The 72,089-nt window shown below is 36.9% G+C and overlaps 2 protein-coding genes across 4 annotated transcripts; both read right to left on the bottom strand.

The window, feature by feature from the left end:
- Positions 1 to 39,300: 39,300 nt before the first annotated feature.
- LOC103696429 (peroxidase 5-like) lies at positions 39,301 to 41,225 on the bottom strand. Its single transcript, XM_008778050.4, has 2 exons — positions 40,978 to 41,225; positions 39,301 to 40,292 (listed from the first exon to the last, which is right to left on the bottom strand). The coding sequence occupies exons 1-2, from the start codon at positions 41,209 to 41,211 to the stop codon at positions 39,510 to 39,512; spliced, it is 1,017 nt and encodes a 338-aa protein (XP_008776272.2). The 5' UTR covers positions 41,212 to 41,225; the 3' UTR covers positions 39,301 to 39,509.
- Positions 41,226 to 43,397: 2,172 nt separating this feature from the next.
- Positions 43,398 to 60,836, bottom strand: LOC103696426 (protein MODIFIER OF SNC1 1-like). 3 transcript variants are annotated; one of them, XM_008778048.4, is made up of 11 exons: positions 60,665 to 60,836; positions 57,834 to 57,905; positions 57,161 to 57,244; positions 54,958 to 55,032; positions 54,819 to 54,863; positions 54,293 to 54,671; positions 54,019 to 54,124; positions 49,437 to 49,517; positions 47,673 to 49,327; positions 44,296 to 46,772; positions 43,398 to 44,141 (listed from the first exon to the last, which is right to left on the bottom strand). In XM_008778048.4, the coding sequence occupies exons 3-10, from the start codon at positions 57,190 to 57,192 to the stop codon at positions 44,301 to 44,303; spliced, it is 4,845 nt and encodes a 1,614-aa protein (XP_008776270.2). In that variant the 5' UTR covers positions 57,193 to 57,244; positions 57,834 to 57,905; positions 60,665 to 60,836; the 3' UTR covers positions 43,398 to 44,141; positions 44,296 to 44,300. The 3 variants fall into 3 exon arrangements, with proteins under 3 accessions (XP_008776270.2, XP_008776268.2, XP_038974928.1); XM_008778046.4 differs by having other exon boundaries at positions 43,435 to 46,772; XM_039119000.1 differs by lacking the exon at positions 57,161 to 57,244 and having other exon boundaries at positions 43,435 to 46,772.
- Between the last annotated feature and the right edge of the window lie 11,253 nt (positions 60,837 to 72,089).

Genomic DNA, 72,089 nt, shown 5'->3' with positions numbered 1-72,089 from the left:
AAGGACAGTTTCTCTTCCAGTGGCCTTCGACATTGCAGTGGAAACATTTTCCTTTGTCGTTAGCCTTTTTCTTTTGAACTTCCTTCTTTGGCTTCTTGTCTTTCTTCTGCTTCTTAGCAGGCTTCTTTTTCTTCCAAGTAGACTTTCTCTTGGAACCAGAAGTCAACTCAGCAGCAAGGACATTGCCCCTTGAACCTTTCAAGGCTCCCTCAGCAGTTACCAACATGTTGATTAGTTCAGTCTTAGTGCATTCAATCTTATTCATGTGGTAGTTTACTATAAACTGACCAAATGAATCAGGAAGTGACTGTAGGATCAAATCCACTTGTAATTTGTTGACCCCCTAATGGATTTTGATGAATACAAAATACTAGAGTATAATTCCATTTATTTTAACAATTTACTTGAGGATTTCAGGTGATTAATTAAGAATATTGTTAAGAAATGTCTAGGCAAGTTTCCATAATTTTTAAGGATTTATTGAAGAATTTTTGAGTTGAAGAAAATAGATCAGGGACAGCCGAGACGTCTCCGGGTTGTCTCAGAGACGTCTCTGGCACAAACAGGGAGAACTGGCACGTCTGGAGACGTCCCCGGCACCTGGCGAGGCGTCTCGCAGGGTCGGAGTCGACTCTCTCAGTAGCGGAGTCGACTCTCTCAGAGGCGGCAGAAAGACCGATTTCAAGTGATACACCCGAGTCGTCTCCACAGTACGCGGAGTCGTCCCCGCGAGTAAAAAGCAGACTGCCCGAGTCGTCCCCAAGGTAGCGGAGTCGACTCTCTCAGGGTATTCCAGAGGATGTCTTTTTCAGTGATAAGGCAGCGGAGACGTCCCCTGAAAGAGCGGAGTCGACTCTCTCAGAGAATTTCAGAAAACTTGTTTTTCGGAGATATAACGGCGGAGTCGTCCCCGAAGCAGCGGAGTCGTCCCCATGCAAAAAGCGCAAACAAGCGGAGATGTCCCCGTAAAGCGCCGAGTCGACCCCAAACAACGTTAAAAGTAAAATCTTACAGCCGAGACGTCTCGCGTTGAAGCGGAGACGTCCCCGGAGCGCCTGGGACGCGACTGACAACTTTTTCAGGTTTGATTTGAATTTCAAACGTCTCTTTCTTTGTGTCTAACGGCTATATTTGCTTTTTGGGCTATAAAAGGGACCTCTTAAGTGCTTCTCAACAACTTCTAACCAACCCAACACAAGATCATTCAAGAGAGAAGAAAGAAAAAGAGGTTCAAGGGAGTTAGAGCTTTCAAGAGGAGAAATCAAGTGCATTCAAGCCTTCCTAACTGATTTCGTGCTCAACCACTCACTCCCATTCGGCATTCAAAGCTCACATCCAAGCCAACGCGATCCACATCAGAAGAATCACCATTTCCCACGCTTCCAACGGCAAAAAGGATTCTTCCGGGTTTTTCATTATTTCTCATTGTCATATTTGCTTATTAAGAGCTTTCAAATCTTTTGTAAAACCTTTGTTTATTGTGCTTGTTCCAGTCAAGGGACTTGGAACAAGGGATAGGCGTCCCAAGCCTAGGTGAAATTGGGGGATTGTAGGGTTCGTTGTTAGCCCAGTGTAAAACAACGAGTTGGGTAGTGCACTCGCAAAACTACCGGGCTGTAATCTGGAGGATTATAGTGAAATTCCCAAGGGGTCTTGGGGAGTGGATGTAGGTGCTGGGGTGCACTGAACCACTATATGTTTGTTGTGTTTGTGATGCTTTTTGTCATTGTCTAACTTGCTCACCTACTTACTTACATAAATTGCTTGCTTAACTCTTATCCGTGCATCCTTTAGTTGCAAGCTTATTCAATTTACTTAATTAAGTCTCATTCAATAAATCAAACTGTTGCTAAGTTTAAATTCCACTGTGCATCTATACAACTTAGCATAATTAATTGAAAAGTATTAAAAGTAGTACAAAAGTTTTAAAAGACCCAATTCACCCCCCCCCCTCTTGGGTTGTATCTACTGGGCAACAAGTGGTATCAGAGCAGGTGCTCTAAGACTAATTATTGATCTCACGATCAAGAGCCAAAGATCATGACAACTCAAATAGATAGTTTTCTAGGAGAAGGACAATTAATTGATACACCTCCACTATTTAATGGCATAAACTATACACATTGGAAAGCACGCATGCGCATTTTCATACAATCACTTGATTATAATTTATGGAGAATTATAGTCAATGGAACACACACAAACACTAGTCATAATGAGAAAATGGTGCAACAAAACTCAAAAGCCATGAACCTATTATATTGTGCATTAGATAGGAATGAGTTTAATTGCATATCTTCTTGCATGACTGCTAAAGAAATATGGAATATGCTTGAAGACAAATATGAATGCACTAACAAATCTGAAACATCATGTGTAGAAGAAGAGCAATATCATATTGCAAATCCATGCTTCATGGCACATGAGGTACATGCTGAAACTGAAAGTAATTTTACATTTGATGAACTTCACAATGCCTTTTCTGATTTGTATTTAGAATATAAGAAACTTATTTGTAAGAACAAGAACTTGAAGAATGAAAATCAAATTCTAATAGATGAAAAACTGAAACTAACTAATAAAACTGAAATCTTAATTAAAGAAAATCAAGAACAAAATCAAAGAAATCAACTTCTCACTGAAAGCCATGATAAACTTAAGAAAAACAATGAATTACTTTCAGAAGATAACAGAAGATTAACTAAAGAAGTTGACAAATTAAAACCTGTTGTTGAAAGATTTACCTTCAGCTCAGAAAAATTGAACCTAATGATAAATAATCAAAGAGCTGAATTTGATAAAGTTGGATTAGGATATCAACCTTGGTACACCCAAAAATCTTTCAAGAATATGTTTGTTAAAACAGTTTTTAATTATTCTAAAACAGATTCTTATAATACTGATAAACAGAAACAAAAGCTAAGTAAAATCTCTTCTATTGTTCCTAAATCTATACATTACAAATTTGATGAACCTAAAAGGCAAAAACAGAAAACTAAAAGTTTATCTACTACTTATGTTAGATCTATGTTTGTTAAATTCAACAGGAGGATACAGAAATACATCCCTTGTAATCCTAAAATCTGTAAATTTATGGACAAAATAGCTATTAAGAAAATATGGGTTCCAAAAGGAACAATTATAGCTAACCTACAAGGACCCAAAAGAGCTTGGGTTCCTAAGTTGAAAATATGATTATTTTTCAGCAAGAATGTCTAGCTATCCAAGGTTCTAATAAAAGATGTCATCTAAACAATGGGTGCTCTAGACATGTGTTAAAGAATTGAATTTAAAATGTAATTAAGAAGAATGATTTAAATGAAAGAAATAATGAAATAAGCAATTCTTGCATCCTCTCGTATTGAAATTACTTTATTAGTTGATTAAAACATAACTTGCAAGTATTAATCATTTTTGTGATATAAGTGATATTTTTGGTATGAAAAGAAAATATATCCAAATCACTCCATCTCTCTATGTTATACTTTACCTATTGTTGGATAAGTTGCTAAATGATTAATCAATTTATTAAGAATAACTCTATGAATTCTCTATATGCTCGATTGAGAGTTTTTATCCATGGCATTATTTTTATTGATCATAGACATAATAATGTGTACTTGGTATGCTTTTGAATATATGCACTATGAATACCAAGATTAAAACCATCTTTGGCCTATAAAATCAACTCATGCTAGTATGTACTTAATCTCAAAAGATCTTGCCATTGGCTTACTTAGATTATCTTCTGAAAGGTCAAAGTTTGCTATGCATGTTAACTAAGGAAACAAACAAGAATCAATTTCTAAATCTAAGGATGTTGTTTCCATCACTAAGTTTTTCAAAAGCTTACATTGGATTTGTTCTTGGCAAATAAAATTGAAGTATTTTCTGTATTTGCTAAATCTTGTAAAAGTGTTTCAAATAAAAAAAAAGTTTCCAAACCGTGAAGATAAAGAGTCATGGCACAGTGTTAAAAACCAAAATCCTGATAAAGTTTATACAGAAAATAATATTAAATTTAATTATTTCAGCACCAAGGACACCTTAAGTAAAATAGTGTTAATGGAATCCTTGAAGAAATGATGAAGGCAATGTTGTATGATAGTCATCTACTTAAATGATTTTTTTGTAAAAGCTATCATCATTGCTTGTCATACATATGATTTCTATTAGATCTATTTTTTTTATGAAAACTCCTTTTGATCTTCTGAAAAATGGAAAATGAACCATTGCATATCTTTCATATTTTTCAGTCATACACGTTATGCTTGATATGTTCTTTTGAAAATAATGCCAAATCTGATAAAGATACTTCTATCTTTGGATATCATTCATCAAGCAATGCATATAGAATATTCAATGAAAAGATCCTAGCTGTAGAAATATCAATTCATTTTATTCTTTATAAGACTAATGATCTTTCATCAAGTCACTAAAATCAGATTATATGTGTATATGTCAATCTTTTTGCTTGCATATAACAATCTAAAACTAAAACACCTTAAGAAGAATGAGCAAGATTATAATTGGTCAAGTTAAACTAAATCATTTTTTTTTAGGGAGAGAATTTGAAATCTTGCCGATAAAATCGAAAAACTTGTTAATAATTAGAACCAAATTGAGTTTTCAGAAATGCACTTAATGAAGAAAAATTGGTGACTACTAAAAGATTCAATCAAGAAAAGATGAATTAGATCTTGATGAAATCCTTGCATGATTAGAAGTAAAGATCACCATTATCATTTGCTTGCTTCATGAGCTTTATATTCTGTCAAATGAATGTGTAGAATGCACTCCTATGTGGTTATTTCATTAAAAAGGAGATCTATGTTAAATAACCACCATATTTGAAAACACTCATTACAAATATGTTAAAGCAATATATAATTTGGAACAAGCATCAAAAGCATGATATAAAAGCTTAAGTAACCTTTTTGATAGAAAGTAATAGTGATAAATCTATACATCAAAAAGAAGAATTTGTGATATCTTATTTGCTCAAAGTATACATTGATGACATCATTTTTGGTTCTACTAATGAAGAGTTATATGAAGATTTTACTTAGCTCATGTAAGGTGAGTTTGAAATATATATGATGAATGAATTAACATCTTCTCTCAAACTCCAAATTAAGACAAACAAGAAAGGGGATCTTCATTGACCAAAGTTAGTCCACAAGAAAACTCTTATAGAAGATTGGTATAAAGAAGGTATGTCTATGATCCCATCTTGTAGAATTTGAAAAGGATGAGCAAAGTAGATCTATTGTTTTAAAGCTGTATTGAAGCATGATAGAATGATTATTTTATCATACAGCTAGTAGACCAGATTGTATGCTTATTATGTGACCTTGTGCAAGACTTCAATCTAACTTTAATGAATCATATTTTATTGATAACAAATAAATCATAATCAGAATTTTGATAGAAACAACTGGTTAAGATAAGTTGATTAAAACTTAGCTAACATGTCTTATTAATAATTATCTTAAGCAAATAGAATCTAAGCTCAATTGATTCTGAAAATAAAAAAATTGATTTGACCTTGATAAATTTTCCTATTGCTTCACATGCTTGTCTTTGAACCTTCTTGGTTAATGGAACTATCTCTTAAGTTCAAATGACATGTGTTTGCTTATATTTGGCAATCTCTCGAGTAAAATGACTCAACATTCAATTGTTGTCATATCCTACGATTGAGTCACCTAGTTAAGAAATATGCTATATGAATGTTTTGTATCTTGAAGAAACTAATGACTTTCCTTCAAGAAAGAAAAGAATTTTGTTAATATTGCAGGATCCTTGAGCAAGAAAATGAGAGATTTCAACTTGAAGGATATCTCCATGTAAGATACAATAAACATTCACCTGCAAACAAGAGAGAGGACCTTCTTCAGCCAAAAGTTCATACATAAGAAATCTAGTAGGTATCTGACTTGAAGAATGCAGAATGAATCGGTAATTTTAGAGACCTCTCTCATAAATTAGCTAAGCAAAGTCAATAACTTAAATCTTATTGTGGCATGATTAAAATCTTTAAATATTAATTTCTAGATATCATGTCTATATATGCATTAATTGACTTATGCTTTTAGAAATTGTTTCATGGTTTGCTCAAACTAAAATATTTCTTTGCCTATATCATAACCATGAAATACACAAGTATATGCATAAAATTTTGATTTAAAATAACTTGTGAGAAGTTATGAATCCTTGAGCATAATGAAAATGTTGTTTGCATGATATACATCTATATGATACATAAGATTATTTTTTTTTTTTTATTCTGCTCTTTCATGTAAATTACTTGAGAATAACAAAAAGAGAGAGAGATAAAGTAAAGAAAATGGATATTATTCAAGAGATGAAAAATCTAAGCAAAGGCAAGTACTCCAATCTTAAGGAAAAGCAAAACAAGCATAATATATTCGGCACATTTGGAAGGGATAAAATCCATAATTAATTACACTTAAACAGGGAGAGTTTGAAGTGAACATTTTAACCTTTCTATATTGCTCATCATAGGGATGGTGCCAATGGGGAGGTTAGTGGTAGTACCCGGCACTATTTGACCCAACTATTCGGTGTAGGGCATATTAGGGACGGCACAAGAGGGAGGCTAGTGGTAGTACCTCGTGCCCCTTCCCAACTCCACCGGATAGGGAGCAAATAGAGTATAGAGCATAAGAAAGTAAAAATGAAAGACAAAATTAATGAAAGTATATAAGAAGAATCAAGTCATTTTTTTTAAATCACTTGAAAACACAATTTAAGGATGAAATCAATGCAAGATTATATTTAAATAGGGGGAGTTTATTTGAAAAGAATTGATTTTGATCCTTGACATGCTTGTTCTTATTATTTTGCATGACTTAACACATAATATATTTTGCATGTGGCATGATGTCGTGAATTATGGGTTCTCAATGTTTTGTAATGCTTCATGCTTGGATAATTTGATTGAATGTTTGGAATACTACATAAAATTTTTTTTTTGGTATTATTGAAAAGAAATTTCAGAATTGTCGTTCACAGTCATTGTTAAAATCTGAAAGGTGAATAAATTTGTAAAAAGAAGAAGAGAAGAATATCTCTATTTAGGCAAAATGAATTGAGTTTGTTTTATCCTTCAACTTGCTTAACTTTGGTATATAATGTTCTAATTCATACCAAAACTCAACATAAATACAAATATTCTGAATATGCTCTTATATGTTTGAAATATGTGTTTTCAATCGTAATAATTTAAGATGAGCTACAATGTGAAAGATACATATCTCAAATTATGACTTTGAAAGCCTCTATTGAAAATCTTTATGAAATTCAGAATTTGATTTTGTATAAAAGCTTAAACTCAATATGATTTCAAAATAAAATCTTAACTTGAGAAAAATAGAATAATTCGATGATCTTTAAAGTGTACTAAAGATCTGAAACATATCATTATAAAGTGTACCCAATATAATGCCTTGATTGCTTGCCCCGATATGCATCTGAAACATATCATTTCTTATCTTTAAAGTGTACTAATATTGGTCCAAATGATGTGTCTTTCGATGATCTTGATTGCAAACAAATATTTTTTTTAAATATATGATTTCATTTTGATATTAAAAAATTTATTGGGCTTCATGTATACATTGCTGAAAAACTATGATTAAGAAATTGAGATCTATAACTATATATATATATATTATTAAAAGAGTGAATGATCTTAAGTCTAGAAATATTTCAGCTCACTCAAATGACTCTTAAAAGAAAGAAAATGTAAGTGCTTTTGAAAGAATTTGAGCTTCAAATGAATCATTTTCTGATTAATATTTCAGTACATTTTCTCAAAGATAAAGAGGAAGCATAACTTGTTCTTGAAAGATTAAAAAGAGTGATTGCTATAAATTTTGAATAGTTCTAGATTACTCTACATTCTCGATATCATAGAATTTCAGTTTTATTCACGCTTGTCATTAAAATCTGAAATTCAACAAAAGAAAAGAATGATTAAAGAGGAATGCATCTTTTGAGGGGGAGCTTTAGATATTCAGTATCTTATCCTTAAGTTACTTTAATTTGATGCATACCTTGATCTTTATGGATTGATTTTGATGAACCTCCTTATATAGCAAGACTTGCTTTAATTATATATTAAGTTTATACCTTGAGATGAGTTCTATAAAGGTTGTCTTATCTCAAACCTTGAGTCTTATGAAAATAAGCTGAAACTTATAGAAAATATATTTTTGAGATTGACAATTTTATTAAACATTATCTTCAAATTCTAAACTCTTAAATGGAATGATCAATTAAGGGGGAGAAAGAAAATTTCAGAAGGAGAGATCTTATGGAACTTAATCGCATAAATCTATAACTAAAGGAGAGAGACAGAATACTAAATGAAAAGTGATCCTAATACTCTCCAATATGTATCATCTGAAATTTAAATCTGAAAATCTTTATGATACACCTTGAGGCTTGTTATTTGGTAAATATATCTTATGCATAAATCATGAACCAAATTGCAAGTCAAACAGTTGATCTTAAGAGCCTCTAACTTAATGAAAAAGGGGGAGAATAATGTGTTGAATTTTCTTGAGTATCTCTCAGAAAATCTATTTTGGAATTTACTAATGAGTCCTAATTGGCTTGCTCTTTAGAACTTCAATTTTGTGCCAATTCATATTTTTATGTATCAAATTGTGCTTATTTTTTTTGGGAATAAAAGAATAAAGTCTTTAAAAGAGCTTTAAAAGAACCTTCAAAGCTTTGAACTTTATGTATACTCTAAGATATATCATAAATTGCATGAATTCATATTTTGGTATTTATGCCACAATATTTTTACACCATAAAAGAACTTTGCAATCATACTTAATATATTGGGCAAAAGATCTTAAATGAACAAGCTTTCATACTTATTATTGAAGAGAGGTCAGATTTCCATTCGTGCTTTCCTTGAATATTATCTGTGGTACTTCTTGAATTAACTTAAGAAAGTTTACCACATTCGATGTGTTCTCATTATAATTGGCTCTGATCTATGCTCATTAATCTTTTTCTAACATTATTGCCTTGAGTTATATGATTCATATTCTTGCAATAATTTGACATGCAAATCAGAGTACAAAAAGAAAAAGACATATTTGAGTATTCTTATCTTTGAACTTAATGTTTCATTATATTACAACTTTTTTGATGTTGTCAAAAAGGGGGAGAAATATCTGATTATATGCTCATAATGCTTTATGTTTTGAATTGAATACAAATCAACTTAAATTGAAATATGTTGATTGTGTTAAGCTGATTAAATGCTTTATGTTTTGAATTGAATACAAATCAGCTTAAATTGAAATATGTTGATTGTGTTAAGCTGATTAAATCTAAAGTATTATCATGAAGTATGTTTTAAATATATATGTTTTCTACTTCATGCAACTTAGCTATGCATTAGCTATGCATTGATTTTATGGGTCATTTTCCTATGTCGTTTGGGCACCAGTACATACTCCTTGCTGTTGACTATGTGTCCAAGTGGATTGAGGCTGTCGCGTGTAAGACCAATGATCACAAAGTGGTGATCAAGTTTCTTAAGGAGTCTGTCTTTGCTCGTTTGGCACCCCTCGTGTTATCATTAGTGATGGGGGGAAACATTTTTGTAATAGAATTTTTAAAACCCTTGCTAGGAAGTACAACATCACCCACAAGGTCGGTACACCGTATTATCCACAAACGAGTGAACAAGTTGAGATTTCCAATAGAGAAATTAAAACCATCCTTGAGAAAACTGTCAATCCATCTCGAAAGGATTGGTCCCTTAAGTTAATGGATGCATTGTAGGCATATCGTACGGCCTATAAAACACCAATTGGAATGTCCCCATATAGAATTGTCTATGGTAAGGCTTGCCATTTATCTGTCGAGTTAGAGCACAAGGCCTATTGGGCAATCAAATGCCTAAATTTTGATCTCGACAAGGCAGAAAAACATAGAAAGCTTAAGTTCGATGAGCTTGAAGAAATTAGGAACGATGCTTACGAGTGTGTTAAGAAGTATAAGGATCGCATGAAGGTCATGCATGATAAAATGATCACTCGTAAGGAGTTTCACCAAGGACAAAAAGTTCTTTTATATGATTCTTGATTACATATATTTTCTGGAAAACTTAAATCTCGTTGGACTGGCCCATACACGGTAGAGAAAGTGCATCCGCATGGTGCGGTAGTAATATGCAACACCAAGGATGGTAGGTCCTTTTATGTCAATGGACATCATTTAAAACCATACCTTGAGTATGTAAGTCCAGAAGTCGAGGAGACACTTCTGACCAATCCTGTCTATCATGAGTGAATTAGAATTATCTGGCTGAAGACATAAAACTTAGCACTCTTGGAAGGCAACCCAACATATAAAGATTAAAAGTATTATCTTTAATAAGTTACTAACATGCAGGTTTGGGGGTATTTTTCTCAATCTTCAAGTTATTCAGCCATATGAAGGTCCAATATTAGGTAATGTCTCCTCTGCCCTATTACTATTTTAATTTTCTCAACATTGAGGACAATGTTGAATTTAGTTGGGGGGGTGTGAGAAAATTTTTTATTTTTCTTATTTAAAAAAATAAAAAAAAGAAAAGAAAAAATAGAGGATTTCAAATTTTTAACTCAAATTTTAATCTTTTTGGCTGTATAAACTAGGAATTGCTTTGACAATAGCTTTGAGTTAAGGAATATGATAGCAGTTCTAGCTTAAGTTTTCGTCCCACCTGTCTCCTGCTAACATGACACCTACACGTAAGCACATGAATAGTGGGATATGTAAACTTGCAACTAATATAAATACTTTTAATCTTCTGGATAATTTAAAGTTATGTGTGTGTTGCCCAAGGTGACAACCCAAGAGGGGGGGTGAATTGGGTCTTTTAAAAAACTTTTAAACTACTTCTAATCTTTTAGAGTTAATTAAGCTAAGTTGTATGGATGCTTAGTGAAATTTAAACTTAGCAAGAGTATGATTCTAATCTAATCAACTATTAAGCAGGGGATTCAATAAAAGATTAGTCTAAGTTTGCCCAAGTATGCAATTCAATTGAATGAGACTTGATTAAGTAAATTGAATATGCTTGCAACTAAAGGATGCACGAAGAAGAGTTAAGCAAGCTTAGTATCTAAGTAAGTAAGTGAGTGAGGAAGTCAGACAACAAAGAGCATCACAAACACAACAAAAATATAGTGGTTCGGTGCATCCCAGCACCTACATCCACTCCCCAAGACCTCTTGGGAATTTCACTATAATCCCTCAGATTACAGCCGGTTGTTTTACAAGCTCACAACCCAACTTGTTGTTTTGCGAGATCACAACGAACTCGGTCGGTTTTCACAGGCTCACCGACTAGAACCTACCGATTGTTTTCACGGGCTCACAATCCAACCCAGTTGGTTTTCCCCAAAGGCTCACCAACCACAACCTTACAACGTTGGTTTTCCCTTTGGCTCACCAACAAACCTTAACACCGTTGGTTTTCCTTTGGCTCACCAACAAACCTTAACCTCTTGATTCAATCCCTTGATTGAATCAAGTTACAAGATATTAGACTAAGAATTTAAAGCAAATACAAGCTTCTTAACTAAGCAAATATATCAAATATAAACAAATGGAGTAAAGAGAAGCTCTCAAACGAATTTTGAAGATGAAGGAACTCGGCTTCTTCTTTACTTGACCCTCTTCCGATTTGGCATGAGGTAGAGGATGATTGAGGCAGCACACGGATGGAGAGGAAGCTTTGGGATTCACTTGGATGCTCTTCTTCTCTCTATTTCACTTTGGATGGCCCTTTTGTGCTTATGGGAGATTTTCCTTGTAATCTCTTTGAAATCTCTTCCCTAAATGTTCTCTCCCACTTCCATACCCTCTTCCCTAGCTCTCCTTTTGATTTTATAGCTTTAGAGGGAGTGGAAACAAAAATCTAGCCGTTAGAGACAAAAATAGAGCCGTTGGAATCAAGAAAAAACTAGCCGTTATGCCTCCCAGCGTGCTAGAGTCGACTCGGCTGAAGCAGGAGTCGACTCGGCTGAAACAGGAGTCGACTCGGCTGAAATAGGAGTCGACTCGTGAATAGTAGTCTGCCGGCACTGTAGCTGGGAGTCGACTCCGCACTGTAGCACTGAAGTTGGAGTCGACTCGAGATCACTGTAGCGCTGAAAATCAATTCTCTGTCTTTTTGTTTGTTCTCAGTCGGAGTCGACTCGTAGAGTATCGGAGTCGACTCGAGCACTGTTTCTTGAAACTCTAGAGTGCCAGAGTCGACTCTAAACTTCCCGGAGTCGACTCGAGGACTATTCTTTTGAATTTTTCTTTAAATTTGCTCCTCCAACTTGAATTCTTTAAACTTGAAGCTTGGGCCATAAATTGTAGCTTTCTTCCAACTTTTCTTGAGAGCTTTGGAGGCCTTCTTGTATTCTTCCAATCTTGCTATGTTCCTTGCAAAATAAATTCTTTCTCCTTGCAACACAAACATTAGTATTTATACTTCAAGGTTTTGTGATCATCAAAATCAATCTTTAAATCAATCTTTGGGTCATCAGTCTCCCCCTTTTTGATGATGACAAAACTTGGAGTATATGCAATATATTGTGTTCTAGAAGTAATGCATAGCTAAGTTGCATGAAGTAGAAATTATATATCTTTAAAATATACTTCATGATAATGCTTTAGATTTAATCTTAACATAATCAACACATAAAGCATTATGAGCATATACTCAGATATTTCTCCCCCTTTTTGACAACATCAAAAAGGTTGTAAGATAATGAAACATTAAGCACAAAGATAATGGTACTCAAATATTTTTTTCTTTATAGTACTCTGATTTTCAGTTAATGCATGTCAAATTATTGCAAGAATATGAATCATATAACTCAAGGCAATAATGTCAGAACAAGATTAATTAGCATAGATCAGAGCCAATTAAGATGATTTCAGAGCAAATTATGATGAGAGCACATCGAATGTGATTCCAAGGATAGTTTTCAAATCAAGTGTAGGTGGAATCTTTTTCAAGTTAGTTCAAGGAGTATCAAGACTGATATTCAAAGAAGGCACGAATGGAAATCTAACATCTCTTCAATAATAAGTATGAAAGCTTGTTCATTTAAGATCTTTTGCCCAATATATAAAGCTTGTTTATCAACATGAGAGCAATTTAATTAATTTTCAGAGTATAAGATCAAAACTTATATACTTGAAAAACATACCATCATGTTGGATCATTAATTCTTAATGACTTCAAAGTTCTTTTATGATAATAAGAGCATTGGGGCACAAATACCAAAATATGGATTCAATACATTATTCTCCCCCTTTTTTATTAAGTTAGAGGCTCTTAAGATCAACTATTTGAATTGCAATTTGGTTCATGATTTATGCATAAGATATATTAACCAAATAACAAGCCTCAAGGTGTATCATAAATTCTTTCTCTCTCCTTTAGTTATAGATTTATGCGATTAAGTTCCATAAAATTTCTTCTTCTTAAATTTTCTTTCTCCCCCTCAATTGATCATTCCATTTAAGAGTTTAGAATTTGAAGATAATGTTCAATAAAATTGTCAATCTCGAAAATATATTTTCTATAAGTTTCAGCTTATTTTCATAAGACTCAAGGTTTGAGATAAGACAATCTTTATAGAACTCATCTCAAAGTATAAACTTATTACATAATTAAAGCAAGTCTTGCAATATAAGGAGGTTCATCAAAATCAATCCATAAAATTCAAGGTATGCATCAAATTAAAGTAACTTTAGGATAAGATACTGAATATCTAAAGCTCCCCCTCAAAAGATGCATTCTTCTTTAATCATTCCTTTCTTTTGTTGAATTTCAGATTTTAATGATAAACGTGAATAAAACTGAAACTTTATGATATCAAGAATGTAGAGTGATATAGAATTATTCAAAATTTATAGCAATCACTCTTTTTAATCCTTCAAGAACAAGTTATGCTTCCTCTTAATTTTTGAGAAAATGTACTGAAATATTAATCAGAAAATGATTCATTTGAAGCTCAAATTCTTTCAAAAGCATTTACATTTTCTTTCTTTTAAGAATCATTTGAGTGAGCTGAAATGTTTCTAGACTTAAGATCATTCACTCTCTTAATAATATATATATATATATATATATATATTGATGGAAGTATTTAATAATGTAGGAGAGAAAAAGATATAGATGATCATTGAAGTATATATATTTATAGAACTCAATTTCTTAATCATAGTTTTTCAGCAATGTATACATGAAGCACAATAAATCTTTTTTAATATCAAAATAAAATCATATATTTAAAAATATTTGTTTGCAATTAAGATCATTGAAAGACACATCATTTAGACCAATATTAGTACACTTTAAGGATAAGAAAAGATATGTTTCGGATGCGTATCGAGACAATCAACCAAGGCGTCAAAATTAATTCTGTTTTTCTTATATTAAAATTTTTATTTAGAAATCATATTGAGTTATTCTCCTGAATGACGTGATCATTGAAGCATATAACTAAGGTTACAAAGATGTAATGATATAAGCATTTTTAAGTTAAGTTTAAGCTTTTATACAAAATCAGATTCTGAATTTTCATAAGAATTTCCAAGAAGGCTTTCACAATTATAATTTGAGATATGTATCTTCTACATTGTAGCTCATCTTAAATCACTAAGATTGAAAGCACATATTTCAATAATATTCGAGCACTTTCAGAATCTTTGTATTTAATATTGAGTTTCGATACAAAATAAAGGATATTTTAACAAGTATTAGGACATTATGTATCAAAGTTAGGCAAGTAGAAAGATAGATCAAGATCAATTCATTTTGCCTAAATAGAAATATCCTTCTCTTCTTCTTTTTGTAAATCTATTTAACTTTCAAAGATAATCGTGAATGATAAAACTGAAATTTCTTTTTAATATTACTTAAAAAAAAACTTTATGTAGTATTTTAAACATTCAAGCATTGGAACACAAGTTAGTTTGAGGCAAGGGTGAAGCAAAGACTTGTGAGCAAAGTTAAGACATATTCCAAGTTAAGACATATTTCAATCAACTTATCCAAGCATGGAGCATTACAAAATATTGAGAACCCATAATTCAAAACATCATGCCACATGCAAAATATATTATGTGTTAAGTCATGCATTAATATAATAAGAACAAGCATGTCAAGGATCAAAATCAATTCTTTTCAAATAAACTCCCCCTAATTAAATATAATCTTGCATTGATTTCATCCTTAAATTGTGTTTTCAAGTGATTTTAAAAAAAATGACTTGATTCTTCTTATATACTTTCATTAACTTTGTCTTTCATTTTTACTTTCTTATGCTCTATACTCTATTTGCTCCCTATCCGGTGGAGTTGGGAAGGGGCACGAGGTACTACCACTAGCCTCCCTCTTGTGCCGTCCCTAATATGCCCTACACCGAATAGTTGGGTCAAATAGTGCCGGGTACTACCACTAGCCTCCCCATTGGCACCATCCCTATGATGAGCAATATAGAAAGGTTAAAATGTTCACTTCAAACTCTCCCTGTTTAAGTGTAATTAATTATGGATTTTATCCCTTCCAAATGTGCCGAATATATTATGCTTGTTTTGCTTTTCCTTAAGATTGGAGTACTTGCCTTTGCTTAGATTTTTCATCTCTTGAATAATATCCATTTTCTTTTCTTTATCTCTCTCTTTTTGTTATTCTCAAGTAATTTACATGAAAGAGCAGAATAAAGAAATAATCTTATGTATCATATAGATGTATATCATGCAAACAACATTTTCATTGTGCTCAAGGATTCATAACTTCTCACAAGTTATTTTAAATCAAAATTTTATGCATATACTTGTGTATTTCATGGTTATGATATAGGCAAAGAAATATTTTAGTTTGAGCAAACCATGAAACAATTTCTAAGAGCATAAGTCAATTAATGCATATATAGACATGATATCTAGAAATTAATATTTAAAGATTTTAATCATGCCACAATAAGATTTAAGTTATTGACTTTGCTCAATTAATTTATGAGAGAGGTATCTAAAATTACTTATTCATTATATATTCTTCAAGCCAAACTAGATTTCTTATGTGTGAACTTTTGGTTGAAGAAGATCCTCTCTCTTGTTTGCATGTGAATGTTTATTGTATCTTATGTGGAGGTGTCCTTCAAGTTGAAATCTCTCATTTTCTTGCTCAAGGATCCTGCATTATTAACAAACTCCTTTTCTTTCTTAAAAGAAAGTCTTTAGTTTCTTTAAGATACAAAACATTCATCCAACATATTTTTAACTAGATGACTCAATATAAGATATGACAATAGTTGAATATTAAGTCACTTTACTCAAGAAATTGCCTAAATATAAGCAAGCACATATCACTTGATCTAAAGAGATAGTTTCATTAACCAAGATGGTTCAAGGACAAGCATGTGAGGCAATAAGAAGATTTATCAAGGTCAAATCAATTTCTTATTTTCAAAATCGATTTAGTTTAGATTTTATTTGCTTAAGATAATTATCAATAAGACACGCTAGCTAAGTTTTAATCAACTTATCTTAAACAGTTGTTTCTATCAAAATTTAGATTATGATTTATTTGTTATCAATAAAATATGATTCATTAAAGTTAGATTGAAGTCTTGTACAATGTCACATAATGAGCATACAATCTGGTCTACTTAGCTGTATGATAAAATAATTATTCTATCATGCTTCAATACAGCTTTAAAACAATAGATCTACTTTGCTCATCCTTTTCAAATTCTACAAGATGGGGTCACAGACATACCTTCTTCATGCCAATCTTCTATTAAGAGTTTTATTGTGGACTAACTTTGGTCAATGAAGATCCCCTTTCTTGTTTGGCTTAATTTAGAGTTCGAGAGAAAATGTTAATTCATTCATCATACATATTTCAAACTCACCTTGCATGAGCTTATTAAAATCTTCATATAAATCTCCATTAGTAGAACCAAGAATGATGTCATCAATGTATACTTTGAGCAAGTAAGATATCACAAATTCTTCTTTTTGATGCAAAGATTTATCACTATTACTTTCTATCAAAAAGGTTGCTTAAGCTTTTATATCATGCTTTTGATGCTTGCTTCAAATCATATATTGCTTTATCATATTTGTAATGAGTGTTTTCAAATATGGTGGTTATTTAACATATATCTTCTTTAATAAAGTAAGCACATAGGAGTCCATTCTACACACTCATTTGATAGAATATAAAGCTCATAAAGCAAGCAAATGATAATGGTGATCTATACTTCTAATCATACAAGAATCTCATCAAGATCTATTTCATCTTTTCTTGATTTAGTCTTTTAGTAGTCATCAATTTTTCTTCATTAAGTGCATTTCTGAAAAACTCAATTTGGTTCTAATTATTAACATGTTTTCAGATTGTTATATGTAAAAGATTAACCATATACATATATAATTTGATTTTAGTATCTTGATAATAAATCATTAGTCTCATAAAGAATAAAATGAATTGATATTTCTGCAACTAAAATCTTTTCATTGAATATTCTATATGCATTGCTTGATGAATGATATCCAAGGATAGACATATCTCTATCAGATTTGGCATTACTTTCAAGAAACCATATCAAGTATAACATATACTACTGATAAATATGAAAGATATGCAATAGTTCATTTTCTATTTTTTAGAAGATCAAAAGGAGTTTTCATCAAAAATAGATCTAATAGAAATCATATGTATGACAAGCAGTGATGATAGCTTTTAAAAAAATATTTAAGTAGATGACTATCATACACAATTGTCTTTTTCATTTCTTCAAGAATTCTATTAACCCTATTTTACTTATGGTGTCCTTGGTGCTGAAATAATTAATTTCTGTATGAACTTTATCAGGATTTTGGTTTTCAACACTGTGCCATGATACTCTTTATCTTCATAGTTTGGAAACCTTTATCATTTGAAACACTTTTACAAGATTTAGCAAATACAGAAAATATTTCAATTTTATTTGCCAAGAACAAATTCAATGTAAGCTTTTGAAAACTTAGTGATGGAAACAACATCTTTAGATTTAGAAATTGATTTTTGTTTGTTTCCTTAGTTAGCATGCATAGCAAACTTTGACCTTTCAGAAGATAATCTAAGTAAGCCAATGGCAAGGTCTTTTGAGATTAAGTACATACTAGCATGAGTTGATTTTATATGCCAAAGATGGTTTCTTTAATCTTGGTATTCATAGTGCATATATTCAAAAGCACACCAAGTACACATTATCATATCTAGGATCAATAAACAATAATGCCATGGATAAAAACTCTCAATCAAGCATATAGAGAATTCATAGAGTTATTCTTAATAAATTGATTAATCATTTAGCAACTTATCCAATAGTGAGTAAAGTATACTATAAAATGAAGTGATTTGATTATATTTCCAAAAGTATTTTCTATATCACAAAATTGATCAATACATGCAATTCGTATTTTAATCAAATACTAAAGCAAAAATAATGATGAGATGCAAGGATTACTGATTTCATTATTATTATTATTATTATTTTTATTTAAAATTACTTTTCATAAGTATGTTTTAAGTTTCATTTTTTTTTTTTTGACGTGTGTCTAGAACACCCATTTGTATGAATCTATTTGTTCCATGGGTATCTTGGCACATCTATGTCTACATCCTCATATTTTCATTTTGGGTACCCAAGCTTGCTTGGGTCCTTGAGAGTTAGGACATATGGTTCCTTTTGGAACCCAGATTTGTTTAATTGTAATAACTTTATCACTTGATTTAATTATGTTAGAACGATAGGTAAAGTTGTTATGCCCATTCTTTTTATGTTTGAAATAAGTTATCTTATTTAATGGTTTGCTTGGTGAATTGATAACCTTTTTCTCTAGAGATTTATTATTAAGTAAAGGAGTCAAGCTAAATTTTGATTTATCATAAGCAACATATTGACTTTCAAACATTATTTTTAATCTTTCTGAACTTACAGTGAATTTGTTAATAAAAGATTTTAATTGGTTAATTTCTTCATTTAAGTTTTGATTTTTTTTAATTAAATTCTGATTTTTCTGAATCAATTGTTCTGAATTTAACCTTAAGCTTTCATTTTCAGAATTTAGTTTGTCATATATTTCAGCAATAGAATTTTTTTCTTTTGAGATTTCGAGATTTAGCTTTTTAAGATTTTTATTTTTGATAGCTAATTTTCTACATTCACTATACAAATCATGAAAAGCATTTAATAGTTCATCATAAGAATATTCTTCATGAAATTCATTAGATTCAGATTCTACTTTATCTTCTAGTGCCATAAAACATAAGTTAGTTACCTTTTGTAGTTCATTGTTGCTTCTAGCTTTTAATTTCTTGCTTGACTCTTCCTTGGTCAAAACTTTCTTCCTTTTTATCTCTTTCTTTCTTTCTTCTTGCTTCCTCTTCTTCTTTGTCTTTAGGAAGCTTTTGAATTTTCTTGTTGTTCTTTCTTCCTCGAGTCGACTCGAGTTTACTTGGAGTCGACTCGACTGACTTGAGAGTCGACTCGAGATCTTCGGGAGACGTCTCGTTCTCAGAGGCCTAAAAGATGATTCTCTGTCTTTTGAACTGTTCTGCCTCAGAGTCAACTCGGGCCTTGTCGGAGTCGACTCGGCTAACTTGGGAGTCGACTCGGAACTACTTGGAGTCGACTCGTTCACAGGGTCTTCAAGACTGTGTCTCTGCCTTTCAGACTGTTCTTCTCTAGGAGTCGACTCGGACAAACTGGGAGTCGACTCGGCTACTGTGGAGGATTCTGCAATCTCATTGTTAGTACGCAATTGAAGCACATGTGAACTAATCTGAGATTTATCATAAATATTTTCTAAAGTATCCCAGATCTCCTTAGCAGATAAGCATGCAGAAATTTCATTAAACTTCGTTTTATGAATAGCACAATATAATATGTTCATAGCATTAGCATTCAATTGTGCTAAGTCCTTTTCATTAATAGTTTGAGAGAGTGTGTGAAGGTCATTTATTATGATTTTCCATAAATAATAGTTTTGTGATTGAATAAAAATGCGCATGCGTGCTTTCCAATATGTGTAGTCTATGCCATTAAACAGTGGAGGCCTATCAATTAACTGTCCCTCTCCTAGAAAACTATCTATTTGAGTTGTCATGATCTTTGGCTCTTGATCGTGAGATCAATAATTAATCTTGAGCACCTGCTCTGATACCACTTGTTGCCCAAGGTGACAACCCAAGAGGGGGGGTGAATTGGGTCTTTTAAAAAACTTTTAAACTACTTCTAATCTTTTAGAGTTAATTAAGCTAAGTTGTATGGATGCTTAGTGAAATTTAAACTTAGCAAGAGTATGATTCTAATCTAATCAACTATTAAGCAGGGGATTCAATAAAAGATTAGTCTAAGTTTGCCCAAGTATGCAATTCAATTGAATGAGACTTGATTAAGTAAATTGAATATGCTTGCAACTAAAGGATGCACGAAGAAGAGTTAAGCAAGCTTAGTATCTAAGTAAGTAAGTGAGTGAGGAAGTCAGACAACAAAGAGCATCACAAACACAACAAAAATATAGTGGTTAGGTGCATCCCAGCACCTACATCCACTCCCCAAGACCTCTTGGAAATTTCACTATAATCCCTCAGATTACAGCCGGTTGTTTTACAAGCTCACACCCAACTTGTTGTTTTGCGAGATCACAACGAACTCGGTCGGTTTTCACAGGCTCACCGACTAGAACCTACCGATTGTTTTCACGGGCTCACAATCCAACCCAGTTGGTTTTCCCCAAAGGCTCACCAACCACAACCTTACAACGTTGGTTTTCCCTTTGGCTCACCAACAAACCTTAACACCGTTGGTTTTCCTTTGGCTCACCAACAAACCTTAACCTCTTGATTCAATCCCTTGATTGAATCAAGTTACAAGATATTAGACTAAGAATTTAAAGCAAATGCAAGCTTCTTAACTAAGCAAATATATCAAATATAAACAAATGGAGTAAAGAGAAGCTCTCAAACGAATTTTGAAGATGAAGGAACTCGGCTTCTTCTTTACTTGACCCTCTTCCGATTTGGCATGAGGTAGAGGATGATTGAGGCAGCACACGGATGGAGAGGAAGCTTTGGGATTCACTTGGATGCTCTTCTTCTCTCTATTTCACTTTGGATGGCCCTTTTGTGCTTATGGGAGATTTTCCTTGTAATCTCTTTGAAATCTCTTCCCTAAATGTTCTCTCCCACTTCCATACCCTCTTCCCTAGCTCTCCTCTTGATTTTATAGCTTTAGAGGGAGTGGAAACAAAAATCTAGCCGTTAGAGACAAAAATAGAGCCGTTGGAATCAAGAAAAAACTAGCCGTTATGCCTCCCAGCGTGCTAGAGTCGACTCGGCTGAAGCAGGAGTCGACTCGGCTGAAACAGGAGTCGACTCGGCTGAAATAGGAGTCGACTCGTGAATAGTAGTCTGCCGGCACTGTAGCTGGGAGTCGACTCCGCACTGTAGCACTGAAGTTGGAGTCGACTCGAGATCACTGTAGCGCTGAAAATCAATTCTCTGTCTTTTTGTTTGTTCTCAGTCGGAGTCGACTCGTAGAGTATCGGAGTCGACTCGAGCACTGTTTCTTGAAACTCTAGAGTGCCAGAGTCGACTCTAAACTTTCCGGAGTCGACTCGAGGACTATTCTTTTGAATTTTTCTTTAAATTTGCTCCTCCAACTTGAATTCTTTAAACTTGAAGCTTGGGCCATAAATTGTAGCTTTCTTCCAACTTTTCTTGAGAGCTTTGGAGGCCTTCTTGTATTCTTCCAATCTTGCTATGTTCCTTGCAAAATAAATTCTTTCTTCTTGCAACACAAACATTAGTATTTATACTTCAAGATTTTGTGATCATCAAAATCAATCTTTAAATCAATCTTTGGGTCATCAGTGTGTGATGAACACCCAATTTAAAAATAATAATAATAATAATAATAAAATGAGTTTATTTTAAGTCTTCTCACTAAGTAACCGGGCCTCTTGCATGGCAAGCAGCGAGTGTTCGTGTAAAAAGATGAGGATGACTGAGATTAAACTCTGAGTGGCTAATTCGGCCTTGGAGCCTAGTTGACTTGAGTTATTAAGCTTGTTAGGGTGTCTTTACACCTAGTGCCCTGAGCGATCTGGATCGGAAGTCATTGGCCTAACACTCGCTACATGGATTAATTAGAAAGCTTAATAAGGCTAGATATTGCACAAGTCAGGTATTCATTACCATTTAACTCTAGAGAGTCTTAAAAATTAGAGTAATCATGTTGGAAGTAAGTGAAAGCCACTCATTTATATGATACTATCTTGCACCTCACTACATTCTTAACTTGTTAGCAGATAGATGGGGTATAATGGAACTTGAGTTAGAGTCTGCTTAAATATGATAGCAATAAGTCTCTATTGTCCTTGCAATTCTAAGTTCATACAATAATACTTGTTCAAATTTCGAGTTAAACATTGGAAATTCCTGACTGATGAAGTTTGTGGCTAACTTCCCTGCAAACCCTCACGAGACAACACTCGTCCACTAGGGTAACCTAGGAGTTTAATGGCTTGTTGCATCTGCTAAATGCAACCGCAATGCCTGCGAAAGTGAGTTAGGATATTGCTTGAGGACCAGCAAAATTCAGGTTTAGGGGTGTGTTAAGTGCACATCTGTGCACATTTTAGCACTCTTTTGGACCTAATTTTCTAAAGTTCTCCTGCATATAACTCTTAAAAAGATGTATTTCTTTATTTTGATTTCTTTATTGTAATTGAAAGACCTTCCGAGCCATGCCTACCTAAAATCTGGATCACTCCCTATCTTTCTACTGCATCATCATGATTCATCCCTATTGTTATGGACAGAAGTTCATCTCAACCAATTGCGACCAGGCATATTTTCAGCCACGGATCCCTTTTCTTTGCACCACTCTCACTTCATCACAAAAGAGAAGATCTTTTTAGCATCCAATTCCATGAACAATGGCTAAAATTACTATTCATGGCTGAAATTACTGTTCATATAAATAGTGTTGCATGAAGAAACTATTCATGTGAATAGTATTGCGTGAAGAAACTATTCATGTAAATAGTGTTACATGATGACACTGTTCATATAAACAGTGTTATGATTCTTTCACTATTCTTCTTCCTCCTCCCGCGCTCCCAAAATTTTTCCAACCTCAACATCAGCCATCCACGATGCTTGCACGCGGATCAGCATCCAACGTCTCAGCCTCCCTGCATCCACAGCGTTCAGCTTCTTTCCGTTTCAGCCTCCTAGCATCCTGTGATGCATCCCAGCGCTCCCATCCCTCCGTGGCCCAAAGAAGGAAATCCAGAAGCACCATTACCATCTTCAGCCTCTTCCATTGTCCACGATTCATCCGGATCCACGTCTTCCAGATCAGCGATCCCGTGTCCCCCTCTTTCGGATTCGAGATCCCCAGCATCCAGCCATTCTGTGCGCTCCTCCCAAAAAAATCACGCGTGATCCAGCCTTCCGTGTCCATCCGCCTCTTTCGTGATGCAGCAGTGCACGAGCATCCGCTCTCCCAACCTTCCATGAAGCACCATGTCTCCTCTGCAATCAGATCTCCCTGCATCACGCGCCCGTCCGAGTCCCAGCAATCCAGCCGCTCGCGTGCGTCCGTCTCCTTCAGTGATCTCGCGTGCAACAGCTCTCCATCCTGTCGTTTCAACCATCCGGATTCAAATCAAACCTTCCGCGATCTGCCCTCCCGCATCATGCCAAAGATCACGCATCCGTTGCCCCTCCATCAGGGGATCCGTCGCTGTCCATCAGGGGGTGGGCGACCTATTTATGAAGAAGGGGGCGCTCATTCAAAGGGGAGGAGGAGAGGCTCTCGGCTGGCGAAAGAGGGGAGGGCTCACATTCAAAAGAAAAAAGAAGAACAGGGGATGCTCTGTTCTTGAAGAAAACAAAAGAAAAAAAAAAGAGAGAGAGTTCCACCAAGAGGCATTAGGCTTCATCTTCATTTTTACTTTTGTAATCATTTCTTTTTATGAAATCTACCCTTTTTTTATGCAATCCGTGTCTAAGTTTTAATTTAATATTCTAAAATTTATTTTATGCATTCTGGAATTCTTATTTTAATTGCAAAAGCTTTCTTTCTTTCCTTTGTTTATTTTTTAATAGAAAACTAGCTCTGGTTGGTAGAGATTAATCGAATATCCTCAAGGAATCTTTTTTTAAAAAAAAAAAGAGAAGAAAAAAAACATGAATCTTAATGGAGTTTCTATTCTTTATTTGTGTGCTTTAATTGCCTCCCTGTGGATCGACCTCCTGCAACCACTATTCATCGAATAGAGGATGGTAAGAGTAATATAAAAATATTTGTTTGTTGGTTAAGATTTTGACAACGACACCCTTTTTAAGTCATCCTCAGGTCTACAAAAAGAAGGCCAACAATAATCTCCTGGCTTTGTGGGCAACCTTCGCTAGTTGGTCCTATTAAGGAGACTACTTCTGCAACCCGAGCCAGTTGGCTTGGCTTGGCTACAAAAGTGGAGGGCAAGTGATGTGTCCTGAAATTGACCACATCTCATATGAAGGGCCGGCCAATCAAAGCCCGCATCAAAGCCTCTGAATTGACAATTAAAGCCTTCAAAGTGGCAAGCCCAGAAGCATGCGGCTAACTTCAAACTTCAAAAACCTCCTACAACAAACGACACCTTAGCCATAATCTTGAGCGGTTTCTAAAATCACGCCAGCTAAATAGGCAAGATGCAATCCACGTGCTAAACTCCCGCACCTGATTTTCGAAATGTGCGGAGGTCTACCAATCCTAGCCGACCCACATGCTTGAATTCTTGGTCCATAGGCACTCACCATTGCCTATAAATCTACTCTCTGGGAAACTTTCAGGTAAGTGCTCGGGTGTCCTAACAGACCACTGAGAACCTCCTTTATTCTCTAAGCATTATTCTAATTTAGGCATCGGAGGGTCCCTCACCAGACGCACTTTGGCAAGATGACTTCTTCGTCTTTTCTATTTTAGGTCAGAGATTGATCATAAACTAGGACCCTGACTACAACTTTTCATTCTGAATCGCAACCTTGCACAACATAAACTGCTCATTGCCAAGCATTCCAGCATCTCTCCAGCTCAATGCCTGGAATAGGCCAGTTCTCAATGGAAACACTTGGAAATATATTTTTATAGAGTGGCATGATACAAAAATATACTTTCCAAAAGATTAACACTTTCCCTTAAAATGTATTTCTAGATATGAACCCAACTTGGCTTGAAGATGTTTAGATAGTCCTTTATAGAGAGTCTATGAAGTTGCCAGTGATGTTGTACTTGCTCCTCACCTCCAACACTTCAATGATACCTTCAAGCATCTTCCCACAAATGACATGATGCTTGATCTCTCTATGTTCGGTCCTTGCATGGCAAATTAGATTGGAAGCCAGTTTGAGAGCACTTTGGTTGTCACTCCAATGAATAGTAGGATCATGTAAATAGGAAGATCAACATCATTGACCAATTGCCTCAACCAAAAACATTCATGGCCTACATGAATAAAGACTTAACATTCTACCTTGGTAGCAGAAACAAAGATCGTATCTTGTTTCTAGTTAGACTAGCTAAGCCACATAAGATCACATATATGTTGTCATCTAAATCACCATCCAAAGTGACATCCATATGCCAAAGAGGATTTTGATGTAGACCGTTTTAGCCATTATAAAAAGAATTGGATAGGATTCAAAAGTCAGATCCACCGCATCGAAAAGCTAAATCGCATACCAAATTTTTGGAGACCATGACTTGCCTATATGGCACCCAATTTGAGATGCTCTTTATTTGAAATCGGATAATTTTCAAAACCCTATGATGTAGTGCCACCCCTAAGGAATGTGGCCCATTGAGCGATCAGGATCAAATCCTATCTTTTGGATCTCAAAATGGGCTAGTTAAAGCAAAATTTTTCTTTTTAGAAAAGACTTTGCATCATCAAAAATCTTCCCGACTTTATCTTTTTGGAAAGAATCTTTTTTTTCCTTTATTCAAGCGTTCGGACATATCCTCCAATTCAAAAAAAATTAGGTGGAGAGTGTGCAGATGAAGTTGATATATAAGTTGAGATCTATGTTCTATAGGATTTTAGCTTTTTTATAATTATTTCTACTAATCATTTTTTTTTTAGATAATTGTATCCTCTTTTAACTAAAAGATGAATCTAACACAAATTGTGCAAAGATGGATATCACTAGTATAAATAAAAACTATGAATCTTAATTTGTTGTTCAATAATGAAAGATCCTACTTTCACCAATCTTTCTACTTTTTTCGAAATTTTTTTGAGAGGTTTGAGTTAAGTGGGTTGAGGAAATTAGTTCCTTCTCCCCGATAGAATCAAGTTGGTACTAGAACCTTGGTCCTCAATGTCTATGAAGCCTTAATTTATGGTCTAGATGTGTGAGAAGTACAAACAGATAAAAAAGAGCTACTAGAACTTGAAGTACATCGAAGAAAAAAGGCGAGTATAGCTATTGCTTTATCTTAAGCTTTCCAACCATACTCTTATATGGTAAAATTCGCATACGAGATCAATTAAAATTGGATTCTACTTAATTATTCTCTTAATAGTTAACCTATTTGCTCAAGCAAGAACTAATTGGGGAATTAAATAATCCTAGATGGGCTTGGAAGAGCCCGATTGTATTAGATAAATCCAAGTCAAACAAAGTTTGACTAGGGTTTGAAGTGTGGATAACCACCTTTTCATAGTGCAACCTCTATTTTGGCCAGCTATGCAGCCCAAGAGAGGGGTGAATTGGGCTTTTCAAAAATTTAAACAAAACTGCAGCAGAAAGAGACTTTAATGTGGACATAATATGCAGTGAAAATATGAACAAATGAATAAAACAATAAGCAAGAAACATAAATCAAAGCACTGCAAATACAAAATTTTTATAGTGGTTCGGTGCCAACCCTGCACCTACGTTTACTCTCTAAGATACCCTTTTTGAAAATTTTTACTATAATTTCTGTTGGAATCCCTCGCACGCCGCAGAAAATTTCAGAAAAATTCTGCGCGTAGCGGAAGACATGCGCGAGATCCCGTTCATCTCATGAACTTATTTTAAAACCGATGTTCGTAGATAGATTAGGATTAAATACTTTTACATAATATTAGGAAGATCAGATCTTCACCTTGTGCGGGTAGATGATCACCGCAAATCTGATGATCGTGGACTTGTTGAAGGTTCGCTTGAAGCCGCACACGCGTCCGGCCTCTACGGGTATCCACACGAGGCAGAGGACCAATCCAAACTCTCTAATCTCCCCGGGGTGCTAGCTCCCTTGCAGAGATATGTTTTGATGGTTGAAATCCTCTCTTTTGAATCAACTCTTGATTGCCTTAGAGAGGAGGAAGAAGGATAGATCAAAAGGAAGAAGGCAAAACCCCTTTGCAGCCTTTTCCTTTTCCTTTTCTTTTGGAACCAAAAGAAGAGAGGGAGGAAGGGCTGCATGCCTCCTTCCTTTTCTTTGCTTGCTGGTGGCTGAAACCATCATGGGAGAGATGGGTTCACGGCACAAAAGGGAGGAGAAAAATCCCACGTCCTTCCAAAGGAGGGGATTGTCAAGCGGGCCCATGAGAGAAAAGATGGGTCACCTGCCACCTATCTTTCTTCTCCTCCTTTTTTTTTTTTCTTGCAGCTCCAAGGAGGCTGAAGGGAGGGGGTTCACGGCTGGATCACCAAGATGGGAAGATGGTCCTTCACGGCTGAAAAGAGAGGGGGAAGAAAAATTAGGGTGCTGCCCCCTTTCTCTCTCTTATATATGGCATGTGGAGCTCCTAAAATTTAGGAGCTCCCATCCTTATCTCTAAGAAAAGAGGAGGGGCGTACGCCCCTCTTCTTTTCTTCACGTATTCAGCCAAGAGGGGCGTAGCCCCTCCCTCTTCTCCCTATTTCACGCACGCCCACTTAATCCAATTAAGTGGGGTGTGGGGCCATGTACAAGGTGGGTCTAATCCTCTTCCAAAGAGGATTGAGTGCGCCCATTTTCTTTTTCCTTCAAATCCTAATCTAATTAGGATTCAATTGAACCATGACTCAATTGAACTCTTCAATCCTAATCCAATTAGGAGTCTTTTAATTAATTAGATTAAAATTAATTAGGACTTAAGAAATCCTAATCTAATTAGGACTTATTAAATTTCAGTCCTAATTCAATTAGGACTTTAGAAATCCTACTTCAAGTAGGACTTTAATTTAATTTGAAATCCTAATCCAATTAGGACTTTAAGAATCCTAATCCAAGTAGAACTCCTAATTAAGTCCAATTAATTAAATCCAATTAATTAAATTAAATTGCAATCCAATTGCAATTATTCCTTCTTCAACTCACTAACTCTTAGCGGGTTAACCAATTATCAATCAAATTGATTATTTGTGATTCCTAATCACAATTCAACCATCGGATCGGTCAATACCTCTAATGTGTGTGACCCCATAGGTTCTATTCTGTCTGGTAGTGAGATATATTGCGATCTCTATCACAATATCATTGAAAACTCCTTTCAATGGGTTGGAACAATTCCAACTCAACTCACCAGGGACCATCGATCATCAAGATAGTCCCTGTGAGTCTCACCATCCACCAGTGACACCTAGCAGCATGTAGTGGCAACCCAGCAGAATGGAATGATGAACCTCTAGGTGCAGTTATTATATGATACGGTCCTTCTATCGTGGATCCCTACAGGACGGAGGTCATGGATAACTCGTCAAACCCCATCGTCTGTCATATGTCAAGATTTATTCGACTTAAGTTCGAGAATGGAAAACTCCTTTTCCACTGTACATACTACCCCGGCCGAGGATTTACGAACTCAGTCTCATAAATCACATAGGATCTCTCTTAACCTATCAAGATCGATAGATTCCATCTAGATGCACCCCTACTCCTACAATGAACCTACTGCAGCCAATCTGCACCACAAGAACCCAATTGGCTAGGGCTCATGTTTATGTGCTCGTCAAACTACAGCAACCTCACTGTGAATAGCCGAGGCATCGCAGGTCAAAGGACCAGTCATACAACTGCAGCATCAAGTAAGTCACTGACGAGTGGATAGACATCCAAGTGACTACTTGCTATGGTCACGCTCAGTACCCTTGTTCTCTAACAAGCACTTGCACAATTGCTCCAGTGTCGCCACACTGTGGACTCAAGACTCGTCCATCAAAGAAAGCGATCTGTGCACTAATCTCAGCGGATCGATCACCGTCCTCATGATGATCCATCGATCAAGAGCAATTCAGAAATTAATCACCAATGACACATGCCTCAAATTCTCAACTCTTGAGAATATGCGTCATCATCTTATTAATTTCTTGGACGATTCATGGACACATAAGAACATGAATGAAAAGAATGCCCATTCTAATAAATTCATTATTAGGTCAAGTACAAATTTATATCCCAGAATAAAATAATGCGTCAGCCAAATTGGCTTCTAGGGCATACTTCTAACAATCTCCCACTTGCACTAAAGCCAATCAGCTATAAACCTAAACCCCATCTTCTCAAGATGCGCTTCAGTTTTCTGCTGACTTATCTGCTTAGTGAATGGGTCCACCACATTTCCTGTGGAGTCTACTCTCTGATCCTTTACTTATTTCTTTTCAAGGTAGTCGCTTATTAGGTTAAACCACCGCTCTATGTGCTTCGGCTTCTGGTGAGACCTTGGCTCTTTAGCTAGTGCTATGGTGCCTTTGTTATCGCAGTAGAGTGTTATGGCATCTGATGACATTACACCTAACTCAGCAATGAACTTATTAAACCAGAAGGTTTCCACTGCACCCTTAGATATGGCTAAACATTCAGCTTCTAAGGTAAAATCTACAATAATCGGTTGTTTGGAACTCTTCCAATTTACTGAACCATCATTGCATATAATCTGATGTAGACTTTCTATCATCAATATGTGTGCATCCTTCTACCTTCAACTCTGATCTTCTTCCAAAGACCAAGAACATGTCCGTAGTTCTTCTCAAGTATTTAAGACTGTTCTTCACAGCTATCCAGTGCTTCTTGCCTGGATTTGACTGATATATGCTCGTGACACTCACAGCATGTACTATATCAAGTCACGTACATAGCATGGTATACATGAGGCTCCCTATAGCCGAAGTATAAGGGATCTTGCTCATCCACTGAATCTCTTCAGATGTGTTGGGGCACATCTTCTTGAAGAGATTTACCCCATGCCTAAGGGGTAATAATCCCCTTTTAGAGGTTTCCATGCCGAACCTCTTCAACACTCCCTCTATGTAATATTCTGTGATAGGACAAGCATCCTCTTAGATCTATCTCTATAGACCTTAATTCCCAAAATATAGGATGCTTTTCCAAAGTCTATCATGGAGAATTCCTTAGACAACCAAACCTTGACTTAGGATATCATCCACGTACAATACGAGGAATGCAATAGTCCTCCCACTAACCTTCTTATAAATACATGGTTCCTCCTCGTTCTTGAAGAAATCAAACGATTTGATTATATCGTTGAAACGAGTGTTCCAACTCCGAGATACTTGTTTTTGTCCATAGATGGACTTTTGCAGCTTACAGACCTTGTGATCACCATCACAATATCATGATATACTACAACAACAAGCAATATTCGAATGGACTTCAGTATGGCTACAGGTGAAAAAGTATCCTGATAATCAGTGCCTTCGCACTGACTATAACCTTTCGCCATTAGCCTTGCCTTATAGGTATCTACCTAGCCATCCGAACTTAATTTTCTCTTGTAGATCCATTTACACCCAATAGGTACTGTACCTTCCGGTGAATCTACTAAGGTCCAGACTTGGTTGGAATGCATGGAGTCTATCTCTAACTTCATGGCTTCCAGCCATCTCTCGGAATCGATGTCTAACATCGCCTCGTTGTAGGTATTGGGATCCTTACCTTGATCCCTATCTCCCATGAGGAACACTTCCTCTACATCCTCTGTAAGTATACCTAAGTACCTTTCAGGAGGATGGAAGATCCTACTAAATCTACGAGGTGGAGGAGGTACAACATGTACTGGCTCGATATGAATAGGTTCTATAGGCACAATGGCTCGTTGCTCTTTAGAGACTTTCTCTTCGAGCTCAATTTTTCTCCTACTGCCTCTATCAAGGATAAACTATTTTCCATGAAGATAGCATGTCGGCTCACAAACACTTTGTGATTCTCTGGGACGTAAAATTGTATCCAAATAACTCTTTAGGATATTCTATAAAACGAGCACTAATTGTCCTATCCTCTAACTTGTCCGCCTGTTGTCATTTGACTTGGGCCGGACATCCCCAAATCTTGAAATAACCAAGACTCAGCTTCTTACCATGTCATATCTCATATAGTGTGGTAGGAACAGACTTAGAGGAAACACTATTCAATATGTAAATAGCTGAAAATAGGGCATCTCTCTAAAGAAACAAGGGTTGATCAGTGAAGCTCATCATGGACCTGACAATATCCAATAGGATCTGATTCCTCCTCTCCGACACTCCGTTAAGCTGAGGTGTACCAGGAGGGATCCATTATGAAACTATACCATTCTCCTTGAGATAATCACGGAACTCTCCACTAAGGTATTCACCTCCTCGATCTGATCGAAGAACCTTAATGAGTTTTTCTGTTTGTTTTTCTACTTCATATCTGAACTCTTTGAACCTTTCAAAAATTTCAGATTTGTGTCTCATACACATATCCATACCGTGAGTAATCATCGGTAAATGAAGTAAAAATTACAACCCCTAGCCTGCACATCGAATGGGCCACACAGATAAGTGTGTACTAGGGTAAGTATCGCAGTGGACCTCTCCCATGTACTAAAAGGGATAATTTGGTCATCTTTCCTTGAAGGCAGAATTCACAAATCGGATATGACTCGAAAGTCAATGAGCTCAGAAGCCCATATTTCTTTAATTTGTTTATTCTGTCTTCTCCTATATGACCAAGCCTGAGGTGCCACAAATACTTTAGATTTATCTCATCTCTAGATCCTTTTGGATCCTATGGTACTCACTGTTTGCTTAGATACATTCACAGGTACATCCAAATGTAAGTGATAGAGACGGTCAATCATAAAACCATATGCATCCAATTTATTTCTCAAACAAATTGAACAATAGTCTTATAAAAATCTTTCTGTGCTAAACAAGATACAGAAATCAAATTTCTGTTTGCAACAGGTAACAGTCCCTAAGTATCCTTTTAATAATGAGCATATCTGGCATACCTTCTGAAGGTCTGTCACCCTTCTTACTTTTTATGCTTTCCATCTATGTAGGACAGTTCCTCTTCCAATGTCCGTCTTATGATGCAATGGAAACACTTTTCCTTGCAATCGGCCTTTTTTTCTTGGAACTTCCTTACTTGGCCTTTTCTCGGTCTTCTGCCTTTTCACAGGTTTCTTCTTCTTCCAAGTAGACTCTCTCTTGGAAGTAGAAACCAACTCGACAGCGAGAACGATGCCCCTTGAACTCTTCAAGGTCCCTAAGGTAGTTACCAATTTTATTTAACAATTCTATTTTGGTGCATACAATCTTGTTCATATGGTAATTTACTATAAACTGTTCATATGAAGCTAGAAGGGATTGCGGGATCAAATCCATTTGCAATTCCTTGTGCATGGTCATGCCGAGCTTCTCAAGCTCCTCTAAGTCCTTTATCATGGTCAAACCATGATCATGGACAGACTGCCCATCACGCATCTTAGCCTTGAAGAGCCTCTTGGACACTTCAAAACATGCTGCGTGACTCTGTTCACCATACAACTCTTGTAAGTGATATAATATGTCCCTGGCAATCTTCATGTTCTCATGCTGGCATTAAAATTAATTGGACATGGATGCCTTTGTGCAGCACCTAACTTTATTGTCATTGTTCGTCCACTTAGCATGCGTTTTATGCTGACCAGTAATCGGACGGATTGGTAACACAGGGATTCCATGGTCTAGCATATACCCTAATTTCTCACAATTCAAAACTATTTTAAAATTTGCTGAGCTAGTTTTTATAATTGGGTTTGGTCAAACAGTTGTTCTATAGGATATGAGTTAAGAGTCTAGAAGCTGACTTTATAATCCTCAGAGAGTAAAGATTCTAGTTAGAATTTTGTACTTGAACTTTATTTGTTTTAGGGCCTTTTAAAACAAATATACCTCCCACTATTTTCTCAAATCTCTCACACTCCTCTAGTAGAGAAACGGAAACCTTGCGACTCTAGGTTTCAAGTGGGGTGCTACGGTCCCACCAATTTACATACCACCTCACCTAACAGTTATTGGTGACAAATAAATGATGAGTGTACAACTCTTGTACAATGCTTCTCAAGCAAGTTGTAGCGCTATCCGGTCTCTAAGTAATGAAGACCTCACCTAACAGTTATTGGCCCCATTCCTTAGTTAAGTCGGACCCACCGTATAACCGCAGAAGCAAAGCCGTCATTGGGTCCCTCACCTAACAGTTATTGGGCCCAACCCCATCTTTACCCCTACAACATCTCATGCCTAATAGAGAGGTCCAGTCCCCCGATGCAACTTGCCCACTGTATCCAGCCGAGACAAATCAACGCCGAAAAGACCTTAGCAGCTCTACTACGGTGGAAGACCTATGGACTTAATATTTTTCGAGGAGATTTAATTTAGGTCTCTTTTATTTAATTATCTACATCTCATGCAAATAATTATCTAACCGCTATGCATAAACATAAACATAAACATCCAGGCATAATAACAAAAATTAAACTGGTGATGATCATGGATCCAGGATGGGGTCATAGTACAAGCACATGCACGTCAATTGGTTAGATCGTCTTCAACTCTTGACTCGATCTTGAGCACCCTTGGTCCAATTGCGATCAACTCCTTGATCCATCTCCAATCAACCCTTGATCTCGATCCGCGCAAATCGTGCTTGTAGAGGCATGCACCGATCAACCATTGACATGCAAACACATCACAGATTACATCCCAGATAACTTTAAAAATAAATAAAATTAAATAATAGTTACAACCCTTTTTCATGAGACACGCAGGTCTCTAATACATCAATATAAGATGCACGCAGGCATCTGAAAATCTGATTTACATGCATCACATAACATCACAGAACATCTCAGACATTGCAGAACATTTCAGCACAATTAAAGGGTCCATCCATGATCATCACCATACACATCTCATGCATTAAATAAAATTTACAGATCTGAATATTTAACAGATTATGTAATCTTATGAGTTGCTGATCATGCAAGATATGATTCTAAATATTTTTAATCTCATTAACAAATCAATAGAATCATTAATCTAATCGCATAGAAAATCAGCATGCAGAAAAATCAGCAAGCTGAAAATTCTGCATGCAGAAAAATTCAGCAAGCATAATCTTTAAATTTTCAGATCTATTATGCCTTAATCATTTAATCCTAATCTTAATCTACGCAACCATGGCTCTGATACCACTGTTGGAATCCCTCGCACGCCGCAGAAAATTTCAGAAAAATTCTGCGCGTAGCGGAAGACATGCGCGAGATCCCGTTCATCTCATGAACTTATTTTAAAACCGATGTTCGTAGATAGATTAGGATTAAATACTTTTACATAATATTAGGAAGATCAGATCTTCACCTTGTGCGGGTAGATGATCACCGCAAATCTGATGATCGTGGACTTGTTGAAGGTTCGCTTGAAGCCGCACACGCGTCCGGCCTCTACGGGTATCCACACGAGGCAGAGGACCAATCCAAACTCTCTAATCTCCCCGGGGTGCTAGCTCCCTTGCAGAGATATGTTTTGATGGTTGAAATCCTCTCTTTTGAATCAACTCTTGATTGCCTTAGAGAGGAGGAAGAAGGATAGATCAAAAGGAAGAAGGCAAAACCCCTTTGCAGCCTTTTCCTTTTCCTTTTCTTTTGGAACCAAAAGAAGAGAGGGAGGAAGGGCTGCATGCCTCCTTCCTTTTCTTTGCTTGCTGGTGGCTGAAACCATCATGGGAGAGATGGGTTCACGGCACAAAAGGGAGGAGAAAAATCCCACGTCCTTCCAAAGGAGGGGATTGTCAAGCGGGCCCATGAGAGAAAAGATGGGTCACCTGCCACCTATCTTTCTTCTCCTCCTTTTTTTTTTTTCTTGCAGCTCCAAGGAGGCTGAAGGGAGGGGGTTCACGGCTGGATCACCAAGATGGGAAGATGGTCCTTCACGGCTGAAAAGAGAGGGGGAGGAAAAATTAGGGTGCTGCCCCCTTTCTCTCTCTTATATATGGCATGTGGAGCTCCTAAAATTTAGGAGCTCCCATCCTTATCTCTAAGAAAAGAGGAGGGGCGTACGCCCCTCTTCTTTTCTTCACGTATTCAGCCAAGAGGGGCGTAGCCCCTCCCTCTTCTCCCTATTTCACGCACGCCCACTTAATCCAATTAAGTGGGGTGTGGGGCCATGTACAAGGTGGGTCTAATCCTCTTCCAAAGAGGATTGAGTGCGCCCATTTTCTTTTTCCTTCAAATCCTAATCTAATTAGGATTCAATTGAACCATGACTCAATTGAACTCTTCAATCCTAATCCAATTAGGAGTCTTTTAATTAATTAGATTAAAATTAATTAGGACTTAAGAAATCCTAATCTAATTAGGACTTATTAAATTTCAGTCCTAATTAATTAGGACTTTAGAAATCCTACTTCAAGTAGGACTTTAATTTAATTTGAAATCCTAATCCAATTAGGACTTTAAGAATCCTAATCCAAGTAGAACTCCTAATTAAGTCCAATTAATTAAATTAAATTGCAATCCAATTGCAATTATTCCTTCTTCAACTCACTAACTCTTAGCGGGTTAACCAATTATCAATCAAATTGATTATTTGTGATTCCTAATCACAATTCAACCATCGGATCGGTCAATACCTCTAATGTGTGTGACCCCATAGGTTCTATTCTGTCTGGTAGTGAGATATATTGCGATCTCTATCACAATATCATTGAAAACTCCTTTCAATGGGTTGGAACAATTCCAACTCAACTCACCAGGGACCATCGATCATCAAGATAGTCCCTGTGAGTCTCACCATCCACCAGTGACACCTAGCAGCATGTAGTGGCAACCCAGCAGAATGGAATGATGAACCTCTAGGTGCAGTTATTATATGATACGGTCCTTCTATCGTGGATCCCTACAGGACGGAGGTCATGGATAACTCGTCAAACCCCATCGTCGGTCATATGTCAAGATTTATTCGACTTAAGTTCGAGAATGGAAAACTCCTTTTCCACTGTACATACTACCCCGGCCGAGGATTTACGAACTCAGTCTCATAAATCACATAGGATCTCTCTTAACCTATCAAGATCGATAGATTCCATCTAGATGCACCCCTACTCCTACAATGAACCTACTGCAGCCAATCTGCACCACAAGAACCCAATTGGCTAGGGCTCATGTTTATGTGCTCGTCAAACTACAGCAACCTCACTGTGAATAGCCGAGGCATCGCAGGTCAAAGGACCAGTCATACAACTGCAGCATCAAGTAAGTCACTGACGAGTGGATAGACATCCAAGTGACTACTTGCTATGGTCACGCTCAGTACCCTTGTTCTCTAACAAGCACTTGCACAATTGCTCCAGTGTCGCCACACTGTGGACTCAAGACTCGTCCATCAAAGAAAGCGATCTGTGCACTAATCTCAGCGGATCGATCACCGTCCTCATGATGATCCATCGATCAAGAGCAATTCAGAAATTAATCACCAATGACACATGCCTCAAATTCTCAACTCTTGAGAATATGCGTCATCATCTTATTAATTTCTTGGACGATTCATGGACACATAAGAACATGAATGAAAAGAATGCCCATTCTAATAAATTCATTATTAGGTCAAGTACAAATTTATATCCCAGAATAAAATAATGCGTCAGCCAAATTGGCTTCTAGGGCATACTTCTAACAATTTCTCCAAGATTACGGCACCATTATTTTAACCAGCCTTACAACCAACCTAGTTGATTTTTACTGAAAATCAACCAAAACCACCACCAAACCTTTTTTAGGCTCAATACAATCCAATTCAAGATTTGGATGGACCTTTCCTCTAAGTTTCAATTTCTGAAACTTGTTACAACTGAATATAAAAAAAAAGATATGTAATAAAATAAATTACAGCTCCTTAAAGATAAATAAACAAAAAATTAATGAAGCTCTAAAAGTAGTTGGTTGGGCATGAATGAACTTGAATGCTCTTTACTAACTCTCTCAATAGTGGAGGATATGATCTTTTAGCTCTTATTGAATGCACTTGAATATTCTCTTTCTTTTCTAATCTTCTTTGATTTTTGCTCAAAGACTTGTCTTCCCTTTTGGTGTTCCCATGCCTTTATATCATCAAGGAGTGGTTGGAAGATGTTTCTAGCCGTTAGACAGGCTGAAAGAGCCGTTGTGAGGCAAAAGCAGTCGTTCTGATATACAGAAAAACTAGTTGTTATTGTTGTCAAGCGCAGGCAAGTCGACTCAACTTCTTCAAGGATTGACTTATGATCTTCAGGTGTCGACTCATGATCTTTAAGTGTCAACTCGTAATCTTCAAGAGTCAACTCGAAATAGCTCTTATTTTTGTTGCGCACTATCTTTCATCTACGGCTATTGTGGGGTCGACTCTTTTGTTTATAGGGTCGACTCTTGTTCAACAAGAGTTGGCTCATGACTTCATAGATTGACTCCCTAATATGCTGATTTTGACAGCTCTCTGTCTTTTGTCTATGGCCATCTTAGGGTCGACTCATTTGCTTCTGGAGTCGACTCTTATTCAATAGCAGTCGGCTCGTAATCTTCATGGGTCGACTTGCTAACATACTGATTTTGACTACTCTATGTCTTTTATCTGAGACTGTTCTAAGGTTGATTCGTGTGATCCAGGGGTCGACTTGTGAAGGCACAAATTTTTCAGTACTCTCTATTTTTTGTCTGAGATTGTTCTGGGGTCGACTCGTGTGATTCAGAGATTGACTCATGAAAGCGTACTAGTCTAGATTAGTATGCAAAGGTCGACTCTTGAGACTACCTAAAGTTGAAGTCTTCTATTTTTGCCTGTGGGCATTTAGGAGTTGACTTAAAGTATTTCTGGGGTTGATTCTTCTTATGCAAAGCTTTAAAAATTGAAGTTTTATTCTTCTACATTGAGAGTTATAAATTGATATCTTTTTGACTTTCTGCGAACATTTTAATACACTTTAAGCAATTGATTTGTAACTTTTTTACTCAGATATTTTGTATTATTAAAATCAAAATTTTTAGGTCAATGCTCCACTTTCTCTCTTTTTTATGATAAGAAAATGAATTCAGCACACAAGGATAAGGAGGCACCAAGGGTGCCTTTCTTTTCTAAATTCCTAGTTGGATTCGGACTATGGGTTGGTATATGCGTCTGTGTGATGTAGAACAAGCTTTTCACTATCTCAAAGCACTCCTTTCGTATGAAGATACGACCCCTGTCCCCATCGATGCGCTCACTGGAAGAAAAGGGGAGATAATGAAAAGCCGTAGGGTCGTGAACTAGACTAGGCATCTAGCTTACAATTGGACAAAGAAAAAAAAGGAATGATGTTATCCATTACCTTGCATTTGCATTGTTTATTCTTGTACAAGCACAATGATCTATGTTTCATCATTGGTGATTTTAAGTATAGGGTAATACTAAATCTTTCACAACCTTATTTTCAACATGCGGTTTTGGAACGTACAACTTAATTCATAATTGAGGGCATATTTTCATCACCCTTAGGCTTGCTTGACGTATAAAAATATCGTTGAAGATCTCTCATTTGGGTGGTAACTCTTTTCTTCCTTCTTGAAAATGAAATTACTCTATGATCTCTAACAAAAAACAAAGTATAAATCAAATTAAACTTTGGTTGTTTAGCGGACAAAATTTCTATAAAAAGATTGTTGAAGATTTCTCATTTGGGCGGTGACTCTTTTCTTTCTTACCCGGAAGGGAAATTACTCTATGATCTCTAACAAAAAATAGAAATCAACTACACTTTAATTGATAAGCGGACAAGATTTGTACTAATCTGAGGCACCAGTGGTGTGTAAAGAATCAATTTTATATAAATCCACGGTACCCAACTTCTTATAATTCATGGTAGACTTAGTTTTGATTCAAGAGTTGGAGTTAGAGCTTACAATGTTAAAATATCATGCTTCTAGCAAAAACCCATTATGTATATCAAACGGTTCGTACAATTTTGGCTTTTATCACTCATGCCCATGAATTTTGCAGCATACAAAGGAAACATCAAATACAAATTAATAAGACACGACATCAGACTGAAGACAAATTAAGGAACAAACAAAGGACTGAAACAAACACTTCACTCATATAAATCCTGCATGGTTTTCTCCTGTATATCCTAATCATTCACCACCCTGCAGTTCTTCCTTATCTCCCCTTCATTCCCTGCGAGCACGTCGACGTTGCCCATGCGCACCATGGCCGCCGCAAACTCCTCGTTCCATTTCGAAGGATTTCTCGCATGATCGATCACCAATCTAAGCGTCGACCTGCTGCTAGCCAGCGTTTGATCCGATGTCAGCAACCCTTTCCCCTTCAACAAATTTTTATAGTACTTGACGTCCAAATGATTTGGCGCTTTGATATCCAACGGCACCGTTGGCGCTGGCTGAGTCCTAACAGTCTTGGAAGGAGGAAGGCACCTTGCTTTCAAGAAGGTGGCAAGGTGGTGGTTCAAGGAGGGGTCTTGTGGGTGGGTAGCATTGAACCTATAGAGTCGGCTATCGAAGGAAGAGCAATGGGAGACACCAATGGAATGAGCCCCCGATAAGGTCACCATGTCTTTGGCTGATAGGCCCTTGCGGGCGAAGTTTCGTATGAGTTGTTTTGCATTGAATGTAGGGAAGGGGAGGTTCTGAACGACTTCAGAATCAATTGAGACCACGCCGTCGCGCCGACCGGAGGGGACGGAGTAGTCGAAGCCACCGGTTATGAAGGTGCTGTCACGGGCGGCGAAGGCAATGATATCGGCGCACGAGACGGTTTCTGGGCAGTAGGCTTCGAGCTCGGCCTTGGCGTCGTCGATCACCTCATAACCTCGGAGGCTACCATTGTTGACCGGGCTCAGTTTTTCTGATGGGTTGTTGGGTAGTGGATCCAGCAGAACTGAAGCATCACAGCCCTGTAAAACAATTCAGACAGTTTCAGTTGGTTGCACCTGCACTACCAGAAGAATAGCAGGTATAACTTGAGTCTTGCACTGCAGTGTAATTTATGGTAAGAGAAAACTTACGTGATACAATGTCCGGGCAGATTTATCAAACTTTAGTCAACTATCTGGATTTTGAGGTGAATCATCCATTAAGTGACCAAAAAAATAAAAACGGCACATTTGAGAGGACAAGAAAAATCCACATTTAGTTGTGTAAAAAATAAAAAAAAGAAGGCATAACAAAAAAGTTGTCCTTTTCTTTTTTCTTTTTTCTTTCTTTTGAAATCCTTTTATTTTTTTCGATAATTTAATTCCTTGCAAACTACAGGCCAAGGTAGGAGATAGACATTTGGACCATATTAAGGGCTTCTCTTGCCAAAAAAAAAAAAATTAGACTGCCGAAAAAAATAGGCCACGTTTTATTAAAATGACTGTTCTTCACTTAAGGCACCAATTTTTATTTTTCCTTAATGTTCTACCTTCTTTTATTCAATTTAGCAATTTAGACATTGTATATTAGTATACGAAGAAAGTCACTAAAAGGAATGAAGCAGGAGAGCATTTCTGTAGGTAAGTGGAAGATCAAAAATAAAGCATGAACACAAACAAGAGGCTCTAATATATCAAAAGGAAAAATAATTAGAGAAATATATACCCTAACAAAGCAGTCATGGAAATACAGCCTTATTAGACCAGCAGCCAACCCATGATCTCCGGCTACGGCTTTCACTACAGTCCGTCTCACGATCTTCTCTGCCATCGGGCAAGTTGATCGATAGTAACCCACTTCCAGTGATGCCAACGACGGCATAAGCAGCATCGAAACAAAGAAGGCTACAATGGCAAGCTTGTGTAGACTTGCAAACCCTTGAACTCTATAGTTCCCCATATTGATCTAAAGAGAGAGAGAGATTGTGGTGGAGATGAAGTGGGTGTCTTAGAACTTATAAGGAGCAAGACAGCTAGTTGATGCATTTTTTTTTATTTTCTTAGGAGAAAGGTTGGTGCTAATTATATCATCTAAATGCAAATAGGGTCTATTGACTGTTTCATTCCCATGTGCCTTGAACGAGGCAACGTAGGTTTTCTCAACTTCCTTGCATGGGTAAGAGCAGTGAGAAGAGCGAGCCCAAGTTTTTCATCCCCAATCTTTTAGCTAAATGGGTCTCTCAAGTAAAAGACAAGTCCATGAGGTTATGCAAGACTGCTAATTGGTTTGCCTTATTAATAGGAAGTCGATAAGATGGACCCGGTGCACCGCGTTGTGATATAAGATCATTGTTTATATCCATCTGAGCTCCTTGGCAATAATATTTTAGGATGACTTAAAAGAGTGAGGAGTCAGAAATGGTAGCTGGTTTGATGTAACATTATGCCCGAACTCTGGATTCTAGAGAGGAAGAACCGGTCTTGCTAATTTCCTCATGTTTTGGTTTTCTAGATCTTGATAGTGCCATTATAATGGAAATCTGGCCCATGGCAAACCTAATCTGATGAATCTCGATGTTGGAGCGAGCCTGCCGGGTTATCTAACAGAGATGACTAGGCGATGGTGATTGATAAAAAAGAGGATAATGTTGTAATCAAGTGAAAGGAAAATTTGCCCAGCAGAATCAAATAGAGAATACCTCGGAAGGACGGAAGAGAGAAATGAAACCAGACGGCCACTAAAAGTGTTAGTCTCTAAAATCATGCCCACTGATATTCTAAGTGAATAATATGATTAGGGGAACTAAAATTCCTGCACCTGGGCTTATAGGTTCGATTCTTGTGAACCCTACGGCTTACAGGCCACTCTTTCCTTTCCAAGCTGATGCCCCCATCAATGGTTCCTGTATAAGAAGGATGGCAGCATTCTTTCTTAAGTCAAGAAGATTGAAGGAAACTATTAGATTAGCTAGTGTTCCTGAAGTATAAGGTAATTTAGTAAGTTCATGACAATTACTGTAAAGCAAGGGGAAAAGCTTCTACAACAGCTTCCCCCTCATTGCATTGTCGGCCTTCCAACCTCCCCTCCATTGCTTCTGGATAAGCACCTTTCGACAGAGGAAGAGGTGCCCAATCGCTTCTGACGAAACAGTGAGTTTATAAGCAAGTGAATGAACGAGGGAACAAGCAATGAATGAAGTGCAACAGTTGTCAGACAAGCCATGTTCTTGAATGAAGTGCAACAGTTGTCAGACAAGCCATATTCCTAAAAGGAGTGGCCATCTTTTCTTCCCTTCCACTGACACCGAGCAAGCAGAAAGCTTAGGCACTAGTTTCCATTAGCTAATGTACTCTTTTGCTATCAATGTAACCAGAAGGAAAAAAAATCAGTGCCATTTCATATAGATCAAGATGCATTATCGCATCATTACATGTACCTAAGTATTTAGATTTCTCAAGATCATTTGAGATTATATGATCTATCACGATTGGCCTATTACCTTGGCCCTTAAATTGCCTCCTGGCTTTCTCTGCAGAACTGTTCGCAGTCATATTAAACACAAATAACATATGAGCATGCTCTAGATTATTTGGAGAACAGTTCAATTTCCAATTCTTTGCATCAGTAGCCAAATCTACCATCCAGACCTAAACTGCATCAGTTCTGATTTCGCACATGTGACTTGTAACATAACATTCTGTCTTCCCTACCACACAAAAAGTCAATAAACAACTTTCTCAGCATACGGTGCCACCAAAAAATTCATCCCTACTTGAAAATTGGTGAGTCTGATTTTTCCACCATGTGCCAAGCTTTTTGAACTTCATGCAAACTTTGTATAGCAGGAAAACTGGTTACCATATTTCTGTGCATTTGCAAGCTCGAGCAGGTGGTATCACAGCCTATGTGGTTCCTTTTTGTCACCCTGTAATGAGTTATGTAACAATATTTATACAACTTGGGTCCTGCCCTGCCACGATATAAAAGCTATAGCTAACCCACCAATCAAAGGAATAGATACTATGCTTGCCAGTTATCACTAATCACTCATTTTCTTCATCAGCAGTATCTTTTACCATGACAGCAGTACACAATAAAGTTCCCATTGCTGACCCAATTCAAATACAACAGTTGTAAAAGTCATCTAGCAGCTTAAAATCAATCATTATCAATGCTCTACTGTTTTTTCTCAGTAAACAACAATGTATAAAACTTGATGATAGGGCAAAAATATTTATGACAGCAAGATTTACCATGAAATTTTGGTACCCAAAGCCCAGTGACAGCAGAACATGATTGTGTCCAGCACTATGCATAGCGAGATGGCAAGAGGGAAATAACAATATGCTAATAAGAGACTAATGGCAGCAGGACAAGATACATGCCTGTGCTTACTACCATGCTGAGATAGCAAGGGACCAATGTGTCAAAAGAAAATGGAAAAATCAACATGTCCCGCCCATTTTCCAAAGTATTTACAAGGCTCCGCATAAAGGAGTTGAGAGACAGTAAACAAGTTGGAACTGAATGCAACACATTGCAACATAGCTGGTAAAATCAAAGCCAGCAACAAATGTGCCTCCAACAGAATTCATTTGACTTTCAGGTCTTCACAAGGATTTGACATGGACTTCAGGAATGGAAACAAAACAAGTCAAATCCAACATAACATCCTAAAGCCGGAATACAACAGAATCCTGCTTGTGGATAAACCCATTAAGCTTTAACTCTCACTTTGAGTGAGGTGAGGCATGGCATGGAGTACAGTGAGTGGAGCTAAGTACTCGTCAAATCTAGCATCTACAAAAACCAAGCCAACAAAAAACATGCCCACTGCTCTCAAAGAACCCCTTCGCCTTAAGTGTCACTTTGACCAGGCTTTCAGCATGCTGCCAGTCAAACATGATCAATCAGGAAATCTGATGGAATCATACTCAAACTCTACACTGCATTTGCACATCCAGAATGCACATACTAATTATTGATAAAACGAGATTAAACCACAATGAGGCAGTTGATGAATAAATGATTCCATGTACACACCTGTCTCAAAATTCATTCTCCACACTATTATAAGGTTCACCACCATGAACTGCAGCACCACCACTCTGCCTGAAGAAGTGACCACTGCGTCTTGAATGATTCTGACCACGCTCCCTGTACCTCAGTCCTGGAGGCCGGGAACCCTCCTGCGCTTCTTTACCAACATGAGGGTTCCACTGAGATGAATCACTGGGCTTACCATAAGGCCCAATAGGCTGGTACTGATGATGTGAATTATTCTTTCTCCCCTCCCCATTCAACTGAAAATTTTGCCTGCCACTGCAAGCATCTTGCCCTGAATCCCTACCTCTATAAGCTGCTTCTTGGCCTCTATTAGAGCGCCCATTATGCTGTCGTCGTACTGGAGTAACCTGATGTTCATAATGGGCTTTTACATTCTCTGGACCTAGCTCAGGATTAATTGGCACCTCTTGGTTTAGGGTATGGGTCTGCTCTTTTGGTTGATCTACAATAATCTTCATGTCTCCTTGAGATTCTTGATAATAGCATTCACCAACCCTATTTTTTTGGGCAAGGGCATTATTATCCTCCTCCTGCAAACGATTACTGTCAAAGCCTTCAGAAGCGAATTCCTTGTCTGATCTGCCACTATGAAAAGCAATTTTTTGCCCTCCATTGCCCCTATTTCCTTGGTTACGAGAATTGGCCTGAGATTTCGGCTTCCAATGTGATTTCATATGCTCACCACCAGAAATCTTGTTCTCGGTCTTTGAAGCATTTCTTATATCAGGTTCATTTAAATCAGGGGCTGGATTTTGGATATCGCTTCTATCATCTATCCCAGTCTGCAAATCCTTGTTTCGAGCAGAGGCATGATTACTTCCTGCAACTCTGTGAACCTTAAATTGCTGACGTTTTTGTCTGTTTGTTACTCCTTGATCCTTCACACCAGTAGGTGCGGCAATCAGTTCAGTTGGCAGTGCATTAGCATTATTACTGTCCCAGCCATCAGATTTGAACTTTTCTAACTGGCTGTCAGGATTTAACAGTTTGTGCTGATCAGAAGGCTTCTGAACAACTTTAGCAGCACCAGAAGAGCCTGAACCATCACCAGTACTCTGTAATGCTGATGCAGATTCAGCTGAACTTCTTTGACGCCAAGATGCATGTTTGATGCCAGGCCTATTAGGCTTATTCTCCCCAACATTCTTGGTATCAGCAAGAAATTCCATCCTTCCAACTGCCAAACCATCAGGTCTGCCCCTATTAGGACTCCTAGAATCAAATTCAGGTTTTTCTGACTTATCGCCAGATGCTGCCTGCTCGAGGAAAGGAGAAGGTTGTTGGGAATTTTCTTGCTGCGACATTCCTTTGGTTACAGGTTTAGGAATATATCTCTCCATTTCAGCCCTCTTTGTTTTCTTACCATTGTGCATATCAAGCTCTTTCTTTCCCAAAGATTGACTGCTAGCAACAGTCATACAGCTCCGGCTGATTTCCTCAGGCTGCCGCTCATTCTTGTTTTGCAGCTTTACAGGCGCCCAGACGACAGCATCACTGACATGGAACTTGTCTACAGGCTTGATACCTTGCTGGTTTCTTGCTGACCTCCTAGAAGGCTGAGGTTTCCATTGGTTGCTAATCCTGCCATGAGCTTCTTCAGTTGATTTGGACAACCTCTGGTTGGAAGATGTAACCATAACATCCCTAGAAACTTGAGGTCCTGAAACCTCACAAGAATTTTGAGCTGGAACTGCGACAGTTTCCGCCAGTGATGCTGAGGGATGTATTTTCTGACAATCACTTGGACCTTTTTCAATATTCCCATCAGTATGTGCTAAAGATGGTGTGGTGGAGCTCATGGGAGCCTCATCCAACTTGTTCTTGTTCCTTGAGTTCCTATTATTTTTCTTCTTGTGCACAGAAGGGCCCTCGTTATGGGGCAAGCTATCATTAGATGCATGTACAGCCACCGCAACAAGATTTTTTGGGCACTCTATATTCCCAGCAGTGATTGGCTTCTCACCTGGGTTTCTTTCCATTGAAACGCTCTGCTTTCTTCTGTAGTTCATATGCTTATGCTTGGAAATACTACTATCGTGAACATGTGAAGTCATTTCCTGATCAGCAACCACAGTATTGTTCTCTTGCCTCAGCATCAGGGATGGGTCATGGGAAATTGCAGGATCTTCTGAAGCTATATCAGAAGGCAAATCAACTGGTGCAGGAAGATTTTTAAGCTCACTATCATTTGCCTGTATCAGTGCAACAGACTTCTCAGCTGACATAACACCTGGCACTTCATTGTTTGTCGCATCAGTTTTGAGAGCTGTACCAGCTCCAGAATCCTGGTTATGCTGCATATAAATGCTTGGTTGTATAGAATCACTCAAAGATCGCGTGTTCAATTCTTCCAACTTTGCAAGAGCTTTTGCTTTTTGCTCCCTCATACGTTCCTCCTCCTCCTCCTGCAGCTGTCTTGCACGCTGTGCAGCTATGTCCTTCATTTTAGCACGCTAGTAGAAAAGGCAACTAAATATCATCAGATTTAATCAAGGAATACCAAGCAAGCCTTCACAAAGCAATTTAACAGAAAAATATTGTCAGTGAGATACTAAGTATTTAGTTGTATTTTAGTCCGACAGCTTCCTTTGGCACACAATTATCAAAAGCATAACAGAAAAGGAAAACATCCCCTAGTTGTAAGGAAAAGATCTGGACAAAAGCATATTCATCAAAAATAAAAAGATGGTAGTGGTTAGTCCTATTTGCTTTGGTCAAAGAGGATTTAGATTTTCTCCTAAATGCAATAAATTTAAAAAAATGCCTGATGCTTTCCAGCTGGTATTACTATGGCCTAAAGCTATAAATATTTATTGTTATAAAAGTATCTTTTCTTGGAGAAGTATAGAAATTTGCTAAGAATAAAATGGATTTCTGAATACAATTTGGAACAAGTTTATGTACCTTCTTCACAAAATTAGATAGATCAAAACCTGTTTGTATTGATTTGCCGTTAGCTGATATTTCCATTTACTTGGCAAAAATAGGACCAAGTAGGCAATGCCAACATGCATATCCATACATAAGGTAGCTTGTGTTAAAACTTCAGGCTATTACTTGACAGAATTACTAGATGAGAAATCATATTAACAGAATGGTTTTCTCATGAAATAAAAGAGCTCGAGTAGTCCCCCAGAATGGAGTCTCTCAACATTATTGTTTCATCAGACTCGTAGTTATTCCATAGAAGCAAGATATTTTCATAGAATTCCTTCTAAAATCCAAACTGTTTTTCCAGTTGGCATGAAAAATATATTTTTACAAATCAATGTTATGACCTCCAGGATTCACAAAATGATTTTCAAACGTGTATTGCAGCCATGGCATAATCAAGATGAGAGAAAGCTACATACTTGGGTTTGGTAATCAAGTGAATCCATAGTGGATGTATATGACCCACTCATGATTGCATGATCCGACTCCTTTACAGCAGTCTCTTGAGAAGAATAGCCATCAGGAACTCCTGCCCGAGGGCCATCAGCATTTGTCACAGTGGTTATCACTGAGGAATCTTTTCCAGGGGATTCCTTTGTCCACCCACCATCAACTTGACTATTAGTTGTTGACTTAACATGATGATCAATTCTAGTTCGTGTTGCATTGCTTCTCCTGTAATTGCGAGAATGAGCCACTTCACCATGTTTTGAAGAACCTGACTTACCCACTGCAATGATTTGTGATTCTGATGGCCTAGGGACAGCTTTCCCATCACTAGATGATTTAAAGTCATTGTCCATTGTAGAAGAATTCACCTCACTGGAAGCTGGGATGACCATACCAAGTGAAGGAGCATTTTCAGCAGGAATAACATTAGAGGAGATTACTTTTGTAGAATGATCTGCCTTCCTAGTTGCAGCCTTTAATTGTTTTGTCTTTTCTTCTCTGAATGAAAATGGTGCAACTTCATTGTGGCAATCAGCACACCGAGCTTTATTATTTAGACCCTCTATTTTCTCCATCAGTGCTGCATTCTTTTTTGTAACAGGATACTGTTGCCGATCATGAGCCAGTGAAGTAGCAGTTTCCGGTCTCCTCATCAGAACACCATCAGCTGCTTTGTCTGAATTTTCTTGCAAGTCCACATTAACAGGTTCTGAAGAACGACCTTCACAGTCGCTGGATGGCTTCAACAAACCTCCGCAATCAGGTTTTGAGTTCACAAGTACTGCATGTTCATCCTTTCTGCTATTTGGGTGCCAGCATTCCTCCCGTGCAGAACCACCGAGTTTGCTTCCCTTATCAAAGTGTGGTGGGTTAGATACTACAGGTTGCCCAATATCTTGTAATTCATTATCTTCCCAACCATCATGCTCTTTTAGGAAAACCTTGTACTGTTCTTGATGAGTACCATGAGACCGATCAGTTTCCGTCCATTCTTTGGCCATTGGTGGATCATGTCCACCTATATCAAACTGTCCTCGGTTAAGATTGCTATTTTGATGTGGATGCTGGTTATAAACACCTGGCTGACAAGCTACTCTCATGAAGGGGACCTCTCGCTCGCTGTAACCGCAAAAACCCACTTGAGGCATGCCATGATAGCCGTCATAGGGCACTGGAGCTTGGCAAACTCCAGGCCTAGTTGGGAGAACAGGATGACTGGCAACCATGAATGAGTGAGAGGGTACATGAGGACGATAAGTTGCACCATTATTGGGGTAGTATCCACACTGTCCAGCACCCGGCCTAGGAACAGCCTCAGAGTTTGGTGGAAACTGAGGATAATAACCAAAATGATCCGCAGCAAAACCACCATGGGGGCTTGTTGGTCTGTATGGACCACTTGCTCCTCCTCTATACCAAATTCCATCAGGAGAGTGGAGTGGAGGACCATGCCATGAGTCCAACTGGTGAGATGTCATGTTTAAGCTGGGATATTGCTGTCCATGCTGGGGTTCCATCTGCCAGTTCATATTTGGTGGGGCCCCACCTCCAACATACAAATAATTATCTTTCTTTCGGGTATTCATAGTTCCCTGCTCCGGAAATGCAGGTATCTTAGCATCCCCTGGAAGAAAGAAAGCAGATGCCACATTGTCATGGGATAGCAGTGAACAAAATCTAAAATGATAGGGCCTTCACTGTTGAAGAAAACAACAGGAGTTCTAGATATCTACCAGACACAGGAGATTCCAGCTTTTCTTTTGGTGCTGCATCAGTATCAGAAGCAGAAGCAGGATGCCCTTGAGAACTATGACCTGGCAATGAGAGTAGCAAATAAGAAAATTGTATGATACGTATGAACAAAAAAAAGATACTAACAATGTCCACAAATTTTTAAAAAAAACTGTGTACTAGAAATCCAAGATGATTATGCTCATCGGTGTGCCTTTCTTTGATACTAGAAATGTGTCAATCAAGGTCTACTGAACCGGCCGGTTCAACACGTACCGTACCGATACCGGCCCCAACCGGTATGGTTCGGCTGTGGAAAACGGTACCAACCCTAGGGGCCGGAACCGGCCAATTTTTGCTGTGTACTGGTGCGAACCGAGCCGATTTGCATTGGCCCAAGCGCGGCTTTGTTGAAGACTCACACAAGCGGTGCCGACATAGCACCAAGCCAAGCGAGGTTCGTACGACATCCAGACAGTTGATGAGCCTTGAGGTCGGTCAATCCTTGGTCGGCCAAGCATTCGCGGCATCGGCATCAGCAACGCACACCCGCGCACCACAGCAAGGCCCAAGGTCGGCCAATCGGGATCCGCATCCCGTCCACCCGTGCCACGTGTCCAGGATGCCCATGGGAGGTTCCCACTTCAGCTAGGAAACCTCCTTTGGCAAATAGTCTTCTTCCGCTGCACCCAATCAGGACACACGTCCCGACCAACCGGGATGCACGACCCAATCCAACCGGGACATGAGTCCCAGCCATCCCGGGAGACCTCATCAGCCAGCCAAGACTCCTTACCAAACAAGGAGTCCCAGCCCAACTGGGACGCGCATCCCGGATGGTGGGACACGCATCCCGACCATCCGGGATGCGCGTCCCGTACAGATGCGAGTGCCCAAGTTGGAAGAGCTTTAGGACTCTTCCAAGGACCTGATTTCATGCCAATCCAAGGGAGAGAGAGGCCTTGCATGTCAGCCACATCAGCAAAGGCCTTTGGGATAAGTGTTTTCCATGTTTATCTTAGCTTCTATGTTAGAGGGTCTTAATTTATATTGTCTTTCATTATGTTTAGGAGTCCTAGGGCTTTTGGGTCGATAAAAGGAGTCTTAAAGGGACCCATTGTGAGGCATCCCATAAGTTGACTTTTGTTTCTCATTGTTGAGAGTTTTCAGCCGAGAGGCTTGGGCAGCATTGTGCCGATTTTCGATCTTTAGATCTTTGTCTATAATTTGGGCTAATGGTTGATACATCAATCTCCACTAGATTGAGCTAGGAAGGGATCATTTCAATCCTTTGCTAGATTTTTATTTGCTTTTGTTTGTTCTTTGTTTCTTCTATTCGGAGTGGAATAAAATTCAGTTTGCTTTCATTGTTGATCTTTGTGTTATTCCACCGGCGTTACCTACAATCGGTCCAACATTCAGCGATTTCTCCAAAGGCGCACGCCAAAGAGCAAGGTGAGGGGCTTGAGCCCGTGAGGCCCCATGAGGCTTCCACACGGGCGCGAGCTAGGAACTGCGCCCGCACAAGGTTCCCCGCGCTGGGAACCGCGCCAGCGCGCCCGCGCAGGCATGAGCGGGGAATCGTGCGCCCTTCTCGCGCCCACGCAATAATTCCCCGCGCAGGAAACCGCACCCGCGATCTGTTCCCCTGCAAGGAATCGCCCCCGCACACGGTTCCCCACGCGGAGCAGAGCGCCCACACAGGGCAGCCGGCATGGGCCATTTAATGCCACAGACTGGCATTTAAGCAGAGCGCCCGCACAGGGCAGCCGGCGTGGGCCATTTAATACCACAGAGTGGCATTCTACACGTCCGCGCGTTGTTTTTTTTCGCGTCCGCACATTTTTCTTTTTTCGTGTCCGCGCATCGCGTTCGCGCGCGCGTCTACTCTATTGGCCAATTCGGTACCGGTTCCAACCCATACCGATGCCCACCGGTACGTCGATACAGTCGGTACGGTGGACTTTGATGCCAATAACATAGCTCTAAGAAGCCCAAAACAGAAGAGGATACAAGAAGTGATACTATCACAGGACAGGGCGGCGCATCAAGGTTAGGGGAAGCAAGTGAAAAGCCTAAATTGCATCGATATGTTAAGATCCATAACCATCATTGTTTTCTTTTGTAAACAAAGTTGGGGTTTGCATTTAGAAAAAGCATGAGACATGAACTCCCCAATAGGAAATAATAAGCAGGAACATCTAAAAACCCGTATTGTTGAGAAACGAATGGGGAACAGAAGTCCATCCATGCACTCCCCATAACCTGGGAGCAAGATGAAATGCTAGATATCAAATAGTGCGTCTCAAAAGATTCAATGATCAGAGTCTAACCAAGCTTCTACGTGAAAGCATCATGTGATCCATCAGATTGCTCCTGTTACCAACAATTCAAGTATTCAATAAACTATACTGCCCATGATACCTACAATAAGATACCATGACAGAAGACCATGCATATACCTCTAAGGTTCTTAAACACTAAACTCTTTTGTGGTTTTGTGTTTCATTTTATTCATTTGCTTACCTCCATTTCAAAATGTGCATATGCAACCTTTGGTACAATATGAGAACGCTTAGCAACAAATAGTTGATTAAACCAGCATAATGGAGAACCACAACTGACATCTGAATTCATCCACAATATCAGTGTAAATTACTTGGGTTTTTCTCCAGGAATTTGGTGTAAATATGTATAACCAATGCTTTCGAAGTGCTTCAGTAAATATTAGTACTCTTGCAAGTTATCCTAAATATCTCCGAATTCATTAGTTTATCACGTCAAATAGAAAATGAAGAGTTCATGCAAGAAATTAACAGAATGAAGGATGTTCACCTTTTATAAAAATAAGATAATTGGAAATGCATATGGCAGAGTCTAACTTATTGAAAACATAAAGCAGTGTTGGAATTTGCTGAGAACTAATTTTGGGTTTACATGGGCAGTTGAACTACTATATGGCACTCTTCGATGCAAAGCCACACTATGACATGACAGATACTTATAGGAGAAAAAATAGTATTGAGCACTAATTGTAACTTTGGTCCTGGTATAGACAGCTTCCATTGTCAGTCAAAAAGTGGGCACACAGAATTGCAAACTGATTCTAACAAAAATTTTACCGGATTATGTCATTTAAAAAATATAATTTGAAGGATGTTAGTTGTCAGATTGTAAGATGTGCATACAATACAATGAACTAATGGAATGAATCTGCAAGTTGGTTTCTCTTGTACTGAATTTTATAGTGATTAAAGATGTGAATAGGTTAGTTGATACACAATTTGTAGTGATACCGAAAACTTCCGCTTTTAGGAGTGCTGAAATATTGACATTCTTGGACACAGATGATTTGGAATGGCATGACACTCATTAGCACTGAGATAATGGAATGTTCAACGATATCATCTCAAAGCATCAATATTCCGCACTAAATTTGGAAAGTCATGTCCAACACTCCAGTATAAGTATTGAAAGTTCAACTCTAAACTATTTCAATTGCCACACAGAATTGATATGAAATGTCCAGGCATTTCCACTCTACTACAAAATTTTCTTCTTTCAGTATAATCTAACTTGATCTATTTTCAATATATAGTACCATTGACTAGTCAACTTACTGTCCTGTCCATTAAATTTATGTTCAGTACATAGTTACTACATATTTATGTTGATTAAGTGTCATTCTCTTGACCAAGGTTAGAAGAGCCAACACTGATACCCCGATCAGTACCTTACTGGTACTAATACCATACCGATATGAAGTTACACCTCTTGGTGCCAACACAGCACTAATGAGGTGATGTATAATGGGCCGATACAGACCACTACTACAGGATATGCTGGTAGTAATACCCATGAGAATTTATTCTGGATGCAGATAGAAAGTCTTCGGTCATACTGGATTCCTTGCTCTTAGATGGTTTTTGGGTGGTAATCCATGGTATATGTCTCAATAACATTAAATGTTTTACAATAATAATTACAGCAAAAATTCAAGACATGTTTTGCAGGGAAATAAAAACTTGAACAAGTACTAATGGGGGGAGATAGGATGGAGTGGCAGTCTGAAGATCACCAGTTTGGGAAGAAAGGGACTCCACTGAATATCAAGGAGACAAGGTCTAGGCCTACCTTGCAGTCTTTTTGAGAGGTCGATATTCCTACTTGATCAATGTTTTACAGGATTTAGTATAAGGTCATTAAGTGACTCTAGTCCAATAACTAGGATTAGAAATTGACCATAGCCCCTTTGAGTTATTTGGTGAATATATTATGGGGCCATAATTTGTCCTAGTTTTCATATACATGGTCAGCACGGAGATAAACAGATCAGCATAGCTACACCTTTCCCTATCCAATACCAGCAGGCCAGAAGAAGGCCAATATGGTACAACAAAATACTTCATGCATTTTAGTACTATGAAAACCAATGTAAAGAAAAGTACAAGAAAAGCTACTAATTAGGAACCAGAAAGTTTTATGATTTATCAATTAACTGGATATCTACTACCTAATTAATCTCATTCATAACATCAAAAAATATTCGTTCAGAAGAGTTAAAAACTATTAAGTGAGGAGCACCTCGCTGACTATGTGACTCAGAATTCTCAGAATTCTTTTCAGAGCCAAGTGTTGGAAAATCTCCAGAACTCAGAGTGAACCCATTAGTTTTGGATGATGGAGGCCCCTACAAAAATCAAAATCCAATTATATGCCTGCAAAAGAGATTATGCATGGATATATAGAGGGGAGAAGTAATTTCTTTTATTGTGATCCTTAAACCTTGAATAATAGTAGTAAATAACTCATGTGTTGAAATATCTTATTCAGAAGATATTGAGTGCCAGGATAATACCAGTCTGTCAGTAGCTCTAGTGGGGCCCCATGCAACTGTACTGTCTGCTGAATTTTCTGCAAAGCGAGACAATTGAGAGTTTCCTAGTCTTGTTTCTGCACTTCGAGGGCGAGTTGTGATAATAGATGTGTGATTTGTTGCCGATGATCCCGATGCAGATGATGGACGTGAATTTAAACCCCATGCATTAGATGGAGGCTCATGGGATCTATCACTAGAAGCAGTAGATGGTCGTGTGCCACTTCCCCCAGATGAGGGACGACCATTAGTAGGGCTTGGTGAACCAGTACTCCCATCAGTTTTAGGTGATAATAGAGTAGATGAACTCCATGCATTTGGAACTGCCGAAGATGGTCTGCAACCCCAGGTGAGAGTACCCCTAACATAGGCAACCACAAGTCATGTCAAGGAGCTTAACTGGGCATTTTTTGATCATTCAAAAAGGAAATAGTACATCATGAAATATTTAAGATGTGAAAATCATATTAATATGGAAAAGAAAAGAATCACAAAGAACAAGACTCACTTTGGAACAATTTCCACATTTGGGTCCAGACCTTTGTTTTCCAACCTTCAAGAATGAGGATAAATTAATTTACAAAGAAAAAACAGCATTAGTAATTGAATAATGAGATTTGAACTAATTATTCTTGAAACAGAAATACCTTTGACTAGGTAAGTTAATGGGCTTCGGAACTTTGCCCAAAACAGTCATGCCAGATTTTCGTGCAGAAGCCCATCTAGAAGTAACTAGAAAAGTTAAATAACATAACCCACTGGTATGCATAAGACAAAATATTAACCAAGAAATAATGGATCAAGATAGAATAAATGACAATCTACATTCAATTTAGTAAAACATAAAAAAGTGCATCAAGGTACAAAAAATAATTAAAGCAGCAAAAGAAGTACAAAAGGCATTTGAATGAGATTTTTTTGTAACATACAAATTACTAAGGATTTAAGTATTAGTATGGTACCAGTACCATGCGAATACATGGTATTTCACCTTTATTTTGCTTTGCCAACTTCAAGAGACATACCATGTGCCTGCATGGTTCCATACTATACTGACACCATACCAATAAGTTACTGGTTTCAACTATTGCAAATTACTTTATATAGTGGTTCTGGTTTTAAAGGTTTGGTTTTAAAGGTTATTAGAAAGGTAGTATTACAGTTAATTTATAATCATGAATTCAGCTTCCATATAGTTGTCAAGTTTCAGAGCAAGAAAGCAAGCTCAAAATTATAAAACGCACTTAATAAAATTTAACTGACAGTGATCTGATGCTCTCTTTATCTGTTGTATTGAGAGGTTCAGACGACAATTTGATGCATCTGAGATCCATTTGGCTGTACTATTATTATCAAATTTATTAAATTATTTGTTATTATTGTACTAGTACTCACGTCTCCCAAGAATGAAGCATTTGGCCAATATGATGCATCAATTTTAAAAATTGCTTTGGAATGAGGGCAAGGGTTGTGGGGAGAGAACTACAAAACAAAAAAAGGTACTATACGCATGATATAGATGCAACAAAGACCTATACAGACACATACTTTGGCTCTGCTGTGAGACAGTTTTTATTTGTTCAATTTTGATAACTTTTCTTAACTTGTTCTGATAACTGAAGCGGGCATGAAAGCACAAAAGATGTTAAACAAATGGAAGTTCTGCATGCATGCAAAAGTCAGAATTTTGCATGCATGCAAAAGTCAGAATTTTGCATGCATATCCTTCCTCACATTGCATTGACTTATATCCCTCTAACCTTAGTATGGCTGGGATAAAAAGTTAACCCAACTTATCTATCTACTATTTTGTTATTAATTTTATAAATCTATTTCGAAAATTTTGAGAGACATATTTAAAACTTCGTGCTAGTGGTATATATTTTCTTTTCACCTTTTTTGGGGCAAACAAGCAATTAAACAAATCCTGAAGAGTATATATGCAAAAACCCTTGAAGGAATAAATTGTTAAGTTAATTCAGAAACATTACTTTTCATTTGGAGCTTATCATCTAGCCATAGAGGACATATGCGCAAGTTTAAGATATTTTGAGAAATGTATATGCAAGTTTTAGACTTAGGAAAGATATATACGTACTTTTCTCTTTCTGAGAGGTAAATAAGCAGAGAAGCAAATTCTAGAGAGTATATACACAATAAGCACATAACATTTACATATATCTGTGCATGTTAATTTGGATTGATGACAACAATAAAAAAGTTGGTCAGCAGTACTAGTTTCTTCGCTCATCAGTGTAGAATAAATATCTCCAAGAGGTAAATAAGCAAATAAGCACGTGCTAAAGCATTTATATGCAATGATCCCATACACGTACATACAAGTGTCTGCATGTTAATTTAGGTTAATCATTATAATAAATTAGTTGCAGATCATACTTTGTTCTCGGCAGTAACTGCTTGCCTATCGTCACTCTAGAATTAAATTTTCTTTTCTATGAGGTAAATAAGCACATAAGCACATTCTAAATAGTATAAAATATAAATGCAACAACTAGGTTAATCATTAGAATATATAAGTTACTTGTAGTTCATAATGTGTATTTGGCAGCTATCAGTTGCTTCTCTTATCATTAAATAATGTACGACGCTAAGGCGTAGTAATCATATGCATAAGAAAAAAGGCAGTCATTAGAAAGCAAGATCCTGAAACATGTTATGTGTTAGTTTAGATACAATGGGCCCAGTTATAAAATACATACTAAAATAAAGTACCCTGAGAAATATTTTAAAAAAAATTGGTAGATATGCTGTTGTGGTTTTACTGTATGAAAGTATTTTCAAGGCAAATTTATAATTAAATAATGAAAATGGAGATGGTTGAACTTTAACCTTCGATCTCCTGCCAGTAAACTTGAAGCCATAACTCAAGCACAGTGCTTGCAAGATCATCAAAATATATACATAGATCTATACCTGAAAAGGAAAAAAAAGAATGAGATTTTTTGAGTTCTCTAAGAGACTAGATATAGACCTATTTTATGTGGAGATAACAACAAACAACACTAAGCACATGTTTTACGCTCAAAAAGATAGTCAAATCACTTCAAATCTCAGATAACCCAACCTGGAAATATTCAACCATAATCTGATTGAAGAAGATATTCTAATTCATAAGAGCATGCAACTTTACATGATCTGGTAAAAGTTTTCTGTTATTTCCATGTCTTCTCTATTAGGACCCCAAAATGATGTAAAGTGACAAGTCAACTCGTATGAACTCAGGACAGTTAGTGATTACCAAGTACAAGTAGAAGCTCAACAAAGAGTTGCAGACCAGGAGACAATACAAGGGGATAATAGACACACAAAACAGATCAACCATTTTCCTTCATTGTGAAGGTTAAAAAAGAGGTTACTAAGAAACAATATTACAACATTTGTAATAATTATGCATGGATTCTGTTATCTTTTCTTCCAAACAAACCAATATTATTTAGTAGCAGAATATAAAATTGCAAAATTCTTGCTACAGAAAGAATATAAAAATGGGAAACAGCATCACCTTATTCTTTAATTGTTGTTCCTTTGCTATTCAACTTGATTTTCCAATCACGTGAATGTAAGATCTCCTGATCTGCATTTGTAAAACAGTCATTCTGTGATCATGGAACCTTTAGATTTAAGCAGAAAAATCTTATGATGCAATTGGAATAATAGGGTTATGTGTGCCACCAAATAACTCTCTTTTTTATTTTTGGTGCATACCCACTTCAAAAGCAAATTAATAGGCCGATATGCTGCAACCAGCAGTGCCAGTACAATTAAATTTTCAACTGCTACATGGATATTCCAGTTTGTAACACAAGTCATAGTTGTCTTATTCTATTTTTAGTGAAGATATGGCAACATGAACCAGCAGATATGATTGGAGATAAGAACTTGATGACTGCGATGACACCAAACATTGGATCACTCGGTCATTTGAATACTTACATGCATTCTTAAGTGCACGGTTTTAAACAATTAAGAGAAGAAACATTAAGTAGAAATATTGATTATTTGATTCCTTAGTTAATCGCCTGGATTGGTAACCAGCCAATATTAATACACGGTGGCATGGTGATGAAATTTGCTTTTTCTCTATTTTATTTGTTGACAACTTCAAATTTTGTAACAATTCGGAGCTTCTCAATGTAAAGATAGCTGAAACTCAAATATCGAATAACTAAGGCTCTACTTGGGGGAGTTGTTGGCAATGGAGCTTTTGAAAGTAGAGCTTTCTAAAGTAAACTTTCTGAAGTAGAGCTTTTATAAAAAGCTATTTGTTGTTTGATAACTACATTTATAAAGTGCTGTGCCACTTTAATATGTGTTTAGTAAACAAACTAATAAATTACTTTTGGTATGACAAAATGACCATAAAGAACATTGCATAGTATTATACAATAGAGCATAATAAAATATAATATATATTAAATATATAAATATATAATATAGTATAATATTACTATAATGCAATATAATATTATTATGATATAGTAATATAATATTGTATACTATAACATAATAATTTAATATAATATTAAATCATTTAACATAACATATCAATGTATTATGATATAATGTAATATAATATTATATTTATAGTATAATATAATAATAAATATATAAAAAATTATAATTATTAGTGTAAAGTAATTTTTTATAATATAACAAATTTTCTAGCTAGGTGATAAAATCGGTTAAACAATTATTAAAAGGATATTTTGTGTAATTGTTATATTTTATCACGAATATTTTGGTAAAAAACAGCTTTCCGACCGAGCCTAAAAGTACTTTTTCGGAAAGCTCCAAAATGAAGTTTCTCCCAAAAAATTGTTTTTAGCTTTCTAGAAAAGCTAAAACAGCTTTCCAAAATTTTTACCAAACACCCTTATTTTATCTAAAAGTGCTTTTGGAGGGCTAGAAAATGCTTTTTGGCCCTCCAAAAGCTCCCACAAACGGGGCCTAAAATAACAATCCTTGACACAATGCTACATTCATTGACACCTCATAGTTCACATTACTAACTGGTTAAGGAAGTGGCTTGCAAAAGAAAATGAACTGCAGAACAATGACCTAGTACAAGCAATTCCAGAAATAAGAATATTCAGAGATGAACTTCCATTTTCATTTTCATGCGAATATAACGTGTTACACAGATATTAAAATTTTGTCCATAATCTTCCATCGCAGAAATTATTTTGCCATGTTCATGACAAAAATGTGATAACTAGAGGAACATTTTAATATGAAGGGGAAAAAAATCCTAGAAGTTATACCATAACATGATAACCACAACAAATGGCTGGCACAGCTGACAAGACCACTACATATTCACCTGAATGGCAGGTCAAGGTAACTTACTGATTGGCTATAGAGGATTAGTAAAGAAGTTGAAAGACCAAGAGATGGCCATAAATTCTAATGATGACTCTACTATACGGTCAATCATCTCCAATATGATGGAAAATTTTATATGAAACCTGAATGCTTCAGCACAGAATACTATATGTGATGCTAGCAACAAATATGATTAGGCCAGTGAAATTCTCAGAGGATCTAATTTCCTATTCTCATTACATGCCTCAATCTAAACATATTTAACATCCCTTGTTTGCTTTGTTCAATCAACATAACGACAGCCTTATGGATAATCTTATAATTCACTAAAATCAGAGAATGTCTTGTGACCAGCTCTAAACGCCTAATGAATGGATGTTAAATTCCTGACCAAGGCAAATTTAGGTAATACAGAGTCCTCCCATGGAACCTAGAAGGCTACTTTATACCTTAGCACTCAAGAAGGCTTGTCTTATTGCCATCGAGTTTAATCTCATAAGACCAGAGAACAAGCCGTGATGAAATGAGACGAAGACAAGGTTCAATATAAAGAATGGCATCCCATCTGTCGATCACCAATTACATACTCTTCCGGCTGCCTCGCCAACACATTTAATCCATTCACAAAAGACTCAATAAAATACAAGACGAAAACAAAAGGCGGGAGCATCATCGGCGTATTTAATCATTTTCCAAATCCATCCGAAAATATAAAAAAACATCCATCTTGGACAAGAAGTCCTGCATGAATTCTACAAAACAAACTTCAATAAAATCAACAGAGCCCAATAAGACGATCCAATCTGAAACAGAATATAATGCCATCAAATACATCAAACCAAAGAACCCGCCCAGACCAAGAGATCGCAAGCGTGCCTTCATGAGATAAAGGAAACGGGGGATCGGAAGACATGGTTCTCGAAGGTCCGATCCTCAAAAACCCTAACTCTAGAACAAAATCTACGAAACGAAACCCTAACCCTAGAACAGGAGAAGGATCGCGAGCCTTACCCTGAGGACCTATTTACAGAGGAGGCGGCCGAAGCCTGGCATCCGACGAATCGCGTCGGCCGGAGAAGGATCGGAGCGGACGTAAGGTGGCCGGAGTCGCCGCCGGGTGGACGAGCTTGCTCGCGTCCGCGAAGAGAGACTGACAAAAAGGAAAGAAGGGAAAAAGGAAGCCCGGGGCGCGAATAAGGAGGGCAAGAAGCATAGGGGAATAAAAAGGAAATTTCGAGGACGTGGCACGTTATTATTGGATATCCACAGGAATCGATGTTTTAAGAGGAATAGCATCGCTTTGCCTCTTTCCGAATGCATGCGGGATGGGTGTTTGAATATCCTACCGAGCTCCTTGAGTGCCACGTTTAGGATGCTGTAGTGGGGCCCGCTCTTTTTAGCCACATTTTCTGGTTACTTCTAACGATCTCCGGTACGGATAGAGGTGGCAATCGGATCGGGTCGAGTCATAAATGAGTCGGATCACATACAAGTCGAATTAGAAAATCATAAATCTAAACCCGAACTATTTATTAAACAGGTCAGAAATTACAATCTTAACCTGTCATGTTTAATAAACAGCTAATCCGATCCGACCCGTTTAACCTGTTTAATAAACAGGTAACCTATTTGCCCAACCCAATCCGATCTGTTTAACCTGTTTGCCCAATCCGACCCATTTAACCTATTTAACCTGCCCAACCCAACCTATTTAACCTACCCAACTCGATCTATTTAGACCTGTTTAGACCCGTTTAACCTGTTTAGACCTGTTTAACCCGTTTAACCTGTTTAGACCTTTTAACATGCCCAACAGTTAAACGGGTTAAACGGTTTAAACGGGTCAAACAATTTAAACTCGTATCCGACCTAATTAATAAACAGGTTAAACGGGTCGATCTGTTTATGACTCAAACCTATTTAGGCCAAATCCAAACCTGTTTATGGTGGGTCGAACATGAATTGGGTTGGCGGGTCGGATCATATTTTGTCATCCCTAGGTACGGGAGGCCTGATTTGGAGAGGAAATCTAAGGTGTAACTGTGAGGTGATCTAAGCCGTCCGATGCAGCTGATTTCTTTTCCAACGGAAGTGAAAAATTATTTGCACAGGACAAAGAGCAGCTAGGAGTCGGTTGCATAGAAGTTCTATGCGGCCGGGTATCCACCTTCCAACTCGGCGGCCATTATTGCATCCATCGGATCATGGGCCGAGGAGATGATACATGTGCGATACTACACGCATGATGATTGATTCAAAAGAAATTTGTCTCAGATTGCAGGTATTATCGATCTTGATGGATGATCTTTTGACAACAAAATCTATCTAGCATGTATCCGTTGGCAGTTGAGCATTTGAAAAATCTAGTGCATCTTTAGGAGACTCCACAATTTGTTACCCATCCCTACAAATTCGTAACGGATTCAAGACAAAATGTGTGAAGGGCACGGAAAGATGTCTTACATGCACTTGGAGTCATGGATAAGATGAGTTATGATCAATTACACACAGAAAGACGCAGAATGTTGTATCCATATTCATTTGATTATGTTATATTACATTCATGTTGAAATTTTGGGATAACACGGAGAAGTTCTCCGTTTGTTGTAATCAAGGAGCTCATCATAGTGGTATACATAAATTATTGACTCATTTGGTTCACAAAAAGAAAAAAAGAGATAAGTGTGGACAATGATAAAATGAAAAAAGATCTCTTGTTTGGTTAAAGCTTTCAAATGAGAGAGATGGAAAGTAGCATTTTCATAGAAATAAGAATTTCATATTTCATGAAACAAAAATGATTAAGGATATGGAAAAGCTACTTTCCCACTAGTTGAAAATTGAAAATTTTTTTTTTCAAAACTATTCTTCAACCATCAAAACCTATGGATAAGATATTTTCCTTTATCAAGGGCATAATATATATTTCACATACTATCCTCAAAAAGCAGAAGCTCAATCAAATATAAGACACTCTAGAATGTGCTATTTTTCTATGATCAATCAAACATATTGAAACCATTTTTCCAGACATCATACTTTCAGAAATTAGCTTTCTAGAAAAAATATCCGGTGAGAAAAATTCTTCTCACGAACCAAAGGAGTCTTACATGTCATGTAAACTAATATATAAATTATCATAACTATATCATAACTAGAATATAACATGCGTAATACATGGGGTACTTTTTTAGGTATGTTTACTTTATATGGTGATGACTATGAAAATTTGTTTTCCAATCTCATTAGATATGGATTATTTCAAATCGAGTACTCTTTTTCAAATAAGGTGCATATCCTATAAGTAACTTGTTTAAGCTCGTATGTATCTAATATCAAAAGATTTGTAAATTAGACATAAAAGACTATTTAATTCACATAATATAAAACTATTAGAAATTTTATTTGAATAAGAAAATAAACCATAACTGGAACCAAGCATTTTGAATTGGAACATAAAGTAAAATTGTTTAAATAGCATAATAGTATAAACTGACATAATCATTTTTGTTTTTTAGATAGAAATATTAATTACATATTTTCTTATATTTTTTATCTTGAAATTGTCTACAATTTGATTTGTAAATCTTAAAATAATATCTTCATCATCAATTGTTTCAGATGTTTATCATTCCCAAGAACCGCTTATTTGCTTTCCTTGCATATCTCTTTTCATTAAAGTGTTATCAACAATAACACTTTTATCTTCGTTATCTTCAATTTGTAAAAAGTGTTGAGTTGTGAAGTATTAGAACATAATACACAAACATGATCATTTATAACCAAAAGATTTCCTCAATTTTTATTGCCCCCTAATTCCTCACATCCATCGTTGAAAAACACTCTAAGAATAATATAGCTTTGTCATCCCTCCTTGAGATTATATTCATCAAATTTAATTTGTAACATATAAGTTTTCCTATAACTCTTCTGATCTCCAAGGAAATGTCAGAATTATTAACTTTTGTATGAAGAAAAATGTATAACTTGCATTGTCAACTAACTAATACAACCAATAAGCCATAAACTATATATTGGACATACCTTATCCATGCATAATTCTTAACGGATTTGCCTATTAACTGTTGAGCAACCTTATAAAGAAAAAATGATGCAAATCCTATAGAATCCTCAGCATGAAATTGTAATCAGTACTAAAGAAAATTAAAGAACCAAACCAAATCAAAATATTTAAAAATATAACTCACAAATGAAAAATTGTGATGTAAGAACTAAAAACATTGTTTTTTCAAGGGACATGAGAGACATATTACATTAAGTATCAAATATCTGAATTTCTCTTTTTCTTTTCATGTTGTAAAGTTTATATTTATCTTTTACTAAAAAGGATAAAAATGTTTTATATATATCATGTTCCATGGTTTGGTTATCATAATTTACACATGGTTTGGTTATTATTTATTTCCAAAAATTATAATTCTTGCAAATTATTTTCCATTTCTTATCATAATATGGTATCAGATACTTAGGTTCTATGTTACATCAATCACACCAAAATCCAACATTAGTGCATTTTACTTTTCTTCGACAAATCTAGTAAGTCATATAACATCATCAAAAATTTATTTCCATGTCGGTAAGTAAAGCCTCATAGTTAAAAATTGTCTCCTATAAATAAAATGGTTGAACAATTAATCACAATAATAGACCTTCAAATATAAATAACAATTTTGGGAAATTCACTTGATATACAAATGAAAATATAGTATTTAATAATTTCAATTATCTATCCATGAGATTCCCACTGATCAATAGATTTGATCTCTCGAATCATTATCTTTCTAATAGACAATAGGTCAATAGAAGAAATTTGTAATTGGCTTTGGGACAAAATCTCTTGAACATGATTCATAGAAAGTAGATGATACTTATTATTAAAACTTGTCATCTTCAGTATATCCAAGTTGAGATAAATCTTTGTTGCAGTCGTAGAGGGAAAATAGTGCTCACCTATTATGCAAACTAAAGATTAAGAATAAAATTTATAGTATCAAGGGAAAAACTAAAATATAATTTCAAATACCTCGAAATGTTTTAACAGTCGTAGGTATTATAATTAAAATCCGATGAGAAGAACTTTGGAAAATTTTGATTTCATTGATATAGTTGGTAGCGTTACCCCAAAGGGTGACTTTTATCCTCAATCCAGTACAATAATACCAAATTGAATCAGAAGAATAAATAATATAATTTTAAATGACTAATATACTATACATGAAGTAAACTACATATTCAAGCATCAATAGCTCCAAATTTCTTCTTTGTACATTTGAGTTTTAAACATGAATATTCTCTGAAGGATCAATAGCAACCAATTTTCCAATAGCATCTGTACAACATAGAAATAAACAATATTTTTTAGTAAAATCAAATAATTAATAACTACAAAAAATATCAGTCTATTTATTGTTTGTACCATTGAGAGAGATACAATTATCGAGTTGATTCACTATTTCATCATAATTTATGAAGTAGAATTTGTGTAGAGATGGAGATATACCATATTCCAATATTTTTTTTTAATTTTGTAATCAGCAAGAAAATAGTCTTCTCATCATTTTTTATCGGATAATACATTCTATTGGCGTGCACAACTTTCAAATTAGTTATCAAATATACCTACCTTCTTCAATAAGCATACATTTTTGCACAATGTTTTTCCTGATTATAGCATGCATGTGATTGTCCTAACAAATCAACAGATAAAAAGTATTAATAATTATTGCACAAAATTTTAAGAATACAAAAAATGAAAATCTAAATGTTGCCCAAGATAACAACCCAAGAGGGGAGGGGGGGGTGAATTGGATTTTCTAAATTTTTAGGACCTTAATTTTATTGATAGATGGGTGAGTAGTTTGGCTTGTGTTAATTATATAAGTGCAGTGGAAGCAAAATGAACACAATGCAAACACAAAAGAAATATAGTGGTTTGGTGCACACCAAGATATCTACGTCCACTCCCCAAACGTCCCCTTGGGAATTCACTATAATCTCTTGGATTACAGTTGGATTGTTTTGCCAGGCTCACAATCCAAAAATCCTACAATTGGTTTTATGGGATCACCAATTAAACTTAACCATTGGTTTTACGAGCTCACCAACAACCTACAACATTGGTTTTACGGGCTCACCAACAAACCTTACAAGAAATAAAAGATAAGAAGTTTAAAGCTTCTAAATGAGCAAATAAAACAAGTATGCACTCAAAGAAGAGATAAGAAAATAGTTATCGTGTTGTAGATTGCTCTTCTCTTCTTTGCCAAGGTTGCTTCACTCCTCAAGGGATTGGTAGAGCTCTTGAACATACTTGAAAACTACTCAACCACCTTCTTTCAGAATTTTGAATGAAGCAATAAATGAAGAACTTTAGGATTTTTTTTCTTCTTTTGAATGCTCACTTTTATTTTGCAAAAGATGCATTTTCTTGATGAATAGTGGCTCTTAAATACTTTCCCAATCCCCAAAAACTGTTTTTGGCCGTTGGATTGAAGAAACTAGCTGTTTATAGCTGTTGGAGCCTTAAAATATACTTCTGCAGAACTAGCCGTTATACTGTCAGTCGTGCTCGGGTCAACTCGAATTTTTCTGAGGTCAACTCGAGCTTGGATGGGTTCGACACGAGCTTTCCTGGGGTCGACTCTGACAGGGAATCCAGAGAGCAGTTTTCTGTTGTTCCAAACTAGGGTCGACTCAAGTTTCAGTAGGGTCAACTCGAGCTTAGATGGGGTCGACTCTGACCGAAAATCCAGAGAGCAATTTTTCTGATATTTCAAGCTAGGATCGACTCAAGCTTTCCTGAGGTCGACTCGAGCTTGGCTGGGGTTGACTCTGACAGGAAATCCAGAGAGCTAATTTCTGATGAAAACTTGTTGGGGTCAACTCAAGCTGCAGTGTTGATTTTTGGGGTCGACCCGAACCTTGTGCCAGCAGTGCCAGATGTGCCAGGGTCGACTCCAATTCTTCTGAGGTCGACTCCAACTCTATGCCAAATGTCCTAAGGTGTACTACAGCATGCCATAGCATGCCAAATGTATCGAAATCGACTCCAAACTTACTAGGGTCGACTCTAACCCTAATTTTCTGCATCTTAAGGTTAGTTGAGCACATTAAAGCAATAAAAGACATCGCAAATAATTTAGGATGTGTGGCACATGAAAGTTTCATCTCTTTGACTAGTAAAAGACAGAATTGCCCCTTATCAAGAAAACTTCACTCTTAATTTTGTCAAACTGAAAATTAGATTTTTCCTCAAGTTCTTTTAATAAATTTATCCTTAGATGAGTTCTTAAGAATTATTTTAAACGTAGAAGAAGAGTGTATCATGAATGTATCGAAAATGTAGAATGTATCGAAAATGTATCGCTTCTTTTTTTCTTGAGTGTTTATATAGTTGATCAATATGGTTAATGGCATTAGTACTTCCATATTGCCTCAATGGCTTTGTAAACATCAAAATAACACTTAGATCCTCAATCTCCCCCTTTTTGATGATTACAAAACATTGAGTATAATCAATTTGGCAATAATATGAAAAATCAGATTTAACATTCATAAAGCGCTTTTGGTTCAAGAGTTTTAAAATAGTCCAATTTAGAGTATGTATCAATGAACCAAGAGCTCCCCTTATCTTATCCAAATAGATGCCAAATGAGTTTTAGCTTTGCTCCCCCTTTCCCTTATGTTTCATTAAGTCAAAATTTCCAAAAATTTGTGCCAAAGTAAGAGTTTCAAGTTATATATTGAGGCAAGAAAAATTTCTATGATTGTGTGACAAATGCTTATGTATCATGCCTTCTTATATATTTTGACTTATCTTTTGTGAATTTTCATGTACATGAGTTATGTATCATGAATTCTCGTGTATCAAGACTTTAAAATTTAGATTTTCTTTTTGTCAAAATTCAGATTTTCAAATAATTCATATTTTTTATTTTGTCAAAAATTCAGATTTTTATTTTGTCATAAATTCAGATATTTATTTTGTCAAAAATTCTCCCCCTTAAGTATATACTGTATGCCATTTTGTCTAAGGATTAATTCATATATTTTCTCCTATACAGTCTTTCTTATAGAATTTCTCTCTTTATAGAATTTCTCTCTTATATTTTTCTCCCCCTTTTTGTCATCATCAAAAAAGAATAAGTAGCACGGAAATGAGTAGCATTGTAATGACAAAGATCATAACTCAGAAGAAGACATTGTATTTTATATATGCCAAAATTACAATGTTCTAAAAATGCAAAGTATCATAAAAGATAATATTGTTTTCAATTAACAAAAGACAAAATACATATAAGAACTAGAAAAAAAAACTCTAGGCACTAGTCTAGATGTGCCCCTGTAGTACTATCAGTAGGCCTAGATGCATCTAATGGCTGCGATCGAGCTCTAAATCTCCTAGTGTAGGTGGCGAGGGGAGGTCTGGTCTGATGCGAGTTGAACGGTCTATAAGCTCTGCGGACTGGCTAGCTCTGTGTTGAAACCTCAGACTCAGCTGCTCGAGACACGATGGGACCATGGAGCTCTCTCTCAATGGTAGCCATCCGATCTGAGACTCTCGTCACCTGTGTGGATACTCCCCTAATCTGTGCTTAGATGCTATCTAGTGACTCGTTAGCCTATCTGAAAGGCTCATCACCTGAGCCGATACCATATCAGTCAACCTACTCCACTGCTCCTCCCTGAAATTAGTAGGTGAAAGGAACCCTTGTAGGGTAGCATGCATGATTTTAAAATTTTTCTAAAAATCAGCGAAAACAATTAAAAATTAAACTCTTTAATTTTATGCATGCTTGAGATCTAATCTCTACCATAAAAATAAAAACCAGGATTTAAATGTTTATGTAAAATATAAAACTATGATTGTATGTCTAACATATAATCCTAAAATTTTAGCAACCCTGAAATTTCAGCAACCATGTTAAGATCTAATCTTAATTTCTAATGAGATCAAACCTCATACCTAATTTGTTGGAGGTCTTTGATGACTCCTTGATCATGCTCTGTAGCTGTACACGCGTCCGGCCTCTATGGATTATCCACGTGAAGCTCCAGGAAGATCGACGTCTGCGGGAGTGCTAGCTCGCGCAGAGGTGCTGCAATGGCTAAACCTTTCTCTTTCGAAGCACTCAATCTTTGATTGTTCTTCGAGAAGATGAAGGAGAGGAAGGAGAAGAGGTGGACAACCCAATCTCAGAATCTTCAAAACCCTTTTAAAAATCCCAAGAAGCATATTGAATACCCTAGGCATGGAGGTCCTTTTATAGCCTTGGACCCCCACGCCACACCCCTCTATTTGCCAACTTATTTGGCAGATTAAATCCCCAAAAAATCTTGGAAAATATGGCAACTAAGAGGAGATTTTTCCCTCTTAATTGTGCGCCATGAATCCCTACATTTTAGGGATTCATGTGCCACCAATCCTAGTGCTGCACTCCTTTTGATTCATGCGCCATGATCTCCTACAAATTAGGGATCTTTATCCATTGGTTTTAGGAAGTTTATGGTGCCATCTTTTCTAGAAAAATATGGGCATGCCTCCTCTGATTTCTCATGCCAACTCTTGGCTAAAAATAAAGAGGAAGGCGCCATGAATCTAGAAGATAAGATGAGGTGTCTATCTTCTCCAAGAAAGAAAGCTAGACTCCTAAAATTTAAGGATTCCCCAAGGAAACATAGGTAAATTAGTGAAGCTCATCATGGATCGGACCATATCCAATAGAGCCGATTCCTCCTCTCTGACATCCCGTTGAGTTGAGGTGTACCCGGAGGCGTCCATTGTGAGACTATGCCATTTTTCTTGAGATAGTTCCGAAATTTTCCATTAAGGTATTCTCCTCCTCGATCTGATCGAAGAGCCTTAAGAAATTTTCCAGTTTGTTTTTCTACTTCATTTATGAACTCTTTGAACTTTTTACAAGATCTAGATTTGTATCTCATAAAATACACATACCCATATCGTGAAAAATCATCAGTAAAGATAATGAAGTACGAATAACGACCCCTGGCTAGCACATCCAATGGGCCACACACATCAGTGTGTACCAGGGTAAGTATTTCAGTGGTCCTCTCCCCATGTCCTACAAAGGGTAGTCTAGCCATTTTTCCTTGAAGATAGGACTCGCAAACTGGATATGACTCCGAAGTCAATGAGCCGAGAAGCCCATCTTTCTCAATTTTGTTCATTCTATCTTCTCCAATATGGCCAAGCCTGAGGTGCCACAAATACTTCTGGTTTATCTCATCTCTGGATCTTTTGGATCCTATAACACTCACTACTTGCTCAGACACATTCACAGACACATCGACATGTAAGTGATAGAGACTGTCAATCATGAAATCACGTGCAACTAATTTATTTCTGAAATAAATAGAACAACAGTCTTTGTCAAATGTAAAAACATGACCATCCTGTGCTAAACACGAAACAGAAATCAAATTTCTGCTAGCAGTAGGGACATAATAACAGTCTCTAAGCAACAAACTAAAACCAGACGGTAGTCGCAGAGGATAGGTGCCCACAGCCACAGCAGCAACTCTTGCCCCGTTGCCAACCCGAAGGATTACTGCACCTTTCGCCAGCCTTCTACTTTCCTTTAGATGCTGCATAGTAGTGCACAAGTGAGCACTGGAATCAGAATCTATAACCCAACTAGAAGTAGAAGAAACCGTAAGGTTAGTTTCAACTACGAGCAAGTCTAACATACCTTCTGAAGATGTGTCTGCCTTTTTGTTCTTCAGGCTCTCGAGGTATGAAGGACAATTCCTTTTTCAGTGGCCGTCAACGTTGCAGTGGAAACATTTTTCTTTGTCATTAGCCTTTTTCTTTTGAACTTTCTTCTTTGGCTTCTTGTTTTTCTTCTGCTTCTTCGCTGGCTTCTTTTTCTTCCAAGTAGATTTTCTCTTGGAATCAGAAATCAACTCAGCAGCAAGAACAGTGCCCTTTGAACCTTTCAAGGCCTCTTCAGCAGTTACCAACATATTTAATAGTTCGGTCTTAGTGCATTCAATCTTATTCATATGGTAGTTTATTATAAACTGCCCAAATGTATCAGGAAGGAATTGCAGGATCAGATCTGCTTGCAATTCCTTGTGCATGGTCATACCGAGCTTCTTAAGCTCCTCTATGTTCTTGATCATAGTCAGACCGTGATCATGGATAGACTGCCCCTTGCGCATCTTTGCCTTGAAGAGCCTTTTGGACACATCAAAGCGTGTTATGCGGCTCTGCTCACCATACAACTCTTGCAGGTGTGCCAATATCTTCCTAGCAGTGTTCATATTCTCATGCTGGCGTTGAAGTTTATTAGTCATGGATACCACGATGTAGCACTTAACCCTAATGTCATCGTCCGTCCATTTTTTATGTGTCTCACGCTGATCATCGGACGGACGTGATGGTAACCTGGGGATATTATTCTCGAGTACCTAGCCTAATTTCTCTCAACTCAGAACGATTTTGAGGTTTCAAAGCCAGTCTTTGTAATTGGTTCCAGTCAGTCGGTTGGTCTCAAGAATACAGGTCAAAGGGTTCGAAGCTAACATTATGATCTGTAGAGAGTAAAGATTCTAGTTAGACTTTATACTTGATCTTAATTTGTTCTAGGATCTTTTAAAACAAATACACTCCCACTATTTTCTCGAATCCCTTATACTCCCCTGATGGAGAAACGAAAATCCTACGCGACTAGAATTTCTAGTGGGTACTGCGGTCTCACCGATTTACATGCCGCCTCACCTAATAGTTATTGGTGACATATAAATGGATGAGTGTACAACTCTTGTACAATGCTTCTCAAGCAAATTGCAGCGCTACTTGGTCTCTAAGTCATGAAGACCTCACTTAACAGTTATTGGCCCCATTACTTAGTTAAGTCAGACCCACTGTATAACCGCAGAAATAAAGTCGTCATTGGGTCCTCACCTAACAGTTATTGGCGCCCAACCCCAGCTTTACCCCGCAACATCTCATATCTAATAGAGAGGTCCAGTCCCCCGATGCAACTTGCCCACTGTGTCTAGCCGAGACAAATCAACACCGGAAAGACCTTAGCAGCTCTACTACGGTGGAAGACCTATGGACTTAATATTGTGTTATCATGTCTTAGTATTTGCAACCTTGAGCTCTTCATAAGAAGTAATCAAGCAATTGGCTAGATAAGCAGGTGGGAGGCTCCCCTTACTTAGAGAGTAAGGTCCTAATTAAGTAACCACATTTCAGGCTTTCCTAGACACCAATTAGATCAATTAATCTAATATGACTAGCTCATGTTGGTTCAATCTCGACTAATTGAGGAGGTTTTTGATTTAGGTCTCTCTCGATCGACTATCCACATCTCATGCAAATATATATCTACCCGCATAGATATAATCATAAACATCCAGGCATAATATCAACAAATAAATTTAACTA

Source organism: Phoenix dactylifera, chromosome 1 (assembly GCF_009389715.1).
Source record: "Phoenix dactylifera cultivar Barhee BC4 chromosome 1, palm_55x_up_171113_PBpolish2nd_filt_p, whole genome shotgun sequence".
Lineage (NCBI taxonomy): Eukaryota > Viridiplantae > Streptophyta > Magnoliopsida > Arecales > Arecaceae > Phoenix > Phoenix dactylifera.
The sequence above is the reverse complement of the archived record's forward strand: the minus strand, read 5'-3'. Positions and strand labels throughout refer to the sequence as shown.

Excerpts from the sequence above, each read along its gene's own strand:
- LOC103696429 (XM_008778050.4), bottom strand. The coding sequence starts at position 41,211 with ATGGGGAACTATAGAGTTCAAGGGTTTGCAAGTCTACACAAGCTTGCC. Across the intron at positions 40,293-40,977 it reads TCCATGACTGCTTTGTTAGG|GGCTGTGATGCTTCAGTTCT; the intron begins GTATATATTTCT and ends ATTGTTTTACAG.
- LOC103696426 (XM_008778048.4), bottom strand. The coding sequence starts at position 57,192 with ATGGCTTCAAGTTTACTGGCAGGAGATCGAAG. Across the intron at positions 49,328-49,436 it reads GCTGGAATCTCCTGTGTCTG|GGGATGCTAAGATACCTGCA; the intron begins GTAGATATCTAG and ends TCTTTCTTCCAG. Across the intron at positions 46,773-47,672 it reads CACTTGATTACCAAACCCAA|CGTGCTAAAATGAAGGACAT; the intron begins GTATGTAGCTTT and ends CTTTTCTACTAG.